Source organism: Bidens hawaiensis, unplaced genomic scaffold, assembly GCF_021521415.1.
Source record: "Bidens hawaiensis isolate Kalapana, Puna unplaced genomic scaffold, B.hawaiensis_p1.1 tig00014763_1, whole genome shotgun sequence".
Lineage (NCBI taxonomy): Eukaryota > Viridiplantae > Streptophyta > Magnoliopsida > Asterales > Asteraceae > Bidens > Bidens hawaiensis.
The window spans coordinates 233,317-291,454 of record NW_027492300.1 but is presented as its reverse complement, the minus strand read 5'-3'; the positions used below and the strand labels follow the sequence as shown (position 1 = coordinate 291,454).

Below are 58,138 nucleotides of genomic sequence, written 5' to 3'. Positions count from 1 at the left end.
AAGTAACTTTTCAGACATAAGATAGGTCAGGTCAAAAGCTCAGAAGATGAGACATCACAAAAGTAAACGGATGGATTAAACAGGAGACTCAAAGGGTTAGCGCGAGAAGGCATCGAGCGCGTGAGCGCGAAGGCAGACAGAACCAACCTTAGCGCACCGCGGGAAGAACTACAATTCTAAGCGCGCCGCGGGAAGAACTATATTTCTTAGCGCGTCGCAGGAACAACTATAATCCTTAGCGCGTCGCGGGAGGAACCTTATCCATAGCGCGCTGCGGGAAGAACTACTTTCCTTAGCGCGTTGCGGGGACAGTTCGCCTCGCGTATCGCAGCAACAGATGGTCTTCACGCAGGCTTCCTTGTAAGGAGTCTGGCGCGTGGGGCTGCGCAGACAACTTTAGGCGGGAGGAAACAAAGGACACAAAAATAAGAGAAGGGGTTCAAGGCTTAAGGGCGGAACAACGACAAGAGAGAGAAAGAGGCGGGACGGCAACAAGAGGGAAAAGAAGGCGGAGAGAAGAAGAGGGACGGGACAGCGGAAAGGAAGAGAGAGGAAGAGGCGGGAAGGAAAATATTATTAGTAATATATATATTTTAAATGTCAAATTTTAAAAGAAAATAATTAAATTTTAAATCATAAAAAGAATCGGATCAGAAAACGGGTACCTGGGTCGGGTCGGATTCGGGCAGATGTCACAGTCTCCCCTACTTTAAGAAATTTCGTCCCGAAATTTATCTCGAAGTAGGTTGCGTAGAGAACAGGTGCGGGTACTTGATCTTCATTTGATCTTCCCTTTCCCATGTAAACTCGGCTCCGCGCTTGGACTCCCAGCGAACTTTCACGATAGGGATGCGACTGCGCTTGGTTTGCTTAACCTCGCGATCCATAATCTCAACAGGCTTTTCAACGAAATGCATGGATTCGTCAACTTGAACTTCATCAAGTGGAATGTGAAGGTTCTCGTCAGCTAAACATTTCTTGAGATTGGAAACATGGAACGTTGGATGCACATTGCTGAGCGCGGGCGGTAGGTCTAGTTTGTAGGCAACTTTTCCCACACGCGCGAGAATCTTGAATGGACCAACATAACGAGGAGCAAGCTTACCTTTCTTCCCAAAGCGGACAACACCCTTCCAGGGCGACACTTTGAGGAGAACAAGATCACCAACTTGAAATTCGAGAGGCTTCCGCCTACGATCTGCGTAACTCTTCTGTCGGCTTCTGGCAGTCAGCAGATGATCACGGATCTTGGCGATTTTATCGGTTGTCTCTTGAACAAGTTCGGGTCCTGTGATTTGAGCTTCACCCACTTCGCTCCAACAAATCGGGGAGCGGCACTTACGACCGTAAAGTGCTTCAAATGGGGCCATACCAATACTGGAATGATAGCTGTTATTATAAGAGAACTCGATCAAAGGCAGGTGCGAATCCCAATTACCTCCAAAATCAAGAACACAAGATCGGAGCATATCCTCAAGAGTTTGAATAGTTCGCTCAGACTGTCCGTCAGTCTGAGGATGATATGCAGTACTCATATCCAAGCGAGTTCCTAGCGCAGATTGGAGAGATTTCCAAAAGCGGGATATAAAACGGCCATCGCGATCGGATATGATGCTCAAAGGAGTACCATGACGGCAGACAATCTCCTTGACATAAAGCTGCGCCAGTTGTTCAACACGGTAGTTTTCACGAATGGGCAGAAAGTGAGCAGACTTAGTCAAACGATCCACTATTACCCAAATGCTATCATGTTTGCTTGCTGTCAAAGGTAACTTGGTAATGAAGTCCATCGCTATACATTCCCATTTCCACGCAGGAATTTCTGGTTGTTCGAGCAAACCAGATGGGCGTTGATGTTCAGCTTTTACCTTAGAACAAGTCAGGCATTTAGCTACGAACACAGCAATATCCTTTTTCATATCGGGCCACCAATAAGTAATGCGCAAATCCTTGTACATTTTATCAGCGCCGGGATGAATAGAATACCGAGATTTATGCGCTTCACTCAGGATATCAGCGCGAAGATTCTCATCAAAGGGAATCCAGATGCGATTGAGATAGCAGAGAATTCCACTCAGATTAGGGACAAAATGAGCTTCCGCGCCACACGCTAACTCGGCGCGAAGGTTACCATTACTGATGGATGCGCGCTGCGCGTCACGAATGCGCGATTCAAGATTGCTCTGAATCGGCGCAAAGTGAAGCTGCGTGCGCGGCAAGATACAGTTAAGCTGGCTGGGTTTACGGCTGAGCGCATCAGCTACCACATTAGCCTTACCAGGATGATACCGGATCTCACAATCGTAATCGCTGATGAGTTCGTTCCATCGGCGTTGTCTCATGTTGAGTTCCTTTTGATCAAAGATATGCTGAAGGCTTTTATGGTCAGTGTAGAGGATACACTTAGTACCATAAAGGTAGTGTCTCCAGATCTTTAAGGCAAATACCACTGCGCCTAGTTCGAGGTCGTGAGTTGTATAATTCTTTTCATGAACCTTGAGTTGCCTTGATGCGTAAGCGATAACCTTGCCTCGTTGCATAAGAACACAACCGAGACCTTGGTTGGATGCATCGCAATACACGACAAAATCATCATTACCCTCAGGTAACGCTAGAACAGGAGCTTCACACAACAAACGCTTGAGCGTTAGAAAGGCTTCTTCTTGCTTCGAGCCCCAAATATACGGTTTACCTTTGTGCGTCAGAGCTGTTAAAGGCAATGCGATCTTTGAGAAGTTCGAAATAAATCGCCGGTAGTAACCAGCTAAGCCCAAGAAGGAACGGATTTCGGTAGGAGTAGATGGCGTAATCCAGTTCTTGATTGCTTCAATCTTGGATGGGTCGACATGAATACCCATCTTGTTTACAACATGACCAAGAAACTGTACTTCATCAGACCAGAATTCACACTTGGAGAGCTTGGCAAAGAGCTGCTCGGCTCTAAGCTTTTGCAATACCAACCGAAGATGTTGCTCATGCTCGGCCTTGGTCTTAGAATACACCAGAACATCATCGATAAACACAATCACGAATTTATCAAAGAAAGGCCTACACACCCGATTCATTAGATCCATGAAAACGGCGGGTGCGTTGGTTAAACCGAAGGACATGACCAAGAATTCAAAATGGCCATAGCGAGTACGAAAAGCAGTCTTGGGAATATCTTCATCACGGATACGCAACTGGTGATAGCCAGAACGGAGATCGATCTTGGAGAAACAAGAGGCACCTTGGAGTTGATCAAAGAGGTCGTCAATACGCGGTAAGGGATACCGGTTCTTAATGGTGAGTTTGTTCAACTCGCGGTAATCGATACAAATGCGAAACGTACCATCTTTCTTTTTAACGAACAACACCGGAGCACCCCAGGGCGAAGAGCTAGGGCGAATGAATCCTTTAGCGGTCAACTCTTGAAGTTGACTTGCTAATTCTTGCATTTCAGCGGGTGCAAGACGATAAGGAGATTTGGCTACGGGGGAAGCACCAGGGACAAGATCAACACGAAACTCGACTTCACGAGCGGGAGGGATACCAGGAAGATCATCGGGAAAAACTTCAGGGAAGTCACGCACAACAGGGATTTCGCGAAGTTTCTTCTTTCCTTCATCGGGTTTAACCACATGGGCTAAAAATGCAATACACTTCTTCCGCATGAGTCTTTGGGCTTCGGCGCAAGACATAAGCTTAAGACCACTGGAGGGTTTCTCGCCATAGATGTGAAGATCACCGTTTTCTCGAGGAATGCGAATCAACTTCTTGGCGCAAATAACTTCGGCGCGATTACTCGAGAGCCAGTCCATACCAATGATCACATCAAAACTTCCAAGAGGCATGGGAATGAGGTCGATTAGAAAATCGTGTTCATTAAGGCTAAGCGTGCAATCTTTGATCACGGAGTTTATTAAAACAGTTTCACCATTAGCCAATTCAACTGAAAAATTTTCTTTTAAGTTATCGCGCGGTCGCGCAAGCTTCTGCTCAAACGCGCGGGAAATAAAACTTCTATCGGCGCCAGTATCAAAAAGTACGGAAGCATAATGTCCGTTAAGCAAAAATGTACCATTAACTACGTCATTATTCGCTTGCGCTTGGTGCGCGGTAATATTAAAAGCTCGTCCGCGCGTTACTTGGTTCGAGATTTGGTTCACCGGATTCGCTTGTGTAATTTGTACTTGTAGTCTCGGGCACGCGTTCCGGAAATGACTGGGATCACCGCAGTTAAAGCACGACCTGGGTCGTGGATTAGGGTATGCTGGTTGAGGGTTTTGCGGGTAGGTTGGTGGTGTTTGCGCGATTGGGTTGGCGGGAGGGACTCTACAGAACTCGGCAGAGTGACCAACGCGGCCACATCGGTTACATTGTCGACACGGGGTTTGGGTTGGGTGGTGAAATCTACAGGTTGGGCAGAAGGGTTGGGTTCCTGTGTAAGGTTTCTTAGTTGGCGGGGCAGGGAGTGCGGGATTGGTTAAGGCATAGTTGTGGACTACAGGAGGTGTTGGGTAGGTCGACAGTGGGTTAGGAGCGTGAACTGGAGGTAGGTAGGTGGGTTGCTGGACAATGGGCGGGTTGGTAAGCGCATAGGCCTTGCGCCTGCGCTTGAGGTTGTTACGGTTTGAGGATTCTGGCTTGGTTTCTGTTGGTTCGGGGGCAGTCTTGGTGGGTTTGGTCTTCTCAGCTCCCCGCAGGAACAGGGTTCCTGCTCTGACATGGTTGTCGCTGAGCACAGCGGCCAACTCGATGGCGTCAGAGAGGGTTGCTGGGTTTCTGGCCCATACAGAATCTTGAATTTCCATGGGGAGACCCCCAAGGAACTTCTCGATGGCTCGGCGGGAAGGGGTAACAAGGTGAGGGACAAGCAGGCTTAGTTCATGGAAGCGCGTCGTGTACTCGCGCGCTTCGCCACTGTATTGCTTCAAGTTCCAAAATTCTTCCTCCAGGCGCTTTACTTCGTTGGGAGGGCAGAATTCTCGCGTCAAGAGATCCTTAAATTCCTCCCAAAGCATGCTGGAAGCAGCCTCTGCGCCACGCGCATGAGCTACTCCATTCCACCATGTAAGCGCCCTAGATTCCAGGACACTGGAAGCATATAGGGTTCGTCTGTCAGGAGGGCATTGGGTATGGAGGAAAGTGTTTTCAATCTTCTCGAGCCACTGGAGCATCACGGTGGCTCCTTCAAGCCCTGTGAATTTCGGAGGGTTACCCGCATTAAAGGACTTAATGTTGTAACCGGAGGTATTGTTTTGGCTCAAAGCTTGGGCTATTGCGGCGGCCATTTCCTGGGAACGTTGCTGTCTACGCCTGCGCGAGGCTTCTCTCCTCTGATGACGGCGAGATAGTGGAGGCATTCTATAAAAGTTTTAGTTTTGTTAATATCTTAGCGCAAAGTATAATATTATAAAGCTTGGTTTCGCGGGGTTAGATACCATCAACAGTTAAAGTAAAACATGAATTTGAATGCAAACTTAATACAGAACAAATTCGAATTGAGAATCGACAATTCATGTATCACCATGACTTTCCGAATTCTCAATTTAAAATGACGAGTAAACGAGTATTGGAGATTGACGATTCATGTATCACCATGACTTTTCAATCCTCAATATAAAATATACAAGAAAATGAGTATTGGAGGTTGACAATTCATGTATCACCATGACTTTTCAATCCTCAATATAAAATATACAAGAAAATGAGTATTGGAGGTTGACAATTCATGTATCACCATGACTTTTCAAGTCTCCAACCTCAGAACATAATCGTAAATGGAATTTGAAAATCAACTATTCATGTATCACCATGACTTTTCGGATTTTCAATCCCAACAAACGAATATGTACGTAAAACCAATAAAAATCGAAATTCAGCAATAATCGAAATATCGCGAAATAAAACATAAAACCATACGCTGCGTCTGCGCAAGCATATTTATAAATAACGAGTAATTAACAATAAGCGCGCAAACATGAGATTTCTCTCATGCGCGAGAAGGGACTCTTAGGTATTCTAGGCCGTTATGTCTAACCACCTATCCTAAAGTCAACGAGCTCTGATACCAATCTGTAACACCCCGACCAAAGGCGGATTATACATCGGGGCGCCACATATTGTTTCATTACTCGTGACACTATTGGGTGTCAATATTTAATAAATATATTCATTCGCGCACGCGCAACGTAAACACAAGATAACATAAATTAACATAAATCATTATATTATAAGGCAAAATATTCGAACAACAGTAACTTGTCTTGATACATTTTAATCTAGGTCCAAAAGTAAAAACGTCCTACGTGTCCACAAACTCCAAATTTAGCTACAGCAAACCTGAACATGTGTTAAAATAAAACGTCAAACACTTGCGTGTTGGTGAGAAATCAAGTTTAATAGATAATAGATAACAATAATCACTGCGCGCAACACGTGTATGTCTGGTGTTTAACAAGGGTGAAATCAGATTGTGATCAAGCCTAAATAGATCATAGTTCATAGTTCAATCCGTGCTCCCAAATGAGCACAAAAACAAGAAAACATCTGTGCAAGTGTAAACAAAGAAAACCGTAAACGATAGGTCTCCCGTGTTCATCTAATGGATCCATGAAAACTTCGGAATAGGCCGAACAAAGCGGTTAATGATACACACATACAAATAAACAGCCAAGTAAACGTCCTCAACACATGGGATACTGCGCGACTAAAGTTCATAAACAAGTTTAAGACTCTAAGTTTGTATGAACACATGAACATCCCAAAACATTAAAAATAAAAAGGGATTAGGTACGAGATTACTCACTTGATAAAGATGCGTTGAAAGATAATGCAAGAACCAACTTTAAACAAGCACAAGTTAACCTATAATTAAAGATTATTGTTTTAACGATTGGTTTTAAGTCTCGATTATAAGTTAGCATAATTAATAAGTAACTTAAACAAATTATTATATATTATATATTACCGGAAAACAGGGCAGAACAGGAGAGAGGACGAAGGCAGAGAGAAGAGACGGCAGAGGACAAGGAAGATAATAAGTGTTTGTGTGTGTAGTGTTAAGAAAATAGCATTATTATTTATAGGGAAACCCTAGGGAACACAATCCCTAGAAAAGGGGAAAAGATCTTCAACAGGATCAAGCAAAAGATAACAAAAGCAAAAAGGTTCCAAAAGCAAAAGATATCAAAAGATATGGCAGCTGCAGGGGACAAGGAAAAGCTGACAGGTAACAGTAAACAAGCATGGGAGGGTCAGATAAAGGTACTGGTCAAGCATGGGAAAAGCAGATCTCAAAAGATAATGTCAATCACTTTTTCTGCCAACCAATGGGGTTGGTGCGCATGCTGCGCCGAAAGTAACTTTTCAGACATAAGATAGGTCAGGTCAAAAGCTCAGAAGATGAGACATCACAAAAGTAAACGGATGGATTAAACAGGAGACTCAAAGGGTTAGCGCGAGAAGGCATCGAGCGCGTGAGCGCGAAGGCAGACAGAACCAACCTTAGCGCACCGCGGGAAGAACTACAATTCTAAGCGCGCCGCGGGAAGAACTATATTTCTTAGCGCGTCGCAGGAACAACTATAATCCTTAGCGCGTCGCGGGAGGAACCTTATCCATAGCGCGCTGCGGGAAGAACTACTTTCCTTAGCGCGTTGCGGGGACAGTTCGCCTCGCGTATCGCAGCAACAGATGGTCTTCACGCAGGCTTCCTTGTAAGGAGTCTGGCGCGTGGGGCTGCGCAGACAACCTTAGGCGGGAGGAAACAAAGGACACAAAAATAAGAGAAGGGGTTCAAGGCTTAAGGGCGGAACAACGACAAGAGAGAGAAAGAGGCGGGACGGCAACAAGAGGGAAAAGAAGGCGGAGAGAAGAAGAGGGACGGGATGGCGGAAAGGAAGAGAGAGGAAGAGGCGGGAAGGAAAATATTATTAGTAATATATATATTTTAAATGTCAAATTTTAAAAGAAAATAATTAAATTTTAAATCATAAAAAGAATCGGATCAGAAAACGGGTACCTGGGTCGGGTCGGATTCGGGCAGATGTCACATCCGCCCACCTCTTGCTCATACCAACCCCCACCAGCGCCTCCTCACAAATGTTCTTGGCGGGGGATGGTTCAGCGGTCAGCTTATTAACCCAGGCGCCAGTTGGGTTCTTGAGGACACCCACATCCGCAGGCGCAGATGTGATCGCGCGCATAGTCATGCGGATGGGGATCACACCAGCCCTTATATAGAAAAACCTCTCAGACCAGTCATGAAGGCTCTTGAATGAAACAGTGGAGCACTTCACCTTCTGACTGCGAGGAATAAAAGAGAACCAAGAGTCTTGGATCTTGGGCTTGTAAAAAAACTGAAAGCGCCGAGGGGTGGGCTCCTCGCGCTGGGATTTGCACATGAACTCAAAGTGAGTCATGCGCACAAGTCCAAACGGATGGACTTGGGATATATGAATCCCATAGAACTGGAGCAGTGCACCCACAAACCTTGTCATCGGGAGACGAAGGTTGCAGTGGGTGAAAAAATGGCTATATAGGGATATATAGCCGGTAGGCGGGTCCGCCGCCGTTTGCCCGGCCACAGGCAACATGCAGCCAAACAGGGTGGGAAAACCCTGAGAGGCGATAAGGCTGTCAAGATCAGCCTGCCTCAATTTGCAGGGGATTTCATTCCACCTCTTCACCGCCTTGGTCCTCCCTACCTCCTCCGATGAGCCCTCAGCAGCCTTCTTCCCCTTGCCGGTCTTCTTCAATGTAGACATTACTAACGATTTTCTACGGCAATGGATGGGGGAGATTGTATTGTCTGAACTATCAGACATACAACTGTAAAATCGAACAAGGGAAACTTCTGAAGAACAGATAGCTGGAAGCAAAACAAGGGTAATCGGAATACAAGGAAAGAAAGAAAAGAGCTATGAATATTAAACAAGAAGATGAAGGATAAAAAAACTCTAAGGGCTGGCTTTTATAGGCCCAGGAGAGAGAAAATTTCGTGCTGATCGGACTTCACGCGCCCCCACTCGCAGGTGTAAGCCAATGCGAGCGCGACACGTGTCCCTGACACTGTGTGAGGGGACACGAAAGGAAACTATACGGCTGCTGTCAGAGTTCACGCGCCACCACTCGCAGGAACTGACCAACGCGAGCGCAACACGTGTCCCTGACAGCATGTGAGGGGACACGAAAGGCAACTGTAGCACCTCGAGCACACGAAAGGTCTGACACGTCTCCATCACTGACCCACGTCAGCAACAACCAACCACGTACAGAGACGATTCGTTTGCAGCCAAAAAGATAGAATTTCGCGCAACGATGAATAATAAGAAGAAAAAGACAAACCCCTACTCAAACTATAGTCTAATATCTATATTCCCTCGCTCGCGCGAGACAAGACACACATTAGACTGGGGGGGCTTGAAGAGGTATGTACCCGCCTCAACAAAGAACGAGGCGGGTCAACCCACAAGATAAAGACAAGAAGCTTGAAATCAAGACATTAAGAAGTCACAAAGCCAAAACCTATGCGCATGGCGCATATCACATATGCTCAGGCATCATATGCCCAGGCACCACACATGCTCAGGCATCATATGCCCAGGCACACATATGCTCGCGCATCACATATGCTCACGCATATCACATATGCGCGCGGCGCATATCACATGCTCGTGCATATCACATCTGCGCATGAAACATCTGCGCGTGAGAATAAAGAGAAGACCTTGCGCATCCTCAGGATTGGCGCATATCACACATGCACATAATCAACCTCGTCCTTATCCAAATCAGGATTAGGGCAACCTTGATTGTGCACGTCAGACAACCTTCCAGAAGGTATCTTTTTAAGGAATAAGAATATGCTGATGTTGACAGCTGCCAAATGAAAGGTGGACAACTCAGCATAACCCATGTGCTACCACGTGATTATAACCAATGAGAAAGCACCAGGTGTCCCAGAGGACACGTGGCGCAGAGCAATTGGAGGAGGCCAACAAGGCTGAGCCCAATCAGTGGAAACCCTAGCACTATAAATACAGCATCAACTCCACAAGGAGGGACACTCAATCATTCACAGTTACAGCCAGTAACATCATCATATCACATTCAATCATATTCAATTACATTCAATCACAGACAGTTACATCCAGTAACACAATCACACAGAGTATTCAGCTATTAAGCAATACTCTCCAGATTTCCTTAATCTGTTATTATTATCTTCTCCCACAAAATACTTATTCTCACACCGAAGGGTTACCCCAAAGAGGACCCCTCTGTCCCTTTCTGAGGGGTAAGTTGACGGTGCTGTTCATTTTGTAGGTGGAAGAACCCAGATCCAAGAGAAACCATCGGTGAAATAGTATAATCACACCCGAGGAAAGTAGATCGTCTACCAGTGAGTCGATCCACGCTTCTTCACATGTCTTTACCGTGATGTTCGAAAACTGTATATGCATTTATATAGATAGAGTTGTGTTTGATTCATCTTCTTTTGTATCAAGTTGTTTTCATTTGGTGGTAATGGAGAAAGAAATGAAATGAAATGATATCTGCAAGTACGTTTTGGTACAAAAACCGTAAGTCACATAGATGGCGATTTATTCCGGAATCAAGGTTTGTAGTTATTACATTAAATTCAGTAATACATGATCTCAACTCAGTAATGCATTAAATTCATCAAGATAGTTAATATGTGCAGGTTCCAGGAAGTCGCGGAGATGTATAATATCTCGAACTTGAAGATCCAAATCAAGATAGCAACTCAATTTATATCTCCGGGTGTCAATTGTGGGGCTTACATCGTATTCAAATTTTATGATACAAGAAAGTTTTCAAGTAAACCAATGTATGTGAATCTAAAGTACAAAATGGGGAGAGAGACGTTGCATGCATACTTCGCAACGTGGAGAGACGACAAGTGGATGATGATTGAATTGTACCGGTTTTTGTGTGACAAGGAAGATACTAAGTTTGAGGTTCTACTTGAAAGCTTTTCACGATTCTACTGTGGAAACGAGTCGATATATATCGAAGGAATTGAGTTTCGAGCGATTGACAATGTAAGTTTAAAGTTTAAATGCGCTCTTTAGTTTCCGTTTATATCTTCCTCTTATGGTTTAAGACAGTGGTAGGTGCATATGTAACAATTTCATTTTAAATTTATAGGTGAAAAGTGAAGAAACCGAGCAAGTCCAAAAAATTTGAAATCAAACTCAAACTATCATCATTCATACCGATTCCAAGAAGTGATCGAGCTACCACCACAACATGTTTTTCGTATCAACTACAAGATTCAAAGCCAAATGTTGTCACAAGATACAGAATACTTGTGTTATCTTGTCTTCAAGCTTTCAGAAAAATGTGTTGGCTTGCATTGTCCAGTGATAGTTAGAGATCTAGTTCGTCGAAACAGGAATCCGGCTGAAATTATTTATTTAAGATCTCCGAGCCCGTGGAACATACACGAAAACAACAACGTTCCTAAACAAAGGGAAGATGGATGGATGGAGGTTAAAGTTTGGAAATTCAACTCAAGTCATCAACTTAAAAATGATCATATTTCGGTAAGTCTGAAGTTGATAACATATGAAGGAACTATGTCCGGCCTGATTGTATGTGGTGTGGAGTCTCGGCCGATGTAAGAGTATTTATATATGGTGTGTAAAATGATGCTTGCAGGTTTTGTTTAAAATCCATGATATGATTAATTATAAGTTAAATTGCAACTTCAGATATCTGTATGATCATCATGAAGTAGACACATTTACATATAGATGCCCTAATAATGATGTTGATGGTTAGTTCAAGGCTCGGCATGCATCAACATAGCAACTAAAACAACAAAATATCAATGTATCTAAAACATTTAACAAAAAGTTCGTATAATCTTAAAACATAAAGTCAATAAAACGGTCGATCACTTTGCTTACCAAAAAGTCCTCGACCATACGTACACGATATTAGCTCTGCAAGAAGTGGAAACTGTAGCGTCACAAAACAAGTAATCGGTAAACACGATAATGCAGCTATCGGGATCAAAATCCAATCTTTCCCTTGCCCAAATAAAAGATACAATGATGCACCAAAAGCGATCATCATTGAAGTTGTGGACAAAAACAATGTCGCGAGTCCCATTATTAATCTTGAAGGTAACGTGAAGAGAAAATCTTGTTCTGCATAGCGAGCGGTTAGGATAGATAAAAATAATAATAATGATGTGGTGGATGAGAACAAGGAGATTGCATCTGCAACTGCAAATATTAAGAAAGATGCTTCTTTTGCATAAAGTGGGTGGCCCGTATCGCCACTGTTGCCACCTGGCACTGTAATGGCTGCTGCAAATACTATTGTGGTTATGAGTCCTGCGGTTACTGTGTATGAATCGGCTGTTTTTTTCATCCATTCTTCGCCGTCTCTCACAAGCTTTTTATGTTCTTTGCTGAATAACATCTCGGGTGTTTGTTCAAACGAGTTCTTTTCGGTTTTATACTTTGGATGCACAAACTTCTCGACTTCCTGAATAAATTAAACGATAACTACACATTATTAATCTAAAATTTTAAAATGGATTTTCATTTTTAATTTTGAATTTTAAATGATTTATAAGAATTTAATATTTAGTGTAGCCCAAATATTTAGCCCAAATGTATAATTATCGATTAACTATCAAATAACAAAAAGATTTAGGCCAAAATTCATATTTTAAGTCCAAATGGCAAAACCGAAAGCGAAAAAATCGAAACAGAAAATATTTGTTACCTTAAACCACTGCAATTCGCGTTGCATTTGTAACGCTGCACCAGAGACAAGATTAAGTTTCTGTTGAGGTGCCAGTTTTCCCGCCAAATGCAAGAGATTATTATTGTACGGGTCTTTAAGCGTCTTGTGAAAATGCTTGTGATCACTCATTTGATATGTCAAATTATAAACCTTTTCACATCGATGAAGAATCGCCAACTGGATCATGAAATGACCATTTGTATCACCATACCAAATTGCCTGTGGAAATGTGTCAGCAATTTCTTGAATAACCTCATACGCACCGTTGCTTGCAGCCTCAATAATTGGATTTGAATAATGTATACAGTTTGATTGAAGATTTAACGCACTGATTTCTCGACATAAACATTTCACGAGCGCAAGCGCTTGATGATGAGCCAGCTTTAACTTCTGAATGTGTGTGATGTGAGGCACTAGATTCATATCAAGATTCAAGAATTAGCTTCTTTGACTTTTACAGTTGACTTTTGTTTAACAAGAAATTGAAGACACTCACCGATCCTACCCAAAACTTTCCAGACCACAAAGTTGATCTCTTGAAGAACTACCATCGAAGCGTATATAATTAGTGGATTCTTTATTTTGTGGATTATAAAAATTAACAACTTTTATTAATGTAAAGTTGCAGCAAACCTGAAGTGCAGAAGTACATCTTCCCCTGCTTTTTGTTTGAGTTCGGTTTCTCCAACTTCAAAGGAACATCTGTAACACGAAACAAAACATCCTTCGTTATTTTATCCTAATATCATATAAAACACAACAAAAATTATGAATGTTAAATGTCTACATAAAGCCTTACATTTATAGATTAAACTATCAAAGAAATTAAGGCGACATCCGCTTTCAAAGGCGTTTGCTTTTCTCGCTATAGCCATTAAAGGAGCATCAACATTATCAGAAGGTATAGTAGTAGCCAGTTCAGGATATTGAGTGACTAAATCAAGTGCGATATCTGTCAAATATATAGAAAATATTAATTAACACAAAAAAATATATAAAAAAAATATCAACATTTCAGTCAAAGAATTTACCAAAATATCCTGCAAAAATGACATTAGACAAAAGTGTCACACCCATATTTCCTGTGAAGGTACTCGGATACTGATTGCCTTTTGTGACACTCAACAAATATAAAAATGTGTCTTTATGAGAATTAATAAGAGCTCGATGAATGGGCAGTAACCCATCCACATCTTCAGTATACAACAACCTCTGATATTTATTCACCAAGATTTTAACCGCTTCGGTGTTGCCAACAACCGCTGCAATATGAAGTGGTGTGTATTTCTCTGAAGAAGTTAGCATTTTTAGAAGAGATTTAGGTGGTAACTTTGCTACCAGTTTCTCAACAAAATTAATCCCTTGTTTTCCCGTCCCGACTGCAATATGAAGGGCTGTAAAACCGTATTTGTTGATATTGGCGGTTACTGCTTCTTCGTCTTGGTTTATGAAATCTTGTGCTTCATCCCAGTCGCCTCTGAGGGCGGCTTTGTATAATGGAAGATAAGCGCTTGTGTTCATAGTTGGTTCTGTTAAACATGTTGAAAACTATATCACCAAAAATAATATGTACACATTATACAATCATATATAACTACATATACGAAAGGTAGCAAATCTTAAGATTATTTTAGCATTTGCATACAATCAAATTACATATCAAAAACTTCTTTTGCATTACAGTAAGAATATACTAGTAACAGAAAAAACAGATATTTTGTTTGGTTCTGCACATGTCACTTGCCTTTTCCTTAATTCTGTGGTGGCTAAGTCGGATACTACCAAATCAAGGAATCGGATTCACAAAAGCGCACTAAAATAAGTCAAAATAAATGAAACAGTTGCTGATTTCAAGTTCATAGCTTGTCATTTTCTAATGAATTTAAACAGCAATGAGTCAATGTAAATGAAGTTCATGATACGTGCACTAAGGGAATCTGATTCACAAAAGCGCACTAAGGGTGCAAACGAGCCGAGCCGCTCACGAGCTATTCAAGATCAGATCAATAAGCAGCTGCCTCTAATAAAGCTCGTTTAGCTATCAAGCCCAATCTCGGACCTTGTACGGGAATCTCATTTAGGTTCACCGAGCCTTAACGAGGCTTGTGTATATTTTAAGTTTTAACTTTTTTGGATTTCCACATATTAATTTCACACTGTATAGCCGAGCCTGAGCCAATCTTTTGGCTCGTTTAAGGTACTACACATGACTACTCGAGCTCAAGCTGAGCTTAGACTCATTTGGATTTTCTCAAAACATATAAAATAATTAACAGTTATCTAAACTAATTAATAAATAATAAACGAGCCGAGCCTAAGCCTGAGCTTGAAAAAAAATGACTCACGAGCCGAGCTCGAGCTGAGCTCAGGCTCTACTTGGCTCGTTTACACCCCTAGTGATAGCTAAGTTGAATACTACCAAATCAGGTAATCTGATTCAGGCAAGTGACCAAAGATGTTAAATGAATTAACTGCTAACTTCAAGTGCATAATTATCATATCCATTCAATTTAAACAAAAACAAGCAAATTAAACAATCAATCCAAATAACAATGAATTATCTAAGCTAATGAATATATAACAAATGAGCCGAGCTCCAACTCAAACTCTTGTAAGTCAAAACGAGCTGATCTTAGGCTTGTTTACACCCCTAGTGGCCCTAGATAGCTAAGGGGCTGTTTGTTTACATCTGAATGGAAACATCTGATTCATTCAAACTTCAACTATTTGGTTCCAAACAGAAAAGCATTTGAATGGTTAAAATTGGGTCTGAATCATTCAAACTCATGTTGCTGTTGAATGGGAAAGAGGCTTATTCAGATCTGCTCATTCATATATGAATGAACCAAACAGCCCCTAAGTTGAATACTACCAAATCAAGTAATCTCATTCACGCAAGTGGACCAAAATAAGTCAAAATACATTAACTAATTCCTAATTTCAAATGCATAAATTATCACATTCAATCTAAACCAATCTATATAACAAAACAGCTCTAATTCCAGGTTGTTACCCGCTTGCCTTCTGTTTCAATGTAATCATTACCTTGCTTATTACAACTAAAGTTTCAATTAATTAAAACAAGACAATTAAAACCTTAATTACCATGCAGAAAATCCGAGATCTCATTAAGATCCAACGGCAGCAACGTCGGCGATATATCCGTCCAGCTCTCTTCAAACACCGTCCCTTCCAACCCCCTTGACTTCCCCACACGCGTATTAAGCCGACTATCAACCGCCGGTGTACACGAATCCCCTTTCAAATCAATCTGCTGCGAAACCCCACGTAACGGCACAGGCAACGACCTCGAATGCGGCGTGGATCTCATCAACCCACTGCCACCATCCAACGTCATCACATCATCTTTAATAACTACCGACCCAGAACTAGACGCCATGCAGCCATACAAACCTTCCAAATTTACCCACACATCCTTAGCTGTCTTAAACCCAATGGCATACGTCAACACGTCTTCCGTGACCGTACCTAGTATCCAACCTCGTACCAGGGCGTCGGATCGTCGCCACCAGTGGTGGGTGTCCGGTGACGTCTCGTGTGGTGGTTCGTGTTTCCCGTTGATGAATCCGAGCATGTCGTGGCCTTCGATGAGGCACAGCATCTGGGTTCGCCATAGCGGGTACTTGTCGTGGCCGGAGAGCTTGACGGAGACGAAATTGGAGACGTTGACGGTGTAGGGGTATGAGTAGGCTGGTGAAGCTTCGTCGGTGGGGTGTGATCTGATGGAATTGGAAGCCATTGATTGGTGGTTTGAAGGTTTTATAGTGTGATTTGGTGGTGGTAGTGGTAGTGGTAGTGGTAGTGGTAGTGGTAGTGGTGCTTTGATTAATCATTCGTATTCATGGCCTACCAAAATCTCATTGTAAACGTTTGTTTACAAACTTATTATTATTGCGACTTGTGTTATTTTACGTAAAGTCTATAATAAATTATGTAAAAAGTCATTATACTTTATTATTTTTTATACTTTAATTATAATAAGCGGCAAAGTTTGGACGAGTTCATCGAGGGTGGACTCAAAATGTATTAAAAAAATTCATAAACGTATAGGGCCGGGCTCAAATTTTAAGTCGAAAATGGGTAAATTTACGCTATGTAAAAAAATTTCGGACGAAAACAGGTAAATATACACCACTGCGCAAAAAAACAGGGGGCCCTTGATTATAATGTAATACTACTTTTATCTCCCGTTTATGGCCTAATGGTACGAGTCTTGGGTTTTCCAATGAAGACCCTAGTTTGATCCCCGCTTGTGAGGATGTTAGTTCGATACCAGGGTTTTAGTCCCACCACGTGTTACGCAAAAGAGTTCTGCTCTTGTAGTGGCACAACGACTGTCAAGTGTCAGTCGGCGGTATGTTCTCGGGGGAACACCCAGGCCAAACTCTGAAGTCAGCGTGGGCCCAGTTAAAACAACATATTATGGCCAAAGTGGGGCAAGGGGCTCTTCAAATTGGAGAGTGCGGTAGTCTAACACACAAGAAAATCATCGTTCTAAAAAAATGTAATACATACTTTTTTTATGTTATTTTATTTACTACATAATTATACTTTTATGTTTAAACCCAAAGGTTGGTGTTAACGTTTTAAGGCGTGTCACCCAGTAATTGTTCTTAAGTATGTTACTTTTTTTTATCATAAATTATATGAATATCGATACTATTAGGAGTTTATCATCTGTATTTTATATACAAGTGTTGGGCTGAAAGATATGCATCACACTTCGTCACCACAACGCGTTTTATTAACTTGTTTTGGACTTTTGCCATTAATAGTTTACTTGTTAAATAGATGATTGAATAACCCTTTTTTGAACATAGATGATTAAATTATCGGATGCAAGGAGATGTTCTTTTTTGAAAATGAGTCTTTTTTAAACAGGGAAAACATGATTTAAATGTTAAACACTGTGTTATATTTTATATGTAAGCTGTATCCATTGAATTTGACCAATAATATACCTTTTTTTTTCTCTTTTTCTTTGATAAGCAATCAGAATATGCGTAATAAAGATAATATTATTTAAAAAATTCATAACGTCAAAATAAATGAACTGTATGATACTTTTGTTAAATTGTACAATAGTATGGATGAATGTTAATATCTCTTGTTAATAAATAATGGCATGGTGTGATACTTGATAACTCACTTGAAAAAATTAGATATATTTTTCATCTAATCACTCTCACTCTCTAAATGATTTTTCAAAACTTAAAATGTTTTCCTAATTTTTAATCTCTCTAAATGATTTTCCAAAGCTTAAAATATTTTTCTAACTTTTAAAAATCACGGTGACTGAATATGATGATCAAAAAGGATGACGAAGGAGTTTGGAGGGAGTTGAATAATTAGGCTAGCTAGCTATTGTGGAGGCGTCAAAAGGGTGCACCATCCGCCTCAACGGCCTCTTCTTTAACCGGTTAACGCCCAAAAGGCCTCAAGTTAGGTGGAGTCTACCCACTAACAACCTATCACAATCCTTTTGTTTTTCTAATATCCAGTTAAACATGGCCATATCGCAACACGTTTATTGAAAAGTGTGTTAGTTACAGCACATTGTCTACATGGCATGATGTAATGCTTTAACTAAGTAGCAAATGTTTCTCCACGATACATACCTTACTATATATTTTCTTTTCATTTGTAAATGTTAAACAGTTGAATTAATGGCTCTTTATATTATATTCATAATTTCTATAAAATTGAAGTTATGCCATCTGAATAATTAAAAAAGAGTCGGTATCGATCTCTAACTCTGCAATAACAAGCCAACATGGTTTAAAAAATAGCATGTTCACATTTATTGGGATGGCTGCTTTTGTCCCATGTTACCACCTTACCATGCACCAGGAGAACACATACGTCTCTTTTAAACATATTCTCGCTTTTTAAAAAATAATCTTTTTTATTTTTAACTGTCTTAAAAATTGTGCAATATGTGGCAATCATATTTAAATATTAGTACATAACATCGGAAATTTGAATGTAAAATAATCCGTTAAAAAACACTTAATATCAAATCTGAGTGTATAGTGTATGTATTTTAGTTTCAACAATATACTAATTACGTTGTTCTACAATATTAATATTTAATAATCAGTTAATATATATGTTTTAAGTAATCATTAAAATTAGAAGAAACTGTTTTGAAAATTTAAATAGTTTACAATCATTTACAACCAAATTACATTAAAGTTTTAAGTCCTTGTTTATAAATTAACAATGCTAGATGTGAGTTCAAATTAAATATAATTTAAAAAGAAACTTAAAAGTTATGAATTACAAGTTTTAACTTAATAATTTTTAAGTTCAAGAGGAACATAATCATTCAAACTTTTCTTTGAACAGCAAACTCACATACTTTTAACATACTTCTAAATTTTCAACATCATGACCACAATATTACAAGAACCCTTATTTATATTAGAATATGAAAATATTTTAGAAGATTTTATAGATTATATTGTTTAATGTTTGATTTGTATCCATATTTTTTATCCTTTTAAAATATGTATAGGATTATGTTTCTTCCCCTATTTAAAGGGTTTATGGTTTAATGCAAAGGCAATGATTACAATAATATTTACTATCATGGCATCAGAGCCAATTCCCTGATTTTTTCTCCGTCTTCTTCCTGCCGTTACAAACCCATCACCACCCCATGTCCGGCGACAAACCTTCATCGTCGGTTTCGACCGAATCAAAAGCCCTCCATCTCGTTTACTCTGTTAGTAACATCCAAAATTCGCACACTTGATGGCACCTCCTTTACCTACTCATCATGGGTGAAACTCTTTACTCTTCATGCAAAGGGCTACAAGGTTTTGCAACATATCGATGGCACTCCTCCACCAGATCCGACTCGCGACTCTTACGAGCGTTGGGCCGAAATTGACGCTATCATTCTCCAATGGATATATGGAACGATCTCCCAACCTTATCTTGCTCGCGTTCTCGACACTAATGCAACAGCTCAAACAGTTTGGAACAAGCTTAAACAGATTTTTTTATCTAATAAAAAATCTCGTGCTGCAGCTCTCGAGAAATGATTCACAAACCTAACCTTATCCGCGTGCTCCTCGCTTGATGACTATTGTCAAAAGTAACAAGATTTGGCTGAACAGTTGAATGACGTTGATCATATTGTTGACGAATCTCGATTGGTAGTTCAACTTGTTAACGGCCTTCCAAATGAATATGATGCATGTGCTACGGTTATCAATCAAACCAAAACAAGTTGGGACGACGCGAGAACCGCTATTGATCTCGAGAGGCAACGACAAGAAGCAAGAGCAGATTCGGCCCAAACCGCGTTCGTTGTACCCAATAATAACACTCGTCCCACTCAAGGTAATACTACGACCAACGGGTTTAATGGTTCAAATAATACACTTGGCTCCTCTAAAGGTTCGAGTTCAAGTGGTTCGGGGTATAATAATTCTGGTTATATGGGCAATAATTACCAACCGGGGTATCGGGGTCGGGGTCGTGGTCGCCGAGGAGGCCGAAGTAATAGCAGGGGTGGTGGCCGATTTTATCAACAGCAACACTATTTGCCTCAAAATTACCCACCAATACCACTACATGGTATTAATTGATAACTTCACCTAATACGTGTGGGTTTATCCCTTAAAATTCAAATCCGAAACTTTTCCTACGTTTGTCAAGTTTCATCGACTAATCGAAACCCAATTTCAAACTAAAATTAAATCCTTCCGATGTGATCTTGGAGGTGAATTTGATAACAATAAATTCCATAAATTTGCAACTGCTCAAGGACTCGTTTTTCGTTTCTCTTGCCCACAAACCTCACCTCAAAATGGTAAAGCCAAGCGTATGATTCGACTCCTTAACGATATCATCCGTCCGCTCCTCATGCAGGATAATTTACCACCTACCTTTTGGGTGGAAGCCTTACACACCGCCGCTTATTTACACAATATTCTTCCAACCAAAAGTCTCAACCTCTTCACCCCCACCTTTGCCCTATTTCACCGACACCCCACTTATCACTTACGAGTTTTTGGCTGTGCGTGTTATCCTAATCTCTTGGCTACCCAAACTAATAAATTACTTCCTCGATCCACACATTGTATCTTCTTGGGATACCCTCCTAATTTTCAAGGCTATCGTTGTCTTGATTTTGCCTTAGGTCGTGTTCATATATCTCGTCATGTGATCTTTGACGAAAGCACGTTTCCGTTCACTGATCCAATTGACACCGCTCATTATCAATTCCTTGACGACGCCCCAAACCCAATAAATTTTAACTTCCCACCAACCCAACCCACATATACGACCCATGCCTATTCACCATCCACAACCCATCCCCCTCCTTCTATGGACCCACCTGCTCATATCCCTTCTTCGGCCCAAACCAACTCACCTATGGAACCCTTAGCCCAGCCCACTCACAATTCGAATCACCATGCCACTAGCCCAAATCAGATCCCAAACACTTCTACATCTTTTCCGTCCACATCACAACCCGGTTCCAATTCACCCCCTGGTCCAACCTCTGCTGCACCTAACCGGTCCGACATTCACCCCATGATCACTCGTTCCAAAGTCGGTATACTTAAACCCAATCCCAAATACAACCTTAACACTTCCTCACTCATACCTATTTCTCCAATTCCCACATCATACAATCAAGCCTTATCTGACCCAAATTGGAAGCAGGCTATGACCAACGAATTTAAAGTTTTAAAAGATAATGATACTTGGGAGCTTGTACCTTATCCGGCTAATTTAAATGTTTAAAGTTTTAAAAGATAACGAAACCGGTCCGACATTCACCCCAAGATCACTCGTTCCAAATGTTTCTTTTAAAAGTTTTAAAAGAATGTTATTAGATGTTTATGGTTGTTTCGACACAAATTTCGTGCCGACGGCTCGCTGGAGAGGTATAAGGCCCGTTTAGTGGTGAATGGGAAATCACAAACTGTCGGGGTTGATTGCAAAGAAACATTTAGCCCTGTTGTTAAACCGGCTACTATATGGACCGTTTTATCTATTGGTTTATCTAAAGGATGGCCTATGCATCAGTTGGACGTTAAAAATGCTTTTTTGCATGGTGATCTTAATGAAACAGTCTTCATGTATCAGCTAGCGGGATTTGTAGATCCCTCGGCTCCTCATCATGTATGCTGCTTAAAACGGTCGCTTTACGGGCTTAAACAAGCCCCTCGGGCATGGTACACACGTTTTTACACTTTTATTACTAATAAGGGATTCAAAAGCAGTGTTTGTGACAGTTCATTATTCATTTATAAACACGAGAATGACAGTGCTTATCTCTTACTTTACGTGGATGACATTGTGCTCACTGCTTCGTCTACGCGTTTGGTCGATACTATTATCTGGGCATTATCGACTGAGTTTTCTATGACCGATTTAGGCCCTCTTCATCATTTCTTGGGAATCACAGTGACCCGTGATTCACACGGTTTGTTTTTGTCACAATCGCAGTATGCAACCGACATTTTAGAACGAGCAAATATGTCGAATTGTAAGCCATGTGGAACACCAGTAGAACCCGGGTCTAAACTAAATGCTGATGCTGGTCCATTGTTAGAGAATGGTACTGAATATAGAAGTTTAGTTGGTGCCCTTCAGTACCTTACGTTTACTCGTTCGGATATAACATATGCGGTTCAACAACTTTGTTTGTTTATGCATGCTCCGCGTGAACCACACATGGCCTTCTTGCGCCGTCTCCTACGGTACGTTAGTGGTACTATCTATCATGGGTTGCGCCTAGCTGTTTCTCCAATAACTTCTCTCACCGCTTACTCCAACGCAGACTGGGGTGGATGCCCGAACTCTCGTCGGTCCACTTCTGGGTACTGTGTGTTCTTGGGAAACAATTTAATATTGTGGTCTTCCAAGAGACAAGCTACGATTTCTCATTCTAGTGCCGAGGCTGAATATCGAGGTGTTGCGAATGCTGTGGCAGAAATCTCATGGCTACGTCATTTGTTATTGGAACTGCACGTACCACTACATCGGGCATCGGTGGTGTATTGTGATAATGTTTCAGCCGTGTACCTCTCGGGTAATCCAGTTCAACATCAAAGAACTAAACATGTAGAGATTGATATTCATTTTGTTCGTGAGCAGGTTCGCTTGGGTAATATTCGGGTTTTGCATATTCCAGCACCTTATCAATATGCTGACATCTTCACAAAAGCGTTACCTCGTCCATTGTTTGAAAGTTTCAGATCCAGTTTGAGCGTTTCACCGGCTCGAACTGCGGGGGCGTATTAGAATATGAAAATATTCTAGAAGATTTTATAGATTATATTGTTTATATGTTTGATTTGTATCAATATCCTTTACCCTTTTAGAATATGTATAGGATTATGTTTCTTCCCCTATTTAAAGGGTTTATGGTTTAATGCAAAGGCAATGATTACGATCATATTTACTATCAATTTATTACCGTAAATAAACTTCAAATTATCTGACACCTTGATGCCATTAAATTACAAGTCAGCTAGTCACAATCTTATAAATTAACTTGTAAATTGTAATAAAACAATAAACACCGGTTACATAGCAATGTATACTGTTTGGTATCATTTAGTCGTATTTGCCTACTCCCATTTCGATAGGTTTAGCTTAAAAAGGCACTACTTAACAAATAACCCAACATTCTTTCAAAGATAATAGGAATATGATTCGTGAAGACAAACACAAACTTGATGATTGACTTGATTTATTTGTCCATGAACCCTAGGGTCAATCCGTGGCATCAAGTGTTTGGTTCTCCAAAATTTATTCAACTCTTATATCTATTTGACTATTTTTAACCCAAATAAAAGAAAGAAGCATGATTTCATATGTTGTTTTTAACGGCAAGCGAGTAAATTTTTTTAAAACTTTTCAAATCAGAGTGAAAAATTGAACATCTTGGGTGGTTTTAGAGTAAGAGACCGCTCTAGCTAGCCAACTCAATCACCATCAAGAAGTTACATAAAGAAAGACATGATCTACGAGCATTCTTAGCCGGTGTTCTATAATTATGTGAATGAGTTTCGTAAGTTATATGGTATTGTTATGACTTATGAGTGGTTGCAAGTAGAGAATAACGAAAATATTATATGAGAAAGTTAAATTTGAGATTACACTATTACACCGTATAACTTTTTAGTATATTCTGAAAGTGGTTTTGAGTGGAGGAGAAAGAAAATATAATAATAAATGTATAAAAAATATTATTTAATTGAAAAACAAATAAAAAATAGTGATTTTAGTATAATTATATGGATATAGATAGTAAATGAGCTATGAATCATCATAAGCCGAACCACAAAATATGGTTTTATTTTTTTGATTATTAGACCATGCGTAAAACTTTTCACACTTAGGCGTTTTGCGACACGTGGCAGTCTAGTCAACATTATAGAGTTTTGTAAAAAAATGATGTGATGATAAAATCCAAGACCTCTCATGCAATCATTATTAACCCCCCCCCCCCCCCCCCTCTCTCAAACAATCTAAAAGTTTGAAGGGGGCAGTGCAAAGAAGAGTTATGAATTAAAACGTCATTCATAACTCTCCCATCACACATGGTCAAATCTCCCATCACACATGGTCTTAGCATGTAAGAGTTATAAATGTTAGAAAGAGTAAATACAATTGATTATTTTAGTGATAAAACGAAGAGTAGCCCATCAACATTGATATTTGGGTATAAATTAAAGTGAAGGGGGAGCCCATCCGCATTGACGGAACTCCACATGCACACGCATGAGGATGGATGCTATTTTTACGCTTTGTGTTTGGTGGAATATCTGCTTTTCTTCTATAAAATAATTTTTCACCCTGGAAACAATTTACTTTGTCAATGATCCTAGTATACCAGAAAAGAAAATCATTTTGCTATTAAACAAAGAGGAAAAAAATATTTATATTACAATACACATTAAAAGTGACACCTTTTAAAAATTACCAATTTTTATTTGTTTAGATCATAAAGTGTGGATACCATTTTACCGAAGAAAAGCCGATATGGCTATTGGCTCCAATGGAAAACATCACCCCACCCTTGTTGGTGCTTCCAAGTGGCAAAGGTATTGTGGAAATTCCCACACTGAAAATGCCGCTCAAACCCAACCCACATTCCAATTTTAATGAAATAAAATTAGCATTTTCTTGATAGAGTGAAATGGAGTGACGTGTGATGTGGCACTGTGAAGTGGGAAGCAAAATGAAGAGTACACCCCGTAGTCTTAGTGCGTGTATAAATGCTTAGAGTGATGAAGTGGTTAGAGTGTATAATATGAAGTCAATAATTCAATATCGGTGGGGTGCAATATTTAAGAAAAATGCAAGTTTAAATCTTATTAGATGAATAGATGCCTTCGTATTATTTCACAATTCCAGTCCACGCTTTGGTAAATCTTTCATCAATGTTTATACTGAAAAAATTTTAATTATGTTTTAGTTTTTGGTTTTCTTTTTATCTTTTAACTCTTATTTCATTTTCTTTTTAACTTTTAATGATGTTGTTTCATTAATATTTTAGTTAATTAATGGCGATTGGAAATAAATAATATCACATTTTGTGTATTGGGCTATAATAATCTCACATTTAAAAATCAGTACCAACGGTCCAACCTTTCAATTATTTTTGTGTCAATGGACCTCCGTTAAAAAACACTTAACGCCATTAATTATTTTTTCGATTTTCAAACCGATGTTTTAGAGTTTTTGATTGGAAGAAGGATACGAGTCGACTGATGTAAAACTTATCTTGAAAATGTGATCCAAACGATGAAACAGTGTTTCAGTTCGGGTGTTTGAATTTCAATTAACAAAACCAAGTCATTTGAATCACTGTTTCGAGTTAAGTTTTACATCAGTCGAATCGTATAATTCTTCCGATCAAAAGCCCCAAAACATCGGTTTGAAACTCGGATAAATACTTAACGACGTTAATTGTTTTTTGACGAAGGTTCGTTAAGACAAAAATAGTTGGACCGTTGGTAGTGATTTTTAAAGGTGAAATTATTATCAGCCAATACACAAAAGATGAGATTATTTATTTCTAGTTTTCCTTAATTAATTTATAAGTTATAAATTAGAATAAATTTTGATATTCATTTTAGTTATATTCCAATTAATTTTGGATTTTCTTTTTTAATTTTTATGCCAAGTGCATATAGTAAGTTGAATCAGTACCAATAAAATTCCTCACATCTCTCCACCGTAACACACGATTAAATACCACTTGTTTGTTATTAGTTGACATAGTCATAAAATATTTATCAAATTTCCAGTTACATAAATAATCATTATCAACCAAAGTATATATCACACCGCCCATTACATATGGTTTACGTATAATCCAGCTTCAGCTTCAGCTTCAGCTTCAGCTTCTTGAGAACGTCACACCACATGGCACAAGCAATCTAGGATATCCCAACAACTTTAAAATAAATATTACAAATTTGTAATAAAATAACCATTGATAGTAATAATAATAATTTTTAAAAATTTTTTGGCATTCACATTGGCTTTTACAGGACACAAAAAAAATGGACCCTTCATATCTTCTCAATTTTCTCCCTTACTCCAATCTAATATTATTGTTGAAGGTAAGAAATTACATCAAAATAGAACGCAAATGAGCAACAAGCTGCATTATATTTAGTAATTTCCAAATAATAATTCCTCGGTAAGATAGTTTTACCATGTATTTATGTGTGAATTGTGACTATAAATAGACATTGACTTTTAAAGTTTTGTATATATATCTTCTCTTTAAGCTTTTCAATTATAAAATTCACTAATGTTAAAACTTTAATTATATATTTTCCCTATTGTTTATACAAATAATACAAACTAAAACAAATTTAAATAGCAAACACAAAGCAACATATTTTGACATGCACTTCAAAAGTTTCTATTTTTTATTTTGAAGTCCCATATACCGGTTGGCCTCATGCGGACATGCCCTTATATCACCTCCATCCTTGGACTCTACCATTTCTCCACAACTTTTTTTAAGCTTCTTCAAGTAGAATATCTTAGTCACTTCTCACATTTGCTCCTTTTTAAACGCATTCTTTTATTTATATAGAAAGAGTCAACGTCGAGTCATTAGCAAACTCGAATGATAAATGAGTCACATTCAGCCTTTCACATTTTCAAGTCGTGACGAACTGACCTTAGTTGTATATTTTCACTCTCCGAGACAAAACTTACCTTTCAGCCAGTTCACCTTTGATTCTCATCTACATAATCATCTACATAACAACACATTACTAATTATACCACCAACATGCTACCAATTTCTTGAATCAAAATTACATGTAAATCACGTTGACCTGACTAACCTAGTCAACCTGACCCTATTAACCCGAAACCTGACTAAACCTTAACAGAGTCAGCGGGTTTTTTTTTTTTTTTTTGTAAAAAGCCCGTCTAACCTGAAAAACCTGAACCTTAATAGGGTCGGGTCGTGGGTGATTCTTTTTTGTTAAAACAAAATCTCGACTAACCTGAGCCTGAAAAACTGAAGCTTAATAGGGTCGGATCACAAGTGATTTTTTTCTTAAAAAATATACGACTAACCCAACCTAATTAACTCAAAACCCGAACAAGTCCGACCCAATTAACAGCCCAAGGATGAGGGTGAATGTGAAATAATAAAGAGGTATAAATACAAGTCATAAAATCCATTTCCTAGCTTCCCTCAATGGACACACTCTCCGACTCGCTGCTTCTGCAAATACTGAGTCGACTCGCCGACTCAGCGGACGTGGCTCGGTGCCGAGTGACTTCAAAGGCTTTCAATTCCGTGTTTCCAGGCCTTCGATCGATTAATATTCGATGCTCCGCTAGGGAATGGTTCAGGAAATCAGGGCCTAGGGTTTCAATGAAGCAGGTTTTCGTAGACCTAATTTCTAAATTAGAGACTGTTGAATCCGTGAGCATTGTCCTTGAGCATACGTTCTTTGTTGATGATGATGACTTAGACTTTGCAATGGCGTGGCTGCCTGTTGTTTCTCAATCCTTGAAATCGCTTACAGTTTCCGGTCTTCCTCGCGGTTCACATGTTCATTCTCTCGTTTTTTTCTACTGTAAGCTCATTTTCTCTTTATTTAATGGCATGCTCGTGTTCGTTCGTTTAACTTTAAACAATTGGTATGTTAGTTCGTTTAAAATAAGAACATGTTCATGTTCGTGTTCATATATGTTCGTTCATTTTAGAATCTAAGCTAACTGTTTCACAAACATAATTATAATTATCTATAATAAGTAAAGTTGAACTTTGGTGCCGCTTGGCCTCTATTGGGCCAAGTGGCGGTCCATCGTTAGCCATTTTCTTTGTTTTTTTAAGTTATGGTATTGTAACGAATGCGACTGATCGAAAGTCAATTTTATATTTTTGTTACTTTTTTTGTTTTAATATTCCGAATTCGTGTAGGCGCACCACCTCAACGCCCGGGACCGACAACGGTCATGTTTAACCAACGCTAGGGTTTTACTGACCAACGTCACCCCATTGGTCCATATCACTTTTTATATATTTTGATTTAGTTCCAGTATCATTTGGAATGTAACCGAACGAGTGTTTTATAGTTCCGGTACCGTAAACGAACATGAAGTAAGCCGGTTGAATTCCCATAGACTCACCGCATCAACAATTGGGACTGACAACGCTTGGATTTTACCAACGCTGCATATATTGTACCAAACATAACCGACACTGAGTACCGAATTCACGTCGACTCGCGTCTTAATGCTCGGGTTTTACCAATGCCCGGGCACCAAAAACCCGGTTTTTCCAGCTGAATAAATATGTTAATTTTTTTATAATACGTTATGCAAGTGCAACTATTTTTTTTTTGGGTTGGTTTATTTTGAACATGTTAATTTAACAAACTTTTTTTAGATTTAGTTCCGATACCGTAACGAATGTGGCTAATATCCACCAAATTTACGTTGACTCTCCGCTACCATGCCCGGATTTTACCGACTTATTTCTCTGCGCAACGCGTGGGTAATTAACTAGTTGTAAATATATGAAAAACCGTAAACGAACATATATGAGCACATTTAAGTGAACACAAAGGAACAACTATAAAACATTGAGTAATGATTCACCCAAAGTTCCATCCATAAATGAGCATAAATAAGCGAACATAAACAAAATTCCAGCCGAATGGTTCACGAACATAAATGAGCATGAACAAACGTAAACGAACATAGATGAGCACACTTAAATGAACACAAACGAACAAATATAAAACGTTAAGTATCCAAAGTTTCAATAAGAAATGAACATAAAGGAACACATATAAATTAACATAGACGAACATAAATGAACAAACACAATATGTGTTCATGTTCGTTCGTTTAATTAAATTAACACAAACATTTTGTTCGTGCCCATTCGTTTATTAAATGAATGAACTTCCCGCCAAACGGTTTACTGAACGCTCGGTTCGTTTATAGGCCTACTTGCATATTAATGTCAAGTGATAAAAAAATATCTAATATGTTGTAGATTGAATTTCTCATTATCATTCCTGATTATTTATTCTATCTGATCTACCATAAAACAGTGTTACCTTTTAAGTTCCATTTCTTTGATGCAGGTCAAAAACTTGTTAACTTAAAGCTGGTGCATGCAGATTTGTCTGTGAACAACTTGAATCCAATGCCAATGCTAACAAGTTTGACACTCGAATCTGTAGATTGGTTTGACCAACACCTAATAAAGTGGAACACCTGTTTTCCCAACCTTCAAGATCTTAAAATGGTAGATGTTGCAGGACTTACAGGTCCTGTGATCCACCTTCTCAACCTCCACACCTGCCATTTAAACGTAATTAGTTATCCACCCGCTTTGACTCTAATCGCCCCCAATCTCATTGCGCTCACAGTCCGATGTCAAACGCCCAATGCAGTTCATGTTGAAGCTCCCATGCTATCTAGCTTCCATCTTCACCTTATTGCAGCCGGCACATTCACAGCCAAAAAGTTTAATAATTTGAAAACGCTTTGGCTCGACTCTCGCTTACTTACCTCATTTCTTTCAGAATTCCCAATCATAAAAACAGTAGAAAATCTTACATTGGATTGTTCGGGATACCTGACAGAAGATGTCCTCCCGGATACAAAACTGAGCCTAGCGAAGGTGTTCATGGTTTTCCCAAACGTGACTTCTCTGTGTATTAATCCAGGTGCTTGGGTGGCCTTAGAAGCATACCGGGCAGGTTGGGATATTATGGACGGGGCAAAAGGGTTGAAAACATTACGTGCATATATGATGTTGGGCAAACCGTTGTTGACTTTCAAGTATGTTGCTTCTGTGCTGGAACAATGTGTTGATCTGTCAGAGGTCTCGATGCTCATCCATTGTGATGTTAGTGCTGCTAAGTCTAAAAGTTTCATGTCTGTGTGTAAGGCTCGTTGGCCCGGGTTGAAGTGGCGATGGGGAATATGGACTCATGAAGATCTCGAAGATTATTGGATATCATGGAGTGAAGATAATGAAGATTTTTGGTTAACCTACTGATGATATATCTAAGAAACGCGCTTGTGATGAGGTAAAGTCGATTGATCATATATCATATATCATTTAGTTTATGTTCTAGGCTCGTGTGTTTTTATGAGTTATTATGGATAGATGTAGAGAATAGGTCTAAATATTAGACTTCTGAGTCGTATTTTATTGCTACTATTATCGTAAACTTTCAAGTTTGAAAGTAGATCGTTTCAAAATGTCAATTTCATGCCAAAAAAATTTGGGTTGAGTTCGCAATATTTTTTTTTGTCTAAGTGATATATATATATATATATAATCATTGAACTTGTTACTGAAAACTCGTAGTACTCGCAACCAGTGGGTTGAGGTTGGGATATTTTTTGTTAGTTGTCCCGCCATTTGCTTTTCAGTTTGTTGATTGTGTTTTGGTTATTACTCATTTACTTGTGAGATGGTTGTTCATCGAATTGAAGATAAGGCTGTTGCTTAAATTAATTTAAGTTAATGAATTGAATAATATAAAATTTCAATGTCGAAAGAGACAATAATAGTAGGAGACCTAAAAATTTACGTACAATATTGAAACAAAAACATATACCAACTGCAATACTTGTTGAAAATGGGTCAGGTCGGGTCGAGGCTCCAAAGGATATTTGTGATGTTAGAACTACATTGGTACATGTTTCCAGTGATTTGACTTCTTTTGTTAGGTTCTTATATGGAGATAGATTGGACATTACGGTTTTGCCCCCAAGGTCATCTGGACCTTTGGTCCCGCGAGGCGAGCTGGGGCGCCTATGAACTTTACCAGTGGATGTTCGTTTTGAAACGAGTGAAGCTTCTTCTTCGAAGTCAGTTTCATTATTATTGTAGAACTTATCAAGGGGTGCAAATTGTGATCTAGTGTTGATGCTTCATTGTTGAATCTGTATAAACAATTTGGGATTTAATAAAATGGTTTCGATATTTTGTGTATAAATCCATGGTTGCTGACAACTGTGCATTTGACAATGAGTAAATGAAAGTCGCAGACTTTTCTCTTTTGGTAAGTTCCTGCTTCAAAATGTTGAAGAAATTTGAAAATATGCAATCCCTATTAAGAAGGCATGGTGATTATATATTATTATTGTTTTATTTTTCAAGTTTTTTGGACTGCGTGTGACGAGTCTCCATGTAGAAGCCAAGCGAACCCTAAGAAACCGAGCATCCACTTCTGCGTGTCTGAAGAGGTAGGTCCCAGCAGAGCCGAGTTGGACCCGCAAGACTCACCTTGAAGAGGGACGTCTGCGCAGAGACCAACTGGTTCCGCAGGACCCACCATGCTCAGAGAGATGAAGACCTTACGCGCAGTACGCCAGCTGTTCCCGCAGGAAAAGCCTCCCAGTGGTGAAGTACCCCGCCTGTTCCCGCAGCTGCGGATACAAGCCATGAGGGAAGGCTACCCGCACTAATAGTAAGGTTACACGCACAAGGCACTAACTCTTAATAATTCAGTAATGTCACCTGAAGAAGGAATGAGCAAGGCGGGAATACTCCTGCCCAAATGAGCCAGTCCGCTTCTGGAAGATCTTTTGTACTATACCTGCCAAGGTATGGACAAAATAGACAAGATCTGACCAAAGCAGCCCATGAACCAATCACAGGGTGACAGCTCACCGACAACAGTACGAGGAGGAGCAAGCTCCAGTACAAAATGTCACTATCAGCCGCTGCCTACCCACCAACCCTCATCGTAGCACGTACATAGCCTGTAGTTGGTGGAAAAGGAATAGTACACAGCCGGTCATGTCACTATCAGCCGCTGCCTACCCACCAACCACCAGCATGGCACTTACGTAGCCCACAGTTGGTGGAAAAGGAATATTATACAGCTGGCTGTACCTGCTTGGAAACCTACCTTCGGCTATAAATACTCCAACAGCTTGGAACGGTATCATTATCTGGTATTATCACATATCATTATCTTATCTTCTCTAGCTATTTCTCTTAATATACACTTATATTCAGAGCAATCTAGTCTGATTCTCACGCCGGAGGGTGGTCACAAGGAGGTACCCCCCCTTCTCAGTGACGAGCTCACGGTGTCTGTTTTGCAGGTCATCAGAAGAATAACCATCTTTGCCGGACCTAACCCTCGTGGGAAACATCTACTTAGCCCTAAGATTATCCGTAATCTGCCGGGGTCACTTAGTGTTTCTTCATTGGCGCCATCCGTGCATAAAAGCTAGAACTAATTCTTTTTCAGTTTTTTCAAAACCTCTGGAAAGATGGTTAAGGTTACTCCGATGCCAAGGCCAACGAGTGACCAAGAAACTCCGGTAACCACAACCCCAGCTACTGGGGGGAACACCGGCGAGTACACAATTTTTACGAACACTACCCCGGTTACCCTAGCCTGGGCAAGTGCAGTAAACAATCCTTCACTGGGATTCACCGATACCCAGTTGGAGAGACAACAGACGAGGCTCCCCCGCCAAACACTTGATCAAGTTAAAGCGTGGGCGGAAGCACGTCAGAAGGAATTCCAAGCTGAGTTGGATGAACGCTTACGTTCACTCCAACAGGCTGACGAATTCGGAAGCACTCGATAACAGCTCAACATGAGCAATGAGTGCGAATACTTGGACGATGATTGAGAGGAGTCCGACAGTGACGCAAACCCTCGTCATAGGGCGAAAGGGAAGCGCAAGGAAACGGACTTCCAACCGAGAAGGAATTTTGGAGAAACCTTCAAACCAAGGAACGCGGGGGAAACCCACGTGACTTCTCCAAAACCTTTAGACCAACTGTTGCAAATGCGGGGAACGTCCAAGTTTGCAAGGGACATTGCGGAAGCAATCGCCCCGAAGAGTGCCAAACAGATGTCCAACATCGGCACTTATGATGGTATATCCGACCCAGACGATCACTTGAACAGATTCATAGCGGGGCAACCGTCAGCAACTGGACGGAACCCACGTGGTGTTATATGTTCCAGATGACGCTGGTTGGAGCGGCCAGGGCGTGGTTTGATCGTTTACCGGTCCACCACATCTATGATTGGGCGGACTTCCAACACAAGTTCAGCCAGCACTTCAGTCAACAGAGGAAATATACTGAAGAGCAGTGGACGATCCTCAACTGCGTTAGAGAGGAGGATGAATCTTTACTAGACTTCATCACTCGCTTCAACTCGAAGAAGTTAAGTCTGGGCACCATAAGCGAAGATCTTGTTCGCGCCGCTTTCATCCAGGGCGCCGAATACCCAGAGCTTATCCGCACGTTGACGGGTAAAGACGGCATGCCATCCACATGGGATGCCATCATGACGGCGGCCAAGCGCTTTGCCGAAACGGAGAAGCAACTGGGTAGGGATCTTCCCCATAGTACAAACCTCTACACGCAGAGGACTAGAGAAAACAACGTCCGGACCGCCCGGCAAAACAAAAAGAGGAAGCTAGGTATTTGGCAGTCAAGGGTAAACTTTGACACCTCATCCAGCTCTCGCCCTCTAGTAGGCGAAAGGGATAACACGCACCCATCAAGCCGAAACCCCCGGTGGACTCCACTCATCAAAAGCGTAACGGAGATATTTGCCACCGAAAAACTCCCATGGCCAAAAGCTCCAATGGTCCGACAGCGACATAACGCGGATCAGAGCAAATCCTGTGACTTCCACGGGACAAAGGGTCACACCACTGAGGAGTGTGCATCCTTGAAGGATATTGTTGAAACATTCGTCAAGGATGGAAAACTTACACACCTTGTGGCATCAATCAAGAATGGAGGGAGGAATGATAACCGATACAAAAGCAACGGACGAAAGCCCGTTGACATCAGCATCCACATGGTTCATAGTAACGTCAGAGGAAGAAAAAGAAGAATGACAGAACCATGCGCGTGGAAGGAAGCTGAGGTGCGCTTCCCGCGAGTGCCAGGAGGACCCAGCAAAGAAGGCCCTATCGTCATCAAAAGCCAGCTGGGGCACTACATCACTTCCCGCACTCTTGCTGACAACGGCGCCTCGTCAACGGTTATGTACAGGCAGGTCTTCGACAAGCTAGACGACGAAGACAAGGAACGCCTGGAAACGGTCTACGCCTCGATGGAAGGGTTTGATGGCAGCACAAACACCCCCCTTGGTATCCTATCTTTCCCCGTCATTCTCACGGACGGGAAACACTCCCGAACAGAAGATGTGGACTTTGTCGTAATGAGGAAGCCACACCACACATACGACATTCTCTTCGGGAGAGACGGGATGACAAGATTCAATGCCGTGGTATCTTCAGTCCACGGCATGATGGGATGGCCAACAGCTGAGGGTGTAGCGATGATCACTGGTATTCCCCAGGTATGCATCGCATCTGTCTCATCTAAACCCAAACCAAAGATGGCTAAACCAACCATCACCGAACCAGAAGAATGGGCCTTCAATGGCAAATACCCTGATCAGGCTGTTACCATTGGCCCAACAATCACTGATCCTACGCGCACCTTACTCAAACGCTTACTACAGAAAAACGCTGACATCTTCGCGTGGACACCAGCTGACATGACTGGTGTACCTCGAAGTAAGGCAGAGCATAAACTCAAGTGTGACCCGGCTTTTACGCCAGTCGTACAAAAGCGCAGAGTAATGGGGGCGGAACAAGCTAACTCGTGTAGAACCCAAGTCAAGGAACTCCTTGACGCGGGCATCGTACTCGTTAGCAGATATCAAACATGGGTTGCAAATCCCGTCATGGTACCGAAATCTAACAAACAATGGCGCATGTGCATAGATTTTAAAGACTTTAACAAAGCATGCCCCAAAGATTGTTACCCGTTACCAGAAATTGACCTTAAGGTAGATTCGTTAGCACCGTTTCGCCTTAAATGCTTCCTTGATGCGTATAAGGGGTACCATCAAATCCACATGGCTGTTGAAGATCAGGACAAAACCGAATTTCGGACGCCCGATGGCACTTTTTGTTATCAAATGATGCCATTCGGACTTAAGAATGCCGGGTCCACATACCAACGCCTGATGGAAAAAGAGTTTCATGCCCAAATTGGGAGGAACTTGGAAGTCTACATGGATGACTTGGTCATCAAAAGCCATGAGCCAGAAGCGATGTTGAAAGACATCGAAGAAACTTTCAACACGCTCAGAAAGATAAACATGAAGCTCAATCCGAGCAAGTGTTCCTTTGGGATGGAAGAAGGGAAGTTCTTAGGAGTCATTGTTACTAAAGATGGCTTCAGAGCGAACCCTGAAAAGGTCGAAGCCATTATCAAAATGGAATCACCTACTACCATCAAGCAAGCTTAGACACTGAATGGACGACTAGTCGCACTTAAACGCTTTGTGGCAAACCATGCGGATAGGTCGTTCCCATTCGTGTCAACATTGAGAAACTGTTTAAAGAAAACGCACTTCCGCTGGACACCAGAAGCGGAAGCAGCTTTTCAGGAAATTCGGTCACGCTTGATCGAACTCCCAACGCTCACAGCACCAGAAGCGGGGGAGGAATTAATCCTATACCTCTCCGCCACAGATAGAGCAACCGGGACCGTCCTGCTAGTTGAGCGAAAAGGAATCCAGATGCCAATCTACTATGTTAGCCGTCTCCTAACAGACGTCGAAACCCGGTATTCTACCCTGGAAAAATTAGTCTTAGCACTTGTACAGGCTTCACGCAGGCTAAGACGATATTTCCAAGGTCACCAAATCACCATTCTCACCAACTTCAAACTTGCAAACGTTTTAGGCAAACCCGACCTGTCAGGACGCCTAGCCAAATGGGCAATAGAATTGGGAGAATACGCGATAAAGTACAAGCCAAGGCCAGCCATAAAAGGCCAGGTCTTGGCCGACTTTATTGCCGAAGTCCCCGCCTCGCGGGAGAAAGAGTGCCAGGACGAGGCTCAACCCTCTCCAGCACAGGACATCGATGATGTCTGGCGACTCTACACTGATGGAGCAGCCAGCAACGACGGTTCAGGCGCAGGGTTGAAACTAATCAACCCAGCAGGCCAAGAATACACTTACGCTATTCGACTGAATTTTCCAAGTACGAATAACGAAGCGGAGTATGAAGCATTCTTGGCCGGGCTGAGAATTGCGCGTAAGATGGGAGTGAAAAACTTGGAAGCCCACGTGGATTCCATGTTAGTAGCCAACCAAATAAGCGGGACGTACACGGCCGTGAACGACACAATGGCCCTGTACCTCGCACAAGCAAAAACCCTTATGCGCGATTTTAACGATTGTAAAGTCATACAAGTCAAGCGTAGCGAAAACAAATCTGCGGATGCGTTAAGCAAGCTTGCATCATTAGCCTTCACTCACTTAGGAAAGGACATCCGCATTGAACTACTTGGAGCACCATCAGTCCCGCACAAGGAAATCTGTGTCATCCAAACCGGAACAGAAACGTGGATGACACCAATAATAAATTACCTGGCGGCGGGTATACTACTAGAGTCAAAAACACAGGCAAGAAAAATACGCTGTAAAGCACTGAACTATCAACTCATCGATGACATCCTTTACAGACGTAATTTTCTTGGCCCACTTCTAAGATGCGTAGACAACCAAGATGCTGGCTACCTCCTGAGGAAAGTGCACGAAGGCATCTGTGGAGTACACGCAGGTCCACGCGCTGTTGTAGCTAAGCTAAACAACGCGGGATACTTTTGGCCGGGGATGCATACGGATGCGCTGGCATACATCAGAAAGTGTAGGTCTTGCCAACTCTACGCACCCAACACGCATCGCCCGAAGAATGAACTTGTTCCAGTCACCTCTTCATGGCCATTTCAGAAGTGGGCCATCGATGGGACAGACACATTTCCCACAGCAGCAGGGAACGTTCAGTTTCTAGTGGTAGCCATCGACTACTTCACCAAGTGGATAGAAGCAAAACCCTTAGCCCAAACAACCGCAAAACATATCAAAAAAATTATTTGGGAATTTATTATTTGTCGTTTTGGACTTCCACAGAATTTGGTGAGCGATAACGGCACCAACTTTGCTGACAAGAAGCTACAAAAGTGGCTGGAAGAACTTCAAATCACCCACACCTTTACCTCAGTGGCGCACCCGCAGGGTAATGGTGAGGAGGAAAGAGCAAATAAGAGCATCGTCGACGGCATAAAGAAAAGACTATTGGAACACAGATCCGGCTGGGTGGACGAAGTTCCACACGTCCTTTGGGCAAATAGAACGCTGAAAAAGGCAAGTACGGGAGAACTCACTATGACCGAACTCATAATGACCTGACACCCAAACCAACCCAATCCATCATTATTTGAAACTCCCTGAACCCAGGGAGTCTCGTATGTTTGGTTTATACATACAAACTAGTTCGTAAACTTTGAATATAAACTTATCGCAGTGGAAAATAACCATTACAAATTGTCTTAAATATCAAAACACCTGTCAAACTGTTTAACATAACATAACATAACTCATTCTAATGGATGCTAGTCTTCAAGCATGGATAGCCCACCGTCTTCAAGCAATCCTTATTCCTTTCGTATTGAACCTGCTAACCTAATGTGCATACAAAAGTCAGCTACTTGTTAAGTGAGTTTTTGCTTAATTAACTGACAGTTATTATAAACATGTAATAACATTTGATGCGCAGAAGCACAAGCATAAACATAACTAAACATGCATAAAGCATAACAATCTAATCTGACTAACCTTCCAAAACGGAACATATGTAATCGTAATTATTGACATACGTCGCAAATGCGCTACTCGTTAAAGATGCACAAACTGGTTTAAAACTCAAAATCGATTTGGTTTGGTTAACAAAAGTCAAAATCGATTTATGATCGTTTCTGCTCGGGTTGAAACCTGATCAATTTCGGTTCGGGTTTTGACCCCTTTTGGTTCGGTTAACCGGTTTTGGTGGAAAAAATTACAAACTGGTTCCGAAGTTGCAGTTTCATCGGTTCAAAACCTGTTTTCGCTTAAATCAGTTTTAAATCGCCATTTTCGTCTAACCGACCAAAAGCTTAAAAGAGGTATAAATAATACCGAGTCATAACAACATTTGTTATTGGTTCCTGCTTCCCGCAATCAAAGTGGACACTCTCTCCGAGTCTCTTCTTCTGCACATCCTGAGTCGACTCGACGACTCAGCGGACGTGGCTCGGTGCCGAGTGGCTTCAAAGGCTTTCAATTCCGTGTTTCCAGGCCTTCGATCGATTAACATTCGATGCTCAGAGGATGAATGGTTCAAGAACTCAGAGTCTAGGGTTTCAATGAAGCAGGTTTTCGTAGACCTAATTTCTAAATTGGAGACTGTTGAATCGGTGAGCATCGTCCTTGAGGATACGTTCTTTGTTGATGAAGATGACTTTGAATTTGCAATGGCGTGGCTGCCTGCTGTTTCTCAATCCTTGAAATCGCTTACGGTTTCCGGTCTTCCTCGCCACTCGCATGTTTTTTCTCTCGTTTTTTTCTATTGTAAGCTCTCGGTTTTTAATTGGTTATGTGCCTAGTTTTAACGAGCACGAACACTTAATCCGACAAATATTTATGTTATTTTTTGTTCATTTGAAATATAAACAAACAGTTCATGGACATAATTGAACAAATATAAACGACGAACAAATATAAAACACATTAAGTGGAATAAACGAACTTAAATGAACTAACATAAACGAGCATAAATGATCGAGAACTTTTTGTTTGTTTCTTTAATTAAATGAACGCGAACTTTTGTTTGTGTTCGCTCGTTTATTAAGTAAAAAATGAATATAAACGAACTTTCCGCCGAACGGTTCACGAATATAAATGAACAAAAGTAAGTGAACACAAACAAACAAATATAAAACATTAAGTGTCCAAAGTTTCATAAAAAATGAACATAAACGAACATAAATGAACGAGCACGACATGTGTTCATGCTCGTTTGTTTAATTAAATGAACACAAAGATTTTGTTCGTGTTTGTTCGTTTATTAAATGAACGAACTTCGCGCCGAACGGTTTACTTAACACGAACTTTTTGTTCTTGTTCGCTCGTTTATTAAATAAACGAGCTTCCCGCTGAACGGTTCACGAACATAAATGAGCATATATGAACAAACGTAAACGAACATAGATGAGCACACTTAAATGAACACATACAAACAAATATAAAACATTAAATATCCGAAGTTTCAATAAAAAATGAGCATAAACGAACACAGATAAATTAACATAAAGGAACCAAAGCAAAATGTGTTCGTGTTTGTTCGTTTAATTTAATGAACACAAACATTTTGTTCATGTCCGTTCGTTGATTAAATGAACGAACATAAACGAACTTCCCGCTGAATGGTTTTCTGAACGTTCAGTTTGTCTACCGGCCTACTTATTCCATCTGATCTACAATAAAACAGTGTTACCGTTTAAGTTCCATTTCTAGCAGGGCCTGGTTTTCTGCTTAATAGTTAATTCTTTGATGCGAGCAGGTCCAAAGCTTGTTAACTTAAAGCTGACGCATGCAAAGCTCTCTGTTAACAACTTGATTCCAATGCCAATGCTAACAAGTTTGACACTTGAATCTGTAGATTGGTTTGACCAACACCTAATGAAGTGGAACCACTGTTTTCCCAACCTTCAAGATCTTAAAATGGTAGATGTTGCAGGACTTACAGGTCCTGTGATCCACCTTCTCAACCTCCACACCTGTCATTTAAACGTAATTAGTCATCCACCCGATTTGACTCTAATCGCCCCCAATCTCATCAAACTCAAAGTCCAGTGTGAAATGCCCACTGCAGTTCATGTTGAAGCTCCACTGTTATCTGACTTTATGCTTCACCTTATTGAAGCCGGCATGTTCACATTCAAAAAGTTAAATAATTTGAAAACCCTTTGGCTCGACTCTCGCTTACTTACCTCCTTTCTTAAAGAATTTCCAATCATAAAAACAGTAGAAAATCTCACAATAGATATATCGGGAGTCTTCAACAGGTGCCGACCCGGATCCAAACCTGAGCCTAGCAAAGGTGTTCACGGTTTTCCCAAACGTGACTTCTCTGTGTATTAATCCAGGTGCTTGGGTGGACTTAGAAGCTTACCGGGCAGGTTGGGATATTTTGGACAGGGCAAAAGCGTTGAAAACATTACGCGCATATCTGATGTTGGGCAAACCGTTGTTAACTTTCAAGTATGTTGCTAGTTTGTTGGAGCAATGTGTTGGCTTGTCCGAGGTCTCGATGCTCATCCATTGTGATGTTAGTGTTGCTAAGTCTAAAAGTTTCATGTTAAGTGCAAAAATCGTTGGCCTGGGTTGAAGTGGCGATGGGGAATATGGACTCATGAGGATCTCGAAGATTATTGGATATCATGGAGTGAAGATAATGAAGATTTTTGGTTAACCTACTGATGGCATATCTAAGAAACGCTCTTGTGATGAGGTAAGGTCAATTGATCGTATATCATATATCATATATATCATTTAGTTTATGTTCTAGGCTCATGTGTTTTTATGAATTATAACGGATTGATGTAGAGAATAGCTCTAAATATTAGACTTTTCGTATTGTGTTGCCAGTATTATCGTGTTTAAACTTTCAAGTTTGAAAGTGGATCTTTTGAAAATGTGGACTTTTAAATGCCATGCCAATATATGTTACTGGAAAACTCATAGTACTCGCAACCAATGGGATGGTGTTGGGATATTTGTTGCTGGTTGACCCGCCATTTGCTTTTCAGTTTATTGATTGTGTTCGGGTTATTACTTGTAAGACGGTTTGCTGTTCATCGAATTGAAGATAAGACTGTTTCTAGCATATCTAAGAAATAGGGAATGGGTATATAATGATTATATTTCTAAAAAACTTGTACTTTATGTAATATAAACATATTTCAATGCTTTTAAATTGAAGTATCAAGCTATTGATACTTGCATTTTTATTTTTGAAAAAAGATAAATATATTTCACAAATAGTAATTTGAACTTTTGGAATGCGGTTTTGTTTGGTAAAGCTTGAATTAATTTAAGTTAATGAATTTAATAACATAAAATTTTAATGTCTGAAAAAAAAACAATTATAGTAGGAGACATAAAAAGTTGCGTATAGTATTGAAACAAAAACGTATACTAACTGCAATACTTGCTTTATACGGGTCGGGTCGGGTCAAGGCTCCGAAGGATATTTGTGATGTTATAACTACTAGTTTCCAGTGCTTGATGGTTTTCGTTAGGTTGTCATGTGGAGATAGATTGGAAATTATGGTTTTACTCACAGGCTCATCCGGACCTTTGAGCCCGCCAGTCCCTGAACGAGCTGGGGCCGCATGAACTTTACCGGTGGATGTTCGCTTTGAAACCGGTGAAACTTGTTCTTCAAAGTCAGTTTCATTATTCTTGAAGAACTTATTAGTTATTAAGGGGCGCAAATTTTGATCTAGTTTTGAAAGATTTTTGTACCAAAGATTTTTGTTGTCCAAACGGCCTGCTCTCGATTTGAAAAACTTTGTTTAGATGTCGGGTCAACGTTTAGGAGACTTCCTTTGATTGCAATCTTTGTGTAGGGTACTTAACACCACCCATGTTTTGAAAGGAAGAACCAGATTCTAGCGAATCAGTCAAACTCGATTCTGAATTTTGAAGTTGACGTTTTTAACTCGTTAAAAGTTAACTTTGTTGTCTCGGTCTCAGTAACAGAATCTTGATCATCTGTGTGGTCAAACTTCATCGAATGGTCAACAGATTTTAACAAACCAGCCTTCTGCAGAGTTTCAAAACTAATGAGGTTATCTGCTGGTAAGTTTATGTATATATCGTGCGCGTATAAATGTATAATCCACGCAATTCAACAGCTTTAAAATAAAATAACAAGTTTGTAATAATAACCAATGATAGTAATAATAACAATAATTGGTATCTTAGATCAAATAATTTCCAAATAATAAATTACAATGAATGATTTCAAGTGGTAAGAATATGAGGCAAATGCACTGATCTTGTCCCCAGAACACACGCTTTGGTGTCCGGGAAGAACTCAAATCCTGGCAATGCCATAACGTCTCCATCGTGAGAAATAGCCACTGGATACCGGAGCAAATGACCGGGAAGATGATCAAATGTTGGGCTCGAATAGAAATTCCAGTTCTCGTCCGCAATGGCATTTACCCTCTGAATGCACTCTAGGCTTTCAGGATGACGAAGGGTGTCGTCTATTACTAAGTTAAGATGTTCTATCCACAAAGCTAACCGGAACCCACAAATGGTACCTCGAGGCGGCCTTTGAGTCGATATGTGGTTTGGTTGGTACCCACCGATGGCGATTTCTGTGTCCCTGGCCCCGTCCATTGATCGTTGGTTGATATTAGCTGATCCGACAATTATGTACTCATCATCAACTGCAAGATTGTGTTGGAAAAGAATGTTAGGAAAATGGATTTATGCAATGAACTTAATGCTCAATGAACTGTTTATGAATCTTTGGCGAAAGGTTCATTTATGTTCGTTCATTCGACACACGAACGAATATAAAATTAAATTTGCTTGTTTTAGTTAAACGAACGAAGATGAACGAACGCATCCGCTTACGCTTGCTTGTTTAAGTTCAATTAAAAAAAGAAAATTGTTCAGCCCAATGAGTAAAGCCCAATCTCAATGACAATTTGAGTCGGTTTTAGCTAGGGATGAGCAAATTCGGTATTGGTATGGATTCGTACCAGTACTGAACCGGTATTTCCGAAAGTTTTGAGTTTTCTTAACAAACAAACATGAATAAAAGAACCTGTCCATTTTAAGTACTTACCGATCATCATTTTTGCGTGAACGTAAATCATGAACCGTCGTGATTCTTGTGCTCTACCATAATCCGAATCCGGTTCGGGCTTCTCCTGCGGCTCATACTCACCGGGCTTTTTAACTTCTCGGTTACCAAGGCAAAAGAATGCCAAGTAATCCCTAGGATCTGCTTCAAGCCCTTTAGCCCGAATTTCGGATGCAACATCTTTATACATCATCTCCATTGTTCTTCTCTGCCAATCTAAAATCGCCTGAACGGACCCGCTTTCCGGGATCCCTTCGGGCCACATCGGGATAACAATGTATACCGAGAACCTTTCGTTCGCTTTGATTTTATTCACAATTTTAAGCGAAAGTTCTTTCGGTATGAGGTTTAAAGCCCCAATATCCTCGATTTTGAATTCGTTAGTTGTTTTCCAATCGTATGAGCTCCCTATAAAGTATTGGTTTTCGATGTAGATGAAGTTTTTCGCGCGGCGAATGGCGTTAATATACGCATCTTGAATGCTACGATCAATCACATTGTTTTTTCCCGTTACAAGGCCCGACATAGACGCTTCCTCGGGCTTTACTGGAAAGCCCGACACCGCCCCACCATCGATTGACCGGAACAATTGGACATTCCACGTGTTCTCATCATTCGATGTACGGACTGGGGTGGGGTCAGTTATGAATTTATCAAGCTCGGGAAGCGTGTAAATAAATCGGGTCCCGACTTGTTTGGCCCACCGCTGCTCAAAATTGTATAATACGTCCCACGCGATTGGCCCTTCGAGTCGACAATGTATATCGTGCCACGGCTCTCTGGGCCCACCGCGTGTGATCGTGGCCCCAGTGAAGTTCGGTTGGTGAAAGTCGTCATGATGAACGTCTTTTAACGTCCGAAACAAAGAATGTTTATGCGTATCGTACCGACCGTCACAAAGATCAATCCCGCCAACAAACCCTACAACCCGTCGCATACCCGATGAGTCTCCCGTGTCGCTATCCACCACAATCGTCTTCTGATGATGCGTAAACATCGTCGCGACTTGAACCCCTTGCACATAACTATTTTTATCATCGGGTTCACGCGGGCACAACACGCAATGTACCTTCGTGTCACGAAAATAATCTCCGGTTTCTTGATCGTGGGTCGCCATTAACCCGTCTTTCTTTAACGCCTCGACCGAAGTTCTATCGTCCCAAACGAGCATTAACACGTTCACACCTTCATCGGCTTTTCTTTTCAATAACTCGCCCAATGTCACGTCTCCACCCGGTTTTGGCCTCCTAGGGTCGCGTATCAACACGATCTTAGTATAAACGGACCATCCCGCTATATAAATCAAATGTTTCGCGTCACTAATCGCGTCGAAAATATCCTCCCAACATCCTTGGGGCTTATATAACCCCTCATAGGACACGTAAGTAGTAATATAATCATCAGCAATATGTGCATCAGGGTACAATGTTACTTCACAACCTATCCTTTGTCTAAAAAAGGTATAGGGTATACCTCCAAATGTAGGACTTTTAATACCTTGTGACCAATGACTATCTCTTACAACACTAACATATTCAAATGTCACATGAATTCTTGATCCTCCTTGAATTGGTTTATGATCTTCATCTAATATTTCAACCCATCGGTTGACTTTGTTCCCGTTGATGACCTCCTCAACGGGGAGGTAAGCTCGACCGATGAGAATCGCACCCATGGGGTTGTCGTCTTTGACGGTGAATATAATGTTTGATACATTATGTGCACAATATATGTGAAATGACTCGTTCCAACGAGGGTTGGTCGGCTCATTTTCGATCAGTCTTGTCCGTGCAACCCTCGCCTTTTCCAAGTCGACGGTTGCGTAGATTTTCGAGCCGATGACCTGGTAAATTTTTATAAAAATTTATGTATGATTAATGTGGTTTGTGTTTGAGTTTTGAGTGTTGAATGATTTACCTCAGGGCTACAAAGTATCATTCTCTTCACTTGTGATAAAAACTTTTTCCCTTTGCCTTGACTTGTTGGCTCCATGGTAGAAATTATAAAGAAAACATAAATAAAACACATAAAAGAAGATATTACATTCTTGTAATAAATGTGTTACATAATCTTTTATTAATGTATTAAAAGGAAACATTTGGTTCTTAGGGAAAAAAAAAGGGCAAAAACACCATAATCTACTTTTTTCATTATAATTAATAATTAATGTTCAAGAAAATAGACCCAAAATAGTTAAATCTGTCTTATTAATCACACATTATCACTCATATGTTCAACTAATTTATTGAATTTTTTAATATACTTTATGAGACATCAATTAGAAAATAAAAATAAATAAATATTTGAATTATAGTTTTTCTTATTAAAAAAAATACATAAACGTAATAACATGCTAAAATTTTCATGCATACAATTACGGAAAAGATGATCCATAAGTGTGAAACTATAAATCTTATGACGTGTAAAACTGTAAAAGTGCGCTAATTATCGGTCATAAAGGTTTGTAACTTTTATAATGAATTACGAGACTAAAATGTACCTTAAAACAAGCTTTACAATCCCATCCGTTATGTAACCTATCGACCTCAAAAATGGTGGCATGGATCGTTCCATGGAGTAAATGTGGCGCCATAGTAATAAACCGAAAGCCTTAGAGTTAAAATGAGATGATAATATTATTCGTAATGGTGAAATGTATATTTATTGTTGATGGTAACAAGGGATTCTATCATTAAGCAAGAAAGAGATATCTTTTAGTGCAAGTGTTTCATTACTTAAAACCATACAAAGCTTCATGCATGGATGTACTTGCATGTAAGTTTCTATCTTTACAAACATATATCTTCATACATACACTTGCACTTTCAAATATTGCATCTATGATCCTCTATCTATATATACATAGCATACCTGCACTATTGGTTTTATATTCAACATGGCAACGCATAGTGATGAATTAGTGGGTACGTAGTCCGTGGATTGCAGCAGGTTTGTAAGAGTTAATCTAATCCAACTTGATTTAAACACTTACTATATTTGGGTATTATTATTATTTAAATAATAATAATAATAATTAGTGATTACATTGAATAATGTAGTGAATTAATTAATGTACATTATTAAATAATGATGTATACAAGTTATTTGTGGTTACACAAGATAATTTTAGCCTTTAAAAATTATTAGTAGTTAAAATGAATCTTCGAGTGTTGTTATGTATAAATAAAAAGTTGTAAAACTTTTAAAATATAAAAAAAAGCTTTTAACATGTCATTCTCAAAATGCATTATACTATAGTATGTATACATAAAAAAAATATGACGGAATTATACAAATAAGGATAGAAATGAATATGCAATATAAAACGCTAAATAAATGGGAAAAAAAACATAACATATTTACAGTTTACACCCATCGTTGAATGGCTATTATTAGATACCGTAGATTATTCATTTTCTGTTAGAAAACGGTACTTCTCGTAACAACTACGCACTTTCTTATTTGCTGGCAGTATTAAAGCGCCAGGTTGAGCCAAGCTTGAGCGTGACAATATATTCGAGCTCGATTCGCTTAATTTATCAAAGGTGGAGATCGAGCTCGGCTTGGTTCAAGTCTATTTATCACAAATTCGAAGGACCAAGATTGGCTTGACTTGATCTGAATTGCTGAAAAGCTTATATGAGCCGAAGCTCAACTCGAGGTCGGCTATCGGGATAATTCAATATAAACACTTTATCAATAAAGTAAATGGATGATGACCTTTCCTTTTTAATTACAATTGTCTATGTAACCCACACATGCTTTAGTACTTGTACTAGTTACAGCTATAATGATAATGATTGACGTCAATGATTGTATCGTTGCATGCAGCATACGAACCATAAAAACCTACTGCAAAAAATCCCCCCCATAGTGCTAAATAATGTAAATAAGAAGCATAACATTTCTCTATCATTATTTAGAGTAGAGTCAAGTAATTTTACAAAAAAGGCAAAAATGAGAATAATGAGAAGGATTTGTAGCTACACAAAAAAATCTTTTAATAAAATAAGAAATTAATAAAAAAATCATAACATAAAATTTAATAAAAAAACAAAAAAAGTAAACACAAAAATATTTCCGCCGTTTTTCTCGTTCTTAAAAAAAACACAATGTTGAAGGAAAAAGATATATTATTGTGTCTTTTTGTTTATTATTATGTTTTTTGTTTATTTTCGTTATTAATTGTGCCTTTTTTTTTCTTTGTGTCTTTTTTCTTGATATCGTGTAATATTACTCAACATTGTGTTATATTTTGTTCGGCATTGTGTTATATTTTACGATATATTATGTCTTTTTTTAGTTATAATTGTGTCTTTTATTCATTTTCGTCATTGTGTCTTTTTTCCGCAATATGTCATTTCGGCGTTTTTTTTTTGAACGGGAATGGCGGGGAGAAACATTTTAGTTTTTTAAATTTTTTTGTTTTCTATTTATATTTTGAGTTATGATTTTTTTATTATTATTATTTGAATTTTTTTAGAGGTTTTTTGTGTGATCACAAATTCTTCTCGCACTTCTCGTTTTTGTATTTCTTTGTATTTTAAGTTTTCCCTCATCATTTAACCGAAAAATAAAATCCCCCCTTAGATATTTACTTTTCTTTATTTTTATTTTTTATTTTTACTTTTGATTGGTCCATGTCAATCTACTTCCTCACTAGAAATGGTCCATGCGTATCCCACTAGAAATTCTACAAAAATTAAGTTTCTATTTTTATTTTTTCATATTCCGGTGAAGGTGAAAAGAACTTAACAATCGATGCGTTTAACACGTTTTTTTTTTCTTCGGAGGGTTGATACAGGAACTTCTATCGACTATTAGAAGTCTTGATTAAAAGTTAATAGTCATGATATTTGGGTAAAAGTTACTAATTGGATTCATGGTTAAAATGGGGGGTTGGAGGCACGTAATTGGGAGCGTAGTGGTAAACCGTGTGGAATAGAATTGCTTCCTCTATCTTGAAACTGCATTATAACGGAAGCATTCTAGACTTCTAGTTAAACTTTAAAGAAAAAGACTGCTAATGACTACCAGTGAAAATAGGGATGGTGTCTTTACGGCAAATTACATGATGAAGTATTTGGATGATATTTGTTTCATAGATCAGTGCCTAAAGGGACACATTTGATGTTTACGCCGAACAAAAAGGGATGGAATTGTTTTAGCATCAAAAGAAAAAAAAGGTGAGGCGGCCTATAGTGGTGCCCGTACCTTTCCATATCGCATGGTCTTAGAGGCTCATTTTTATTTGTAAATCGCATTCATAATGTTTAATGTCTTTTAAGAACATAAATCGCAAAGTCATATATTGATTAGAATAATAAGGGCACATAAATGGTCTATGGGTCATTTATTCATGGTGGTTACGAAGTCGAATAAATACCTAAATAGTCCGCTTTAAGTAGGTGAAAAATTTATTGCAATTGCTTTTAAAACCCACACATTTCCCCTTGTTATTTTTCAATTTTTATTTAAATTGTACAGCCTTTTTGGGTGAGGGGTAATGGGGGAGACCAGAGCAATTATAGGTGTTTATTGCTATTATTGTGTACTGATAATGTTGAATTATTTTTTTTTAACGATGACTTTCTCAATTAAGCGGTATCGAGATCGTTTTCACGGCCCCACCATCACTTAGGCCAGACTATGTTGATATAATCGGGACCCATGCTGGCATCCAAGTGGCTTGGCTTCCCGGTAAAACCCAGTTGGCTCACCCCGCCCAAAGGCTCGACAGGTTTTAATGCTCTGGGAAAATCCGGTCGGCATCAAGGATCGAACCCAGGACACCCGGGTCTCCCATCACTTGCCTGGCCAACTGAGCTAGCCTAGCTGGTTATGAAGAGCAACAAAATTAACTCATTTTTACAAAGAAAAATCAAGTGAATAATCCAAATTAAAAATTGTTTTTGGTTTATTGTTCTTATATATGTTTAATGCAAATATGCAATCACAATAAAGACAAGATATAAATATAATAAACAACTATCATCAACCTTAGCTTATCCAATATTCACAAGGCTTGTATCTATCCGCGACTATGTGACCTCCTTTGGTGTTTTTTAACCACGTTTATACTTAAGTGAGTATTCTTGAGACGAGATGCTAATCGTTTATACTAATTTAACGCTCTCCAGGTCTAACTCACCTAAGAACACCATCAAAAATAAAACTCACCATTATGGAAAACCCCCTGAGTTAGGTTTAAACTTGAGACCATTGAACCTTTGGCGTTAATTCCAAAAGTTCATTTCCATTCCCCTACAGTTGAATCTCCACGTCGTAGGCGTATAACGATGCCGGATTCCCTCGTAAGAGATCGCCCATGGCGAACTAGGGTTTTTACTTTTGAATTTTCCATTTATTGTAATTATATTTTTGTAATTTTTTTTTTATAAATATTCATTGAGTTTACTTTTCCTACGGGAGTGTTATAATATAATCTTGTGAATCACAAGTGTACATCAGAACTACTTTAAACGGCTAATTGTGACATTAACATTTATAGAACTGTACTTGTTTTGAGCTTTTTATAAAAGTAGATTACAAAGATTCATTTCAACATTACCTTAAATAATGAAGATAATAAAGTAAGCAAATTAAGTTGCATGCAGTAACTTGAAAAGTAGTGTAATAATTTAAGAAATATGGAGATGATAAATTTCTAAGCATTAATTTATTTCATTTGCAAAACCAAAAACGGTGTTCTCTTGCTAACTAACACTTAACTTATTTTTGGTTTTCCACAAAATATTTAGCACATAAAATCCATTGACCACTGAGTTTAAATTTGACAATACAACTCATGCTCTAGTTGGTGTACCCTTAGTGAGTGACAAATACACATAATTGTGAAATATTTTCTTATAATTAATTTGTGCCTCGTGTTCTACTAATTATATTTTAGATGGTATTCTTGTAATATATATATATATATATATTATTAATAATTTGTCTCAAAAAAGACATCATTATTAATTATATAAAAAGAAAATCTTTTATCTTTATATGTATAATACTAGGTTTGAAGGTTGTGTATTACAAGAGTTAAATAGATATAATATTATATTAAATATTAAAAAATCAAAAATTAAACTTATTTATTGGGTGAATATATAGAAACGAGAAAAATAAAAAAATGTAATAAAGATTTATTTATAAAGAAAGAAATACAAAAAACAAACGTTTTTACTAAATGTTGTATACGCAAAAGAAAAGACAAAAACCCATGACCTATTAATTAGTCTGGTGGTATAGTGTCATATGTGACAAATCTGGGCTTGTAAGTTCAAATTCTTATAAACGCAAAACAATTGTGTAATTTGAGGTGTTAAAGAAATCGTTGTTAAGAAACGAAAAAGTAAACAAAGGGTCACAACATCATAACAAGAACAAGTGATTCTTTCTCATTTGTATATTTGTGATACATAAAATACATATATAGATCCGAGGTTAGTGTGAAAAAAGGTAAGACTCTATACTTTTTATTATTAAACCACCAACTGTTTCATAGATATAAATACTGCACATTTATTTTCTCTCTCTCTCCTTATACTGCTACCACACTTTGATCTTGTACTTCATAATAATCTTCTCCTCCTATAAATCATTGGGACAGTGAAGACACAACACTTATTAATCATGGTACAATCAAAGAAGTTCAGAGGTGTCAGGCAAAGGCAATGGGGTTCCTGGGTATCTGAGATCCGACACCCACTCTTGTAACTTCACTTCATCTTATTATTATTATTATTATTATTATTATTATAAATGTACAAGTTTTAATATTACATGTTTTACACTAGGAAAAGAAGAATTTGGCTTGGAACATTTGAGACAGCAGAAGCAGCAGCAAGAGCCTATGATCAAGCAGCCATTTTGATGAACGGTCAAACCGCGAAAACTAATTTCCCGGTGACTAACAAAAGCCACCCTTCGTCGTCCCACGCTGAGATTCCAGCAGCTACACTTGCCGCCAAGCTACGTAAATGTTGTAAAGATCCATCGCCTTCGTTAACATGTTTACGACTTGATAGTGATAACTCTCATTTTGGAGTGTGGCAAAAACGACCGGGAAAAGGGTCCGGGTCTGGTTGGGTGATGAAGGTGGAGCTTGGAGGGAAGAGGAAAGCGGGAACTAGGACCGTCTCTGAGATTTCAGATGCCCCAGCAGCGGTTAAAGAGGGCGGTTTGGGCAATGATCAAGAAATAGATGAAGAAAACAAGATGGTGATGCAAATGATTGAAGAGTTGCTTAATTGGAATTCAACTCCACCTTCACTTTGTATAGTCAACAGTTAGTTAACACATGGTTTATATATATTATTATGATTATATCCCTCTCAAAACATGTCATTTTATGAATTTAGCAACTTTTTTTTTTCATGCCAATAAGAGGGTTAATCATATGTTTATTTTAAGTCCAAATAAAGTTGATTAGTGGAGACATATGAAAGACAGGGATAGGGATAGTGATGTTGAAATGTATCTTGTAAAAAGATGTGATTTTCTTTCACAAAATAAGGCTATAAGCTTTTATCATAAAGTATAAAAGGCTACCTTAATTGTTACCGTATTATATATTTTGACTTGTCAAATGTTTAATTTTGCAAATTTGATGGGTTTCATGTGAGTTAAGTTTTGCTTTCATGTGAGTTAAGTTTTGTTTTAGTAAAGTGGCTTGACTTAAATTGCAACTTTATTTATTTTTATTTTTTTACATATGAGATATTGTGGTACATAATTTTGCCATTTCAATCTAGCTCTTACAAAGATATGTTAACTCAAAAGGGTATTAAAAAAAGAGAGTTGTACTTGATATCATAAAACTCTTGAAGCTTTTATCATAAAGTATAAAAGGCTATGTTAATTGCTACCATGCATATTACATAATTTGACTAGTCAAATGTTTCATTTTGCAAACACAGGTGAAATTCAATGGTTTGGTTTTCATGTGAGTTTAGATCTCTATTTGTCCAGGTAGTTTTACTTAAGTTTGTCTTTTTTAATTCAAATTCTTTTTTTCTTTTTCCTCTGAGACAATGTGCCAATGTGGTTTCCTGTGAGACGATGTCATTTCAGTACAACCGAATGGCATCGTTAGAAACATCTGTCGCACATCGTAAGGCGTTAAAGTTGCTTCAAGGTTTTATTCTTTTTAATATGGTTTTTTTTATACTTATATTTACCAGCGTTTCAATATGAATTTTTTTTCTAAGAAACTAGAACTAATGTACAAGTCTACAAAATTTACAGTCACGATTTTTAACACCCTGATGGTCGGTATAATGGTTTGTGGGAACTGGAGTTTAATTGTTAGCGGCCAAATGATTGACATTACCTACTCATGGACCTTAAACGACAATGATGGAATAAAATATTCTTAGTCGGGGATGCGTAGATTGTGATGTTCAACTCACGCTTTCCAATAAACTCATGTTAACCCAACAAATCGAAATTATTAATTCCGATGGTCGGGGTCAGTGTCTCCCTTGATCCTCTTGCTTAGTCAATTTTCCTATCACTTGCATTATCGTATTTCATTATCCAATCTTTAATACCTTGGATTATATCCATATGCTATGAGGCTATGAACCGACTTGGGTGATGATGTCAGTATAACTATATAAGTCATGATTTAACGTCATATTATGCTTCACCTCATTCTAGAAAAAGATATGTTATGCTAATAGTATGTTTACCGTAATATTTGATGTGTAGAAGTAAAAGTATAGTAAGGATAGTAATTATGTTAAAATGATAAACTATTAAAACATATCGAGTAATAACTAAACTAAAACCACTATGGAAACAAATGCATTTTATTGTTCAATTAGTGTCTTTAAAATAGGGTACCCAAAATGGTCCATAATTTCAAGTGGAGTGATTGGTGCATTAAGATTGTAGGTCATGTCAAATTCAATTAGTAAATGATAGTGAGACACGCCTTCTATTTCATACCTTTGTGGTTTCCTTGCTTTAGTATAATTGTCATTTATTTATAAAAAAGTCTTCGTGTAGACTCGGTCTAACCAAGATTTGGACAAATAATGATTTCTTTTTCAACAGTTTGTGGATAGCATAACTTAATGAGTCCGATAAATGACGGTCATGGTAGCCTAAGAGTAAATGACGGATTTTGTAAGACGCATGATTAAAACAGTTTAATTCTTTTTTATAAATATGATTAGCTACCGTGCATTGATGAACCTAGGGGTGTTCGAATTTGTAACTTCTCAAATAACCCGAATTATGAAAAAAAATAATTAATTAAATAAATATAATATGTATGTTTCAAATAAAAGATACATAAATTCTTTTTAGGTTAAATCTAAATTGTTTTTGAATTTATATCGAAATACAAGGCAAACGTACATTTCAAGAGGAAATTTAAAATCAAATACAATAAAGACTTAAGGAAATGCATTAAAAGTTAACTTTTTTACTTAAGAAGAGGAAATTTATTTAATATCAGAATTAAATGGTTAAAGAAGAATAGCATAAAAAATAGGCAATGTCACATGATGTGTGGACTCAAGGGTCCACTAGTCTAAAATACCCCATATGCATTGGGCTAGGAAGTCATCAACTTATAGGATTTTCAATTAAGTGGTCATCACCTTAAAAAAATTGTGTGGTCATCATTTAGACAACAACCACTATCCAATATCATAAATTCAAAGCTATATATTGTTTGTTTCTTTAAAATGTTATAATCTGCCGACGGGTTTATCATTTAACTCACTAGTCACTAATATCATAAAAGAGTAAGATAAATGAGTTGGTATAAATATTATTAATAATAAATGAATAATAATGCACACATGTATTAAATTTGAAATGATATTTTAAAAGTTGGGTATGCCATGTAAAAGCTAGGAAACAATTTCATTTGTAAAGTGATAGTAAATAATATATATTAAATTAAAAAAGAAAATACACGTGGTGCTTGTTGATTGGGATAGTTCATAGATGAGTTGGCCACTACATAAATAAAACAAAGAAAAGGACCATACAAGGGAGCCAGAGAGTTCTGCTTTGTACTCTTCACTTGTGTCAGAAAAATAATAAAACTCAAAACAACAAACAATATTGTGATGTTAAATGTTTCTTTTCTTGAATTTATTCATAACTACCAGATAAACATAATAACTATATAGAGATAAACAGGTATCAAAAGTGCAAAAACTTTCTATTTACCAGTCGACCTTTCGACTCGTATTGTCATTGGTTCAACTATAAATTAACGTTGGTTGGACTTGAAGGTCGCATTTGCTAGCCAGAAAAACTAAAGCTTTTTGGGTTGTAAATTTGTAATATGCAAAAATGTTTTGCATGAATTTAATCAGTGTACTTTGTTATCATGTTACTATGTTATCATGAAACTGATGGATGTAGCTGGTTGCCTGGCCATTGGGTCATGTTGCTTGGCCATGGATACAAGGCTAGAAAGGTCCAAAAGACTAAAAGCTAAGTCAAGTCAACAACAACAAACCGACTTGTAACTAATTTACTCCAAACAAAATTAAAATAACATAGAACTGTTGTTTTCGTTCATGTGGTTTGTTTAAATCTGCGATTTTAGTTCAACAGTTTTAAATTTACGATTTTTGTCCCTGTGGTTTCATTTCACCTGCAATTAAACCCGAATTCATTAACCCCGTTAAGTCTGGTCGTTACCCATCATCATGTCCCTCACGTGAGGGGCAGTTTTGTTCTTTCTTCCCTAAATACACCCCAACCGGCCAGCCCCTCACGTAAGGGGGCTTGCGAATTAGGACTGGAGTTTATTTGGGGAGAAAAAGGACAAAAATGCCCCTCACGTGAGGGGCACGCTGATGGATTTAACGACTAGACTTAACACGGTTAGTGAATTTGAGTTTTATTGCAAGAAAAATGAAACCACGGGACGAAAATCACAAATTGAAAACTACTATATTAAAACCCTTAAATTTGGACAAATCGTAGGGACGAAAACCACCGTTTACTCTTAAAATAAAAACTATTTTTTGAATATAATTGAAGAAACACTAACCGGACCCCGGGCAGATTACGGGTAACCTGGGGGTTAGATAGATGTTTCCCACGAGGGGTTAGATCCGGCAAAGATGGTTCTTCTGATAACCTGCAAAACAGACACCGTGAGCTTGTCACTGAGAAGGGGGGGTTCCTCCTTGTGACCACCCTCCGGCGTGAGAATCAGACTAGATTGCTCTTTAAATATAAATGTATATTAAGAGATTGCTAGAGCAGATATCAGGTATAATATAATGATAATATGATAAGATGAGATGATCATACCATTTGGGGTATTTATAGCCGAAGGTAGGTTTCCAAGGAGGTGTGGCCGGCTGAATAGTATTCCTGTTCTACCAACTGTGGCCTACGCACGTGCCCTGCTGGTAGTTGGTGGGTAGGCAGCGGCTGACAGTGACCAGGCCTGCTGTGTACTATTCCTTTTCCACCAACTGCCGGCTATGCACGTGGTATGACAGGAGTTGGTGAGTAGGCAGCGGCTAATAGTGACATACAGTACAGGAGCATGCTGCTCGCCATACTGTTGTCAATAAGCTGTCGTATCTTTAGTCAGATCTTTTGCCCATACCTCGTCAGGTACAGTACAGAAGATCTTCCCGTATCGTACGGACTGGCTTTTGGGCGGGAGTATTCCCCCTCCCGCCTTTGTGCGGGATTGTTCCCGGCTTTGCTCATTCCTTCAGGTGACACTGAATGAGAGCTAAGTGCCTTGTGCGTGTAGCCTTGCTGCGCGGGTGGCCTTCCCTGATGGCTTGTATCCGCAGCTGCGGGAACAGGCAGAGTACACCATTGGGAGGCATTTCCTGCGGGAACAGCTTGCGTACTGCGCGTAAGGACGTCACGTCTCTGAGCATGGTGGGTCCTGCGGATCCAGTTGGTTTCTGCGCAGACGTCTCTCTTCAAGGTGAGTCTTGCGGGTCCAACTGGGCTCTGCTGGGACCTACCTCTTCAAGTCCCCCCAGTCCAATGTTCTTCTCATGAATGTTTAATAAAGTGAGGTGAACTTTTGGACTTAAGCAAAGGGTTTTGAAAAGGGTTTTTTAAGGTTTTCCATGGGGATTCTTCCCGCGGAAGTCCTTGTCACTTGCAGAAATTCCCGACTTTCCTGCTTGATCTTTGGGTATGATGCGGGTAGGTCTGTAACCTCCTCGCAAGTCAGGAGCGTTGAGTCCCACTTGTGTGGATTCTCCATGAGGTTTTGGTAGTTTTGAACATAGTGATCAATTATGTTAAAACCACCAATTCCATCCTGGAGCTTCAAACAATGTAGTTCTCGACGTTCCCGCTATGCGGGGATGTTATTTCCGTTTCCGCAAGCATTGCCCAGAAGATCCTTCTTGGTTTCAATTCCCTGCGGAGCGCTAGGTATGTGAAGGGTTTTGCCTTGACACTGTACCCGCGCTCGTCTTACGGTTACTTTACTTCCAAGGTATTCCTGGCGTCAATTCCCTGCGGGTGCTAGGTATGTGAAGGGTTTTGCCTTAACACTGTATCCGCACCCGTCTTATGGTTACTTGGTTGCCAAGGTATTCCTGGCGTCAATTCCCTGCGGGTGCTAGGTATGTGAAGGGTTTTGCCTTAACACTGTACCCGCACCCGTCTTATAGTTACTTGGTTGCCGAGGTATTCTTGGCTTCAATTCCCTGCAGGTGCCAAGTATGTGAAGGGTTTTGCCTTAACACTGTACCCGCACCCGTCTTATGGTTACTTGGTTGCCAAGGTAAGGGGTATTTTCCCGCTTACTTTTGAATCTTTTTGAATTTTGAAATTCGAAGAGTTGGTGAAATGATAAGAACAGTCCAAACCTCTGAAACGTCGTGCGACGGTTTCTTCTGACTGTGTCAGGACGTGCAGGAAGTTATGGTGACGTGACAGTACCTGGTCATTCCAGACGCTTTTTCAGGCGCGTGGGCGCGATTTTTCGGGCGCGTGGCCGCGAAATTAATGGTACGCGTCCTTTCAACAGCTGTTGCCAGCTTGCTTTATGCCACGTGTCATAGTTTCATTGCACCTTCGATTTCTCTCTCTTCCGTATTAAATTCATCGCATTAATTGCGATTAGTATATAAAGGGGGAGAGGGTTCTTTGTAATCCACACTTTCACTTTTCTCATCTTCAAAACGATTTCCGGCGAATACTCACCTTTTCAGGCAAGCATTCTCTTGAAATCGTTTTCTTCTTTCATCTGTAAGATGTCTTCTCGTGATCTCGAATCTACAGCCCAGGAGGCTGGGGTGTTTGCCGATGACAAGAGTACTGCTGGCGAGTGCCAGTGTGCTCTGCCTGTCGATCTGTATCAGTACATCGTCAGGAAGTTCATGCTCGAGTCTCTCGAGCCTGAGTTTCCTGAACCCCACCAGACGGTGTATGATGCCCCCAGAGGCAAGATCGGGGTATATGCTGCATTCTTTGTCTATGGGAATCTTAGGTTCCCATTGACAAAGTTTGTGTACCGTGTCCTGGAGAGGCACGGTGTGCACCTGACCGAGGTGCACCCGATGGCGATCGCGAAGATTCGCCACTTCGAGTGGGTGTGCCGGATTCTGGGCATTGAGCCCTATGTCGACCGCCTGATGACCTTCTACTCTTGGAGGTGCATCCAGGGTTGGTATACCCTGATAACCCGGATCAAGGGTTTGAAGATTTGCGCAACCGAGCGCAGTCTTCGCTCGTGGAAGCGGGAGTTCTTCTACATCTCCGCTCGCGCCATCCCCCTTGCCATGAAATTCAAGAATGGGCAAGCACTTCCCAGCCTTCACGCCTCCAACTACCAGGAGGCGGAATGGTTTTCGAAGATATCCCGAGTCCAATCTCCGGTTTACCGGTTTGCGGAGTCCGGGATGGTGATGCTGGGGATGAGCCGGGTGTGGAAGGATGCGGATGCGCAAAAGATCCCAATCGTTCTTGAATACGGTTCGAACTCTGTTCCTTACGGTATGCTCTGTTTCTTTTTGTTAATTTAGAATCTCTTCTAACTTCTTTCCTGTTTATTTCAGAGGGGAACGACTTGCAGTCGCTCATGTACCCGCGGGAGGCTGACGGT

The 58,138-nt window shown here is 39.6% G+C and overlaps 4 protein-coding genes and 1 pseudogene across 5 annotated transcripts; 3 read left to right on the top strand and 2 right to left on the bottom strand.

Annotated features, from left to right (window-relative positions):
* Positions 1–11,892: 11,892 nt before the first annotated feature.
* LOC143547617 (uncharacterized) lies at positions 11,893–16,531 on the bottom strand. The gene is made up of 7 exons (XM_077038999.1): positions 15,877–16,531; positions 13,803–14,300; positions 13,571–13,723; positions 13,405–13,473; positions 13,268–13,315; positions 12,751–13,184; positions 11,893–12,507 (listed from the first exon to the last, which is right to left on the bottom strand). The coding sequence occupies exons 1-7, from the start codon at positions 16,529–16,531 to the stop codon at positions 11,893–11,895; spliced, it is 2,472 nt and encodes an 823-aa protein (XP_076895114.1).
* Positions 16,532–27,499: 10,968 nt separating this feature from the next.
* Positions 27,500–30,394, top strand: LOC143547616 (F-box/LRR-repeat protein At4g29420-like). The gene is made up of 2 exons (XM_077038998.1): positions 27,500–27,884; positions 29,406–30,394. The coding sequence occupies exons 1-2, from the start codon at positions 27,500–27,502 to the stop codon at positions 30,326–30,328; spliced, it is 1,308 nt and encodes a 435-aa protein (XP_076895113.1). The 3' UTR covers positions 30,329–30,394.
* Positions 30,395–37,760: 7,366 nt separating this feature from the next.
* LOC143547614 (F-box/LRR-repeat protein At4g29420-like) lies at positions 37,761–40,652 on the top strand (annotated as a pseudogene).
* A 1,409-nt stretch (positions 40,653–42,061) lies between these two features.
* On the bottom strand, positions 42,062–45,651 carry LOC143547595 (phospholipase D alpha 1-like). Of its 2 annotated transcripts, none has more exons than XM_077038982.1 (4): positions 45,557–45,651; positions 44,974–45,042; positions 43,039–44,899; positions 42,062–42,634 (listed from the first exon to the last, which is right to left on the bottom strand). In XM_077038982.1, exons 1-4 carry the CDS (start codon positions 45,647–45,649, stop codon positions 42,201–42,203), a joined length of 2,457 nt encoding a protein of 818 aa, XP_076895097.1. In that variant the 5' UTR covers positions 45,650–45,651; the 3' UTR covers positions 42,062–42,200. The 2 variants fall into 2 exon arrangements, with proteins under 2 accessions (XP_076895097.1, XP_076895098.1); XM_077038983.1 differs by having other exon boundaries at positions 44,974–45,067; positions 45,579–45,649.
* A 4,973-nt stretch (positions 45,652–50,624) lies between these two features.
* Positions 50,625–51,364, top strand: LOC143547594 (ethylene-responsive transcription factor WIN1-like). The gene is made up of 2 exons (XM_077038981.1): positions 50,625–50,780; positions 50,865–51,364. The coding sequence occupies exons 1-2, from the start codon at positions 50,701–50,703 to the stop codon at positions 51,358–51,360; spliced, it is 576 nt and encodes a 191-aa protein (XP_076895096.1). The 5' UTR covers positions 50,625–50,700; the 3' UTR covers positions 51,361–51,364.
* Positions 51,365–58,138: the final 6,774 nt, after the last annotated feature.

Excerpts from the sequence above, each read along its gene's own strand:
- LOC143547617 (XM_077038999.1), bottom strand. The coding sequence starts at position 16,531 with ATGGCTTCCAATTCCATCAGATCACACCCCACCGACGAAGCTTCACCA. Across the intron at positions 13,316-13,404 it reads GATGTACTTCTGCACTTCAG|TTCTTCAAGAGATCAACTTT; the intron begins GTTTGCTGCAAC and ends CTTCGATGGTAG. Across the intron at positions 13,185-13,267 it reads GAAAGTTTTGGGTAGGATCG|TGCCTCACATCACACACATT; the intron begins GTGAGTGTCTTC and ends ATATGAATCTAG.
- LOC143547616 (XM_077038998.1), top strand. The coding sequence starts at position 27,500 with ATGGACACACTCTCCGACTCGCTGCTTCTGCAAATACTGAGTCGACTC. Across the intron at positions 27,885-29,405 it reads TTCTCTCGTTTTTTTCTACT|GTCAAAAACTTGTTAACTTA; the intron begins GTAAGCTCATTT and ends TCTTTGATGCAG.
- LOC143547595 (XM_077038983.1), bottom strand. The coding sequence starts at position 45,649 with ATGGCGCCACATTTACTCCATGGAACGATCCATGCCACCATTTTTGAG. Across the intron at positions 45,068-45,578 it reads GATAGGTTACATAACGGATG|TTTCTTTATAATTTCTACCA; the intron begins GGATTGTAAAGC and ends TTTTATTTATGT. Across the intron at positions 42,635-43,038 it reads TCACGCAAAAATGATGATCG|TTGATGATGAGTACATAATT; the intron begins GTAAGTACTTAA and ends ACAATCTTGCAG.
- LOC143547594 (XM_077038981.1), top strand. The coding sequence starts at position 50,701 with ATGGTACAATCAAAGAAGTTCAGAGGTGTCAGGCAAAGGCAATGGGGT. Across the intron at positions 50,781-50,864 it reads GAGATCCGACACCCACTCTT|GAAAAGAAGAATTTGGCTTG; the intron begins GTAACTTCACTT and ends GTTTTACACTAG.